Below are 72,089 nucleotides of genomic sequence, written 5' to 3' on the forward strand. Positions count from 1 at the left end.
CAAGTGCGAGTTTTTCCAGAAACAGATCTCGTATTGTGGCCACGTCATCGATGAAGAGGGGTTACATAAGTCCCCTGACAAGATTGAGGCAGTAGTCAAGGCTCCAGCACCGGAAAATGTGTCACAACTGAGGTCGTTCCTCGGGCTGGTAAACTATTACCACAAGTTCTTACCAAATTTGTCTACGGTATTACACCCGCTGAACACCCTACTGCAAACAGGGGTACCATGGAAGTGGGATGATGAACGTAGATGAGCTTTCCAGAAGTGTAAAGAATTGATCACATCAAAAGAGGTGTTGGCCCATTTCAACCCAGCACTACCAATTCGTTTGGCATGTGATGCATCACCCTACGGCATTGGAGCGGTGCTGTCGCACAAATTCCCAGACGGGTTGGAGAGGCCAGTAGCCTTTGCGTCTCGGTCACTAACCTCAGCTGAGCGCAACTACGCCCAGATTGACAGGGAGGCCCTCAGCCTAGTATGGGGAGTAAAAAAATTCAACCATTATCTGCATGGGCAGAAGTTCACCTTGCTGATTGACCACCAACCAATTGTCTCCATCTTTAATCCTAAGAAGGGCGTGCCAGTAATGACTGCACAGCGGTTACAAAGATGGTCCCTGTTTCTAGGGGCGACTCAATATGAAATAGAATATAAAGGCACAAAACAGCATGGGAACGCTGATGGGCTATCGCGCCTGCCACTGCCTATGGTGGAGGAAGCAGCAGCAGTGGACCCTATCGAGATATTTTATTCGTCGATAATTGAACGATTGCCAGTAACAAACGTGGATATAGAGGAGACCCGCAATGATACGACGCTGTCACGGGTATATGAATTGACGGTGAGGGGATGGCCAGCACATGGCGACTCACTGTTGCCAGCATTCTCATCCAGAAGAGAACAGCTGTCAGTATGCCAGGGGCCAGTGATGTGTGGATCCAGAGTGGTGATTCCACCCAAGTTAAGGGAGAGAGTGCTAAAGGAGCTACATGAAGGTCATCTGGGGGGAGTGAAAATGAAAAGCCTTGCTAGGGCTTATGTGTGGTGGCCGGGAATCGATCAACAAATCGAAGACCTAACTAAGAGCTGCTTAGGATGCCAGAAGGTCCAAAATGCACCACCACATGCTCCTCTACACCCATGGGAGTGGCCCTCCTCTCCATGGCAACGGGTGCACATTGATTTTGCTGGTCCATTCATGGACTCAATGTTCTTAATAGCAGTGGATGCTCATTCAAAGTGGCCTGAGGTGATAAAGATGTCTTCAACCACTACAGAGAAAACGATTGCAGTCCTACGGACCATATTTGCCAGAAACGGTTTGCCAGAGCAGATCTGCTCTGATAATGGACCACAGTTTGTGTCCGACGAGTTCCAAAAATTCATGAAAAGGAATGGGGTAAGGCATTACACATCCGCCCCGTATCATCCAGCCACCAATGGATTGGCTGAGAGGTTCGTACATACCTTTAAGAAGGCGATAAAGGCCATGTGCGATGAGGAAATTCCACTACAGCATAAGATGGACAATTTCTTATTAGCCTACCGAAACGCGACACGTGCAGTTACCAACCAGACCCCAGCCATGATGTTCTTTAACCGAAGGTTGAGATCTCGTCTGGACTTGCTCAGACCAAATGTGCGAAGAAATGTTGAGGACAAACAATTCCAGCACATCAACGAGAAGCCGACAAGGAGCTTCAATGTAGGGCAACCAGTCTTGGCCCGTGACTATCGAACAGAGAAGTGGCAACCCGGAACGATATGTACAAGGCAGGGGCCATTAATGTACACAGTGGATGCCGGGGAGAACATTGTGAGATGCCACGTCGATCAGATCTTAGCATCACAGGAAGGCGTCAACCCTATGTCTCGAGTACCTGGGGATGAACCCGACATACCGGTAGCATCTACTTCAGACCCAGTAGCAGTGGAACCCGATGAACTACCCGATGAAAAGGGGTCAGAATCGCCTCTGCACCAAGAACAAGAACCTCCGGAAAGGCGCTATCCCGAAAGGGCCAGGAAGCCGCCCCAAAGACTGAATCTATAAATGGACTTTTGTTATTGAATGTACATGTAAAAATGTAATTGTTATTTGAATATTAAGGGGGTATTATTAATCTAAAAAGGGAGGAATTGTAGTGTATGTGCTTTAAGTCAGAACTACTTTTTACAGCCCCTGTATACTGTAGTACCGGCAGTGACCACACCGGTATATAAGCTGTGCGCATGCCTCTGTACCCCAGTCTAGAGATGACCCTCCTCCAGTAAAGACTTGTTATTTGTTTATGTACAGCATCCGTGTAATTATTTATCCACTGAACCACGGATCTAACAAGATCCTTTACTTAAGTGTCTATTGTAATTCTAAATGCTTAACCTTAAGGAATGGTATTGTTAACTTTGATATAAAATTAATACATTTGTGTCTGACTTTAAGTCTCTAGATTGGATTGTAGTATAATTCTGCAGTGATTGACTTGCGATGCAACTATAGATATGGTAGAAATCCAATCTAGTTCCTGTGTATACGTTAGGAAAAAGGACAAAGTTTGGTCCGTAACCCTATAATGCTTATAGACTAAATATTGGAAATTTTAATATTCCCTACACATGGATATGGTTTACCACTCACTTCCATATCACAATGGTACAGATACAAATTTCAGTCATTACATTGTGTACATTACTGAACTATAATACATAACATGCACGGTGTATAAATGTTGGCATTCTTTACAAACAGTATTCTTTGCCAAAAAGTTTTCAGCACCTTGGGACGGTTTCCTACGTTAAAGGTGCTATATAAATGCAAGTTGTTATTGAATGGAAGGGCAGGCTTACTTCCCCTGTGCCCAACAACCTTCACTCCAACATTAAAATGCAAAGCTTATAGTTTCTCTCGCTAGCAGAGGATAAAGTCATTAACGTCACTCACTTAGTTTGGGATGGGGGGGTCGGGGAAATTGAAGGAAAACAAAAAAACCCAAAAGGTTTCCATAATCAGATCACAATTCCAGTCTTCTAAATGCTGATGTTCGGTGAAGACAGTATTGGGTTAGGAGACTCCTCACAGTCAAATACTGCGCTGCCACTCACTTTCAAACTTCTACATGAAGAATGGCCCTTGAGGCATGTTACAAGAGATAAGCTGGTACCAATGCTACCACAGCCAGGAAGATTCGATGCTTTTGAGAAGGAGTATAAGAGTAAGGAAGTCTTGCAGCAATTATATAAGGCCTTGGTGAGATCACACCTGGCGTACTCAGTACCGATTTGATCTCCTTAACTAAGGAAGGATATACTTGCCATAGAGGGAGTGCACCTAAGGTTCACTAGGTTGATCCGTGGGATGGGGGGATTGTCCTATGAGGAGAGACTTGAGTAGACTAGGCCTATATTTCTCTAGAGTTTAGAAGAATAAGAGGTGATCTCATTGAAACATCTAAAATTCTTAAGGGGCTTGTCAGGGTAGATGCAGGGAGGATGTTTCTCCTGGCTGGGGAGTCAAGAACGAGGGGTCAGTCTCAGAATAAGGGGTTGGCCATTTAGGACTGAGACGAGGAGAAATTTCTTCACTCAAAGTGTGGCGAATCTTTGCAATTCTTGACCCCAGAGGGTTGTGGAGGCTCAGTCGAGTATATTCAAGACAGAAATCAAAATTTTTTGGATATTAAGGGAATCGAGGATATTATGGCAATAGTGCAGGAAGGTGGAGTTGAGGTAGATGATCAGCCATGATCTTAATGAATGGCGGAGCAGTCTCGAAGGGCCTACTCCTGCTGGTTCTTATGTTCTTCACTTAGAAGGTTGTGAATTTTTGGAATTCTCTAGCCCAGACTACTGTGGAGGCTCAGTCATTGGATATATTCAAGACTGAGATCGATAGATTTTTGGGCACTAAGGGAATCAAGGGATATGGGGAGAGAGTGGAAAAGTGGAGTTGATGTAGAAGTTCAGCCATGGTCTTATTGAATGGCGGAACAGGCTCGAGGGGCTGTATGGCCGACTCCTGCTCCTATTTCTTACATATAGATTGGGCCAACCAAATTAGTAACAATACTATGGAGGAGGAATTCCTGGAGTGTTTACGGGATGGTTTCCTGGACCAATATGTCGAGGAACCAACCAGAGATCAGGCCATCTTAGACTGGGTATTATGTAACGAGAAAGGATTAATTAGCAATCTTGTTGTACGAGGCCCCTTGGGTCTGAGCGATCATAATATGATCGAATTCTTCATTAAGATGGAGAATGAAGTAGTTGACTCAGAGATTAGGGTCCTCAATTTAAATAAAGGAAACTACGATGGTCTGAGGAGCGAGTTGGGTAGGATTGATTGGGGAATGGCACTCAAAGGGTTGACGGTGGATAGGCAATGGCAAACATTCAAAGACCGAATGGATGAGCTACAGAATTTGTTCATCCCAGTTTGGCATAAAAATAAAACAAAAAAGGTGACTCAACCATGGCTAACAAGGGAAATTAGGGATAGCATAAGATCCAAAGAGACGACATATAAATTGGCCAGAAAAAGCAATAATCCTGAGGATTGGGAGCAGTTTATGATTCAACAAAGGAGGACAAAGGGATTAATTAAGAAAGGGAAAATAGAATATGAGAGTAAGCTTGCAGGGAACATAAAAACTGACTGTAAAAGCTTTTATAGATATGCGAAGAGAAAAAGATTGGTGAAGTCAAGCATAGGTCCCTCACAGTCAGAATCAGGGGAATTTATAATGGGAAACAAAGAAATGGCAGAGCAATTAAATTCATACTTTGGTTCTGTCTTCACAAAGGAGAACACAAATAACCTCCCAGAGATGCCGGGGAACATAGGGCCTGATGAAAGGGTGGAACTGATAGAAATCAGTATTTGTAGGGAAATGGTGTTAGGAAAATTGATGGGACTGAAGGCCGATAAATCCCCAGGGCCTGATAATCTACATCCCAGGGTACTTAAGGAAGTGGCCCTAGAAATAGTAGATGCATTGCTGGTCATCTTCCAGAACTTGATAGACTCTGGAACAGTACCCATGGATTGGAGGGTAGCTAATGTTACCCCACTATTCAAAAAAGGTGGTAGAGAAAAAGCGGGGAATTATAGACCTGTAAGCCTGACATCGGTAGTGGGGAAAATGCTAGAATCTATTATAAAAGATGTAATAGCAGAGCACTTGGTAAGCAGTGACAGGATCGGACAAAGTCAACATGGATTTACAAAAGGTAAATCATGCTTGACTAATCTACTGGAATTTTTTGAGGATGTAACTGGTAAAATAGATAAGGGAGAACCAGTGGATGTGGTGTATTTGGACTTTCAGAAGGCTTTCGATAAGGTCCCACATAAGAGATTAGCATGCAAAATTAAGGCACATGGGATTGGGGGCAAGGTATGGACTTGGATAGAGAACTGGTTGGCGGACAGAAAGCAAAGAGTTGGAATAAACGGGTCGTTTTCCGAGTGGCAGGCAGTGACTAGTGGGGTACCGCAAGGATCGGTCCTAGGACCCCAGCTGTTCACAATATATATTAATGATCTGGACGAGGGAATTGGATGTAATATCTCCAAATTTGCAGACGACACAAAGCTGGGTGGGTGTGCTGCGAGGAGGATGTCGTGAAACTCCAGTACGATTTGGACAGATTGGGCAGAAACATGGCAAATGCACTATAATGTGGATAAATGTGAGGTTATCCACTTTGGTGGCAAAAACAGGAAGGCAGATTATTTGAATGGCAATAGATTGGGAGAAGGGGAAGTGCAAAGAGACCTGGGTGTTCTTGTGCACCAGTCGCTGAAGGTAAGCATGCAGGTGCAGCAGGCGGTTAAGAAGGCAAATAGTATGTTGGTCTTCGTAGCAAGAGGGTTCGAGTACAGGAACAAGGATGTCTTGCTACAGTTGTACAGGGCCTTGGTGAGACCGCACCTTGAGTATTGTGTGCAGTTTTGGTCGCCTTACCTGAGGAAGGACGTTCTTGCCACGGAAGGAGTGCAGCGAAGATTCACCAGGCTGATACCTGGGATGGCAGGAATGACGTATGAGGAGAGATTGTGTCGATTGGGCTTATACTCACTGGAGTTTAGAAGATTGAGAGGGGATTTCATCGAAACCTATAAAATTCTGTCAGGCCTGGACAGACTAGATGCAGGAAGGATGTTCCCGATGGCCGGGGAGTCCAGAACCAGGGGTCATAGTCTAAGGATAAAGGGTAAGCCATTTAGGATTGAAATGAGGAGGAATTTCTTCACCCAGAGAGTGGTGAACCTGTGGAATTCTCTGCCAGAGGGCGGTGGAGGCCAGTTCATTAAATATATTCAAAAAAGAGTTGGATATATTTCTTAAGGCTAAAGGGATCAAGGGATATGGGGAGAAGGCAGGGACAGGGTACTGAATTTGGATGATCAGCCATGATCTCATTGACTGGCGGAGCAGGCTCGAGGGGCCGAATGGCCTACTGCTGCTCCTATGTTCGTGAGGAAATTGGGAAGAGGGGTAGAAACCCACTTAAAAGCTTGGTTAGTTTTCTCCTCACATTTGGTAGTCCAGAGTGTGTTTTATTTTGGATGCTAGGCAGTTCTACTGTACTTGAAAACCATACGAAGTGGTCAGTGAGCAAAAGCAGTGATTTGATTTGCTTTGTGTTGCTGAGAGCCACGATTGCTATTTTGTCCCTGACTACTTTTTCCTAGATTTTTCCCAAGGATCCAGTGGGTAGTCACAGCAAGCTACACAAGTTGAACAATATAGTCCTTTTATTATAAAGAAAATGTTACATATTCAGTGTCTGCATACAGAGTCATAAATAAAATCACCCACTACCATGGATGCACATTTGAAACAATAAAATCGAAAGGAAAAGTACAACATAAAAGTGAAAGGGTAGAAGTGCAGAAATATTAGAAACACAGACTGCCTCCCTTGGATCCTAAACACACAAATTCTATTGGTCAACTTGAATGCAGACCATAATTGGACAAAAACCAACAATATTTACAATGTTTCATAAAGAACAGATTGATAGCATTGCCTCTGTAGAATACTGACTGGAGAGACTGCTTTAGAAAAGCAGCAAGTATTTTACAGGACAGCAACGGCTCTGGAACATGAGGCTGCCTTTGTGTATAGACACGCGCTTCAGTGAAGTAAAATACATGTGTGGTGTTTTTCCAATAGTCTTAAAAGCATTTGTTCTTTCTCATCAGCCATTCAGACAGGTGGGGGAGTTCATCATCTTGAGGTACAGGCAGCTGACAAAGAAAGATCAATCAGAAAAGTGACCTCCAGTGATCACAACCAGTTCATTTATTTCTCTAGTTTCTTGTATTACCAGTAGCCGAAGAACTCTGCTTTGATGCAAAACAGTCAACCAGCCCCGGATTGTAAGGGGACTGCAGCACCCGTGCTTTCATACCGGTCTTTCTGTTCCTTCCCAGTTCAGTCCTGTGTTAACAGCGACTCCCACAGTGCAGTACCTGCTGCCTTTTGAACAGAGCTTTAGAATTATTTCTGGTGTACAAAGACCTGGAACTGCAGCGTTCTGGTCGCACACTTGTAAGTCCTTGCTGATGGGGGAATATTCCATTAGACATCAAAAATTAAACTCTCTCTGCTAAGCAGACAGTGAACAGTTTAACTTAAGGCACTACAAACACACCGGGCTTCGAAACAACTCCCTGAAGTGGAGTGAACCGCTTTGTATTCCCCTCCTTCCGCTACAAAGCTCTTATACACACACACGCACGCACACTCTCTCACGCACACACACACACAGTGGATATGCTTCAATCTCAACAGGCCTTCATCACTGAATAAACCAACTTTGCTCTTTGTAAATCTCTTCAAAGTTCATATCCATAAATCCTGCAGGAGCAGATTTTCTTCAGTCCTTCCACCCCACCCTATCGTACAGTGACCCAAAAAAATCATGTCAACTTCGGCACTCCATTCAACCTAAACAATTGGGCTGCCGCAGCAGATAGCTGGGTTTACAGTACTAACCGCAGCACAGGAAGGCTGCATATCAGGGAGTCCAACACTGTGTTGGAAATAACAGGTAGTCTGGCTACCCCTAAAAGTTACTATATACAAATTTAACTTCCTTGGGCTCTGTTGGACTCTTCAATGATAGCAACACACTTGACTGATAGCTCTGTGGCCACATCTCCAGCTCTGTGGCCACGTCTCCATCGAATGGGCTCAAGTTACAGACCCTGGATCTTCCAGCTTTTTATACCAAGGAGAATGTGCAAGTGTGCCTAGTCCCTCTTCAAAAAAACAGCCAAATGACCGAGGTGGCAGCAAATGCTTTTGATCCTCTTGTTAAAAAAGAGATTTTGTCCCCATCCCAAGCCAAAACATCCGACTACATTGTGGAGACGACACCTCCAATAAGCACCAGCATCATACAACGGTCTTCTGTTCATTAGCTAGATGTCATTTTAAGGTAACTTGGGAGTACCTGTGCTTTCTTCCTCTTGCTGTTCTACCAGAGTCATGATGCGAATGCCCTGCATTATACAGAGTATAAAAGCAGCGGATCACTTCCACAGGCATGGATCATAATGGTCTGCAAACACCACAACTGTTCTCTTCAAATACCCGTATGTTCAGACTGGGGCCTCCCACAATTCGATCAATAGCACATGCTGTGGTGCAAGGTGGGCTTGGGACAATAATGAAAACATTAAACAGTGGACTATAAACTGCTGGCAGAGGGGGCAAAAAACACAACAAAACACACGTTAAGAGATAAACTCCATTTATGCAACAGTGACGCGAATTAATATGGTGCTAACTGTCCAGACACAAAGTCAGAAACTTCTGGGAACCAAAAGCGTCTGTGTTTCTCAAATCATTAATGCAAATTTGCAGGAGTCCCCGTAACATTCGGGGACTCCATCAGACAGACAGTTTGCAACAGTATCCTGAGCTCAGATTTAAAGGTTACCCCATCCTAAAATATGCTTAGGAGTCCTGAAATTCTGACTTCTGTGTTATCAGAAGCTTTGATGTGATTAAGTGCTCAATTTGTAATCACCTTTCTTTCGCAATTACACCGCCCTCGTGTACAATCCAATGTTAAATTGCTTTTTTTTTTTTTTTAAATATAAACATCTAGGCTGCTCCATATACTTTACTTCCATTGAGCCATAGGCTAGGAATGACTCTACATATAAAAGAAAATACACAGAGAACTAGCCATAAATATCTTCCTTACAGATGGCAGGTGAGATTGGAGCAGGCTGATGTCCCCCACCAACGAGCCAAGCCCATGGAAGGCAAGCATTACAAAATTAGAGCTCACACAATTATCTGAGCTGCGCTGTCCGGCGGTTATGGACACAGCCCTCTCAACAAAGCAGTTTTCAGACAGAAAAACATCTTCCGCTGATAATAGGTTGCATCACTGGGTTCTCTTCAAACCGTGTAAATCCGAACACAGGTTGATGTTGCACCACTGTTTCCCTCTTGGTTTGGGGGGAAAATGCGGCCAGCAGCCACAAAGTTGTAATTAAATAGTTCATTAATTTGGTCATAATATCAGCATATGTTTAAAACAGACCAGGCTTTCTGTCTGTACACGATATGCAGACATAGTTATATGTTTACAGCTTTAAAAATATAGGCAGTCCCAGTCGAATACAAAATGTAGGTCCAAGCTAGTCTCCGTTTATTACCCAGAGAAAATTCCACACAGGCAGAGTTTGAATCCGTTTGAGCAGGTCCAGAGAGTTCAACAAGCTCTTCAGCTGTCAATCATCTCAGACAGTTCAAGCAACAAGTCATCCTCATCCTTTCCAGGGTCCAGATCGATTTCCGCTTCGAGTTTGTCATCCGAGAATTCTTTCATCAGTTCTTCAAAGTCATCCTCAGCTACTACAGGCTTGGATGTAGTGGAACTCAGCCTCTGAGCTTTAGCAGGCAGTTGGGGAGGGGAGAAACTCTCTCTCGCTGTCGGCGGCATGCTCGTCGGCGGCACGCTCGTCGGCGACATGCTCGTCGGCTTGCTTTGCTCGGCAAGATTAATCCTGAAAAGAAAGGAATAAAGTCAGCTGCCAGGGAATTAATTATTTATTTTTGCAACCATCAGGTGTCATTTTTTTCACTCTTCTAAATTCTTTAAACTAAATGCGTTAGCACTTAATCTTAGAACTGCCAGAGTCTTTTGCTGCCACACAACCTACGTAGAAAGATTAATTCCTGTCCCCCCCGCCCGTAGCTGCTAAATTATGCTGTATGGCATCCAGCACCTTACCCAGGTAGCCATTCTTCCGGTTTGACCCTTGACGGTAAGCTTTACTAAGCAAATAAATTATGGTATCATTCTGGTGAATCTGTGCTGCATCTCTTCCATCGCTGTGGCTCAGTGGGTCGCACTCCCGCCTCTGAGTCAGAAGGTTGTGGGTTCAAGTCCCACTCCAGACACTTGAGCACAAAATTCTAGGCTGACACTCCCAGTGCAGTGCGGAGGGAGCGCTGCACTGTCAGAGGTGCCGTCTTTCGGATGAGACGTTAAACCGAGGCCGCGTCTGCTCTCTCAGGTGGACGTAAAAGATCCCATGGCACTATTTCGAAGAGGAGCAGGGGAGTTATTCCCAGTGTCCTGGGCCAATATATATCCCTCAATCAATATCACAAAAACAGGTTATCTGGTCATTATCACATTGCTGTTTGTGGGAGCTTGCTGTGTGCAAATTGGCTGCCGCGCTTCCTACATTACAACAGTGACTACACTTCAAAAGTACTTAATTGGCTGTAAAGCGCATTGGGACGTCTTGAAGTCGTGAAAGGCACTATAGAAATGCAAGTCTTCCCCCCCCCCCCAAAAAGGCCAATATATCATTCCCGAGGTGCTGTGCCCAAAACGGAACGCAGTACTTCAGGTGGGGTCTGACCACTTCCTCTCCTTTGTATTCCAGCTCCCTTACATTCTGTTAACCTTTTTTAATTACTTTTTGTACCTGTATACTAACTTTGTGATTTGTGTGCCTTGACACCCAAATCTTTTTCAACCTCCTCAGTTCCTAGTCTTTTGCCAGTCAGAAAACATTCGGGTGTATCTTTTGTGGATCCAAAACGGATGACTTCACACCTGCCCACATTGAACTCGTTTTGCTCACTCACTTAATCAATGTCTCTTTGTAACTTCCTGCTCCCATCGGCATAACTTTGCTGTTAAGTGCGTTTCATTGTGCTTACCCTTGTAGTCTCTCTTCGCCCCCCTCCCACCCCTAACTGTACAGCTCTACACTCGCTGTTTAATAGAAGAGCCTATTAATGTGAGTTCTTCTCCACCGCACCCCCCCCCCCCACCCCTTTACCAATGCCTTCAATTCCAGTCATGTTTGCAAGTTCCCAAATTGGATGGGAGTATACTCAAATACTGTTACACACCAGAAGTGAGCCTGGGTGCAGTCCAAGATTGTGTTTTGTAGGATTATGAAACCTTGCAAGATTTTTTATACTAAAAAAAAAGTTTAGAAACTATCTATGCAAGATAATGAAATTGAGTGCTCACCTTTCCATGGATCTTTCTGGCACCTGCAAAGGCGGAGCGGTTACCTCTTCTCGCTGGACTGGCGATGGTGTAGACTGGAAGACAGAACATTTGAAAGGTTACAAAGTGTGCCTGTAACACTCCCTTCAGAAACAGAAACATTTACTGCGTCATAGAAAACTGACGGGGAGTTATCTTATAAGAAATGGCTGGAACGCTACATACAGATCTCACGATAGGATAATTGGCCAACTATTTTCTTTCATACAGGATAAATGCAGTTTGCGAGGAGATGTTGAGTATCCTGGAATTCAGAATGCGGTACAAGAGGAATAAATGGGAACGGTGTATTTAGGCAATATCCCAATTAGATGAGGGTTATAGCACGAGGACTCGCTTTGTCTCGACATGAAGCAGAGCAGTTAGAGAGATCCTACTACTTTGCACCTAAAAACCTGTCAGCGCTGCCAATATTTGTAGCAAATCCCTCTCATTTCCCAGGGTGCACAGTCACACTGGTGGATGATGGGGGCGATGCAGCCTCGATCGCTTAGTGCACAGGTTTGCAAGCGGGTGTAGAAAATGGGGGCGGGAAATACACACAATCTGAGCCAGCTACCAGGAATGTGAAAGTTAGCTGGGGACAAGCCTCTCCAATTTTCCCTCCCCTCCTCCCAATGCTCACCGTCACCCCACGGTAGAACAGCCGAGACTGGTAAATGATATTGCACGAGTGCAATGCACCACCCACAGATGCTAAAATGTATTCCGCATTGAGACACGAGATTCTCTGACTTTACAAAAGCTGCTGAGATTGTTTGTTTTCGATGTCGGGAGAGGAGAGAAGGGCTTGCCAATTGTTCAGTTGGTTAGAGCCGTTCTTTAACCTGTCCCATAAAAAGGAACTGAAATGTGGCTGCATCATGCACAGGAAGGAGTCAACAGCAGAGGTTCTTACTGTAACGATCTTCTTTGTGGGTGGCTGCTTCGTCAGGTCAGGGGTCACAGTGTTGAGTGGCTTCACTGCCATAATGGTGGAAGGATGGCTGTCAGGGGATTTGCGTTTCTGGCTGAGCCTCACAGGACAAGCGTTCTTCACAACGGATGGTTTCACATTTAATTTGGGTTTCACTGTAAAAGAGAGAATGTGAGATTAGAGACACATGGGAGTCAGAAAACACATCATTACTGTAACTAACACAGTCCAGTAGTGGGCAAGACAGACCCACCCAATGAAAACGGGTCATTAGAAACTGATACAACAGTCTACAACCAATGTTCCCTGTAATTTTTTTTGGGTGTGCGGCCCACTGACAGGAACTTTAACATTGCAAAAGCCAGTCCCGAGCTGCGTGGGACTGGCAGAGAGCTGTGCGCCCGTGCAGCTTGTAGGGAACGTTGTCTACAATCTTCCCACGCTCTCTCCAATAATCCATCAATATATTAAAAAATGAATTCATCTTTGCAGCCTTATTTCTGGGGATAATTGATTATTCTACCCCATTAGCAGGGACCAGTATCCAGCTCCCAGTGCAGCAAGAGGCTCAAGCAGCTTCAGGAGTCCAGTCTCTAGTCTCATTACTGAACCGTCCCTTCCTTGCTTCAGGCTGATTTCCCCCATACACGGGCTCTAAGCTCCACCAACTTTTCAGGCTCCCAGGTGCGAGCCAGACAAGTGCAACAAAAAAGTTAAATTGATCTTGAATCAGGTGTGGAAGGCACGTGGTAAGAGGTTGCGAAGAGAGAGTAAGGTGGTTGGGAAGGAGAAATTAAACAGGAAAAAAAACTAAGGAAGCAAGAGAAACAAGCAAATATAAAATACAGAACAGGAGGAGGGAGCAGAGCAGACCAAAGAAAGGGACTTCAAGAAGGAAGAGGAAAAGTCAATCTTAACGAAAGAAGAAAAAGTAAAGGCAAATTTTTTAATGAAAAAGAAACCCAGCAGTCGTGAGGCTCTGCATGCAAGACAGGATTTGATGGAGTGTCAGCAAGTGGACACAATTTAAATGAGACTCATTTGAGAAGTTGTGTGATTGGTTGCTGCAGTAGACTAGTGTGTGCAGAGGTATCACGGAGCGGCTGCACCTACTTCAACTCAGCTACCCACTGGTGGCTGAGCAGGGAATAGCTGGGGTGTAACTCACCATTGGTGCCCAGAGTTGGGGCCTGATGCTTTTCACTAGTGGCAGGTTTGGAAGCACATTGATGAATGTCCATGTCCCAAAACAACACATGTATCAGAACTAACCACCGTTCAAGCTTTTCATCAACGTCAGACAGATGAGAGGGATGAACAGAAGAACATAAGTATTAGGAACAGGAGTAGGCCATACGGCCCCTCGAGCCTGCTCCGCCAGTCAATAAGATCATGGCTGATCATCGACCTCAACTCCACTTTCCGGCCTGATCCCCATATCCCTTGATTCCCCATGAGTCCAAAAAACTATCGATCTCAGCCTTGAATATACACAAAGACTCAGCATTCACAGCCCCCTGGGGCAGAGAATTCCAAAGATTCACAACCCTCTGAGTGAAGAAATTCCCCCTCATCTCGGTCTTAAATGGCCGACCCCTTACCCTGAGACTATGCCCCCTAGTCCTAGACTCTCCAGCCAGGGGAAACAGCCTCTCAGTATCTACCCTGTCAAACACTCTCAGAATCTTATGTTTCAATGAGATCACCTCTCATTCTTCTAAACTCCAGAGAGTATAGGCCCAATCCGCTCAATCTCTCCTCATAGGACAACCCTCTCATCCCAGAAATCAATCTAGGCCGCAAGGGCTCGGCACCATGGCCCAGAGACAGTGTGACCCAGGGTAAGGAATGCTTCATGAGAGAAATGCAGGCAAGTGCTTCAACTAAACCGTACACGTTAAATCTGCCAGCAATGCTCACAGCATCTTTTGTGACAAAAAGATGTGTTTGTTAATGCATCGCAGTACTGCATACATATCAGCACTGACCTCTTGTGATCAACAGCATTATTTCTTTTTTGAAGTGGGGGTGGGGAGAAGAGGAGGACACTTTACACCGTGTGCTAAAATTCAAGCAATAAAAGAGCCCTATTTATTAACATGGTATCATTGGCAATATATCGTAATTTTAGCACCAAAAATCAGCGTGCGTCACCTCTGCCAACTGCAAAAGGCATGGAGAAGCAGGCTAAGAATATGCAGAGGCAAGCAACCACGTGTAAATGAAAATGTAAGCCCAAGACAGATACCTTTCAGAGAAAGTGGAGGTTCTGCCGCTTCAGGTTTGGCAACGGTCAGCTTCTCTTCTGTCTTAACAGCCAGTTCTGTCTTAACAGCCAGTTCTGTCTTAACAGCCAGCTCTGTCTTAACAGCCAGCTCTGTCTTAACAGCCAGTTGTTCAGCTACGAGACGGTTGTTTGGTCTCAGTTCCGCCGAAGCTGCAGGCTGCTTACTCTGCTCTGCAGCCTGGATCTCCCAGTTCATTTTGTTTGCCACCACCTCTTCTCCCAGCAGAGTTTGACTCGGCTGTTTCTCAGTTTCCTGCAGCTGTCGAAGGCGTTTTTCCTTCAGTATTTCTTCAAAGCTTTTAACTTGCACCGTCTGCGATCTTGGACCTTCCTTTCCATTTGCAGGCTGCAAGAAAGTGGATAGAATTACATAGGATATACAGCACAGAAACAGGCCATTCGGCCCAACCAGTCCATGCCGGTCCACTCGAACCTCCTCCCGTCTTTTCTCATCTAACTATCAGCATAACCCTAAATTCCCATCTCCCTCATGTGCTTATCTAGATTTCCCTTAAATGCATCTATACTATTTGCTTCAACCACTCCCTGTGGTAGCGAGTTCCACATTCTCACCACTCTCTTCTGAATTCCCTATTTGATTTCTCGGTGACTATCTTATATTGATGGCCTCTAGTTTTGCTCTTCCCCACAAGTGGAAACACTCTCTCTGTGTCTACTCTATCAAAATCTTTCATAATTTTAAAGCCCTCTATTAGGTCACCACTCATACTTCTCTTTTTAGAGAAAAGAGACCCAAGCCTGTTCAATCTTTCCTGATAGATATAAACTTGAAGTTCTGGTATCATCCTTGTAAATATTCTCTGCACCCTCTCCAGAGCTTCTATATCCTTTTTATAATATGGCGACCAGAATTGTTCGCAGTACTCCAAGTGTGGTCTAACCAAGGTTCGATACAGGTTTAGCAATAACTTCCCTACTTTTTAATTCAACCCCTCTAGAAATAAACCCTAGCGCTTGGTTTGCTTATTTTTTAAAAATAGCCTTATTAACTCGTGTCACTATTTTTAGTGATTTGTGTCTTTGTACTCCCAGATCCCTTTGCTCCTCTACCACATTTAGATTCTCATTTTCCAAGTAATATGTAGCCTCCTTATTTTTCTTACCAAAATGTAATGCAAGTTGAGCGTCCTGAATCCAGCAACCTCGGGACCGAGGCCGAGCCGGTTTTCATGTTTTTCCGGACTTCGGAACGTGTTTCTGATGTCCGAAGTCCGGAAATATCGCAACCTGGACTCGGGCGTTTCCGGACTTCGGACATCAGAAACACCTTCCGAGTCTGGAAATGCCTGGGCCCAGGTTGCGGTTTGACAGGGTGTCCAGATTCCGGAACATTTTACGGATTCCCGATGACCCTGCCACCAATCGTCCCGGAGTCCGGAACTCCGGATTTTGGACGCTCAACCTGTACCTCACACAATGTTGCCGTTCAGCTGCGCGGCTGTGCAGTGGTCTCGAGGCCCCGTGCAAGCCACTCAATGGCTTTAAATGGAAAAACCACGCAGGGGCAGAAATTTGAATGGGCCGCGCAGCCCGTTAAAGGGCCCGCGAACCCCCTCCCCCCCCACAACCAAAAAAAACGGAGCGAAAACTGACCTCACACTTATCTATGTTGAAATTCATTTGCCAATTATATTCAAGGTTACTTCTCAATTTGTGCTAACGCTCTCTCAAAAGCTTCATCTGCATCTACTTTCTGCATTCAGGACAGAACTTGCTGGCAATTTTCTTTGCGGAGTGGTGTCCAGTCTGTATACAAGAACAAGTGTGGACTGTGCTGAATACGCTGGATGTTTTGATGAGAGTCTGCTCTTCTTTTCTGCCTAGTTCACACAAATTATAAAATATTTCCCAAAGAATAACTTGCCTGTGCACCATTGCTTTTATTTCAACTACGGAGATGAAGAAATAACATGAAGGCCCACTGGATGCCTAGTGTTCTCAGGAATTGCACTGACCTTATTAGTCTCCTTTGTCTCTCCTTGGGCAGCAGCGTCCAGTGATTCTACCTCCGTTGGTTCGCCATCTGCCTTTTCTGGCTTGACAGCTTCTGCACAAGAGATTATACAAAGCGATAAAATTGCTCCTGAGCAGCAAAGCAGACAAACACACGCACTGCGTAGAAATTAAAGTTTTAAAGAAAACACAGCACTGAAATAGACCACAGAAAACACTGGAAAAACTCACCAGGCTAGGGCAACATCCGTGGAGAGAGAAACAGAGTTAACATTTCAGGTCAAAGAGTCTTCGACCTGAAACGTCGACTCGGTTTCTCTCTCCACGGATGTTGCCTGGCCTGCTGAGTTTTTCCAGCGTTTTCTGTTATTTCTGATTTCCAGGATCCGCAGTATTTTGCTATCACAGAAATAGACCATTTGGCCCAATCAGTCCATATTGGTGCTTATCCTTCACCGGAACATTTGTCCTAATCCCAGGTGCCCACCCTGTTCTCGTATCCCTTTATCCCCTTTACCTTTAACCACTTTATCTGACCTGTTCTTAAATGTTGACACGGTCTCTGCTTTAACCACTAACTCCGGCATTCTACAGCCACACAATCCTGTGTAAAGAAGTTTCCTCTTTACATTTAATCTTGTATCAATGTTTCCTCGTTTTACACTACTCAACCATTGGAAACAGGCTGTTTCTATCTACTGTCCCATTCCTTCATAATTTTAAACACTTCTAATCAACTCACCCTGTAATCTCGGTTCTGACAAAAACAGCCCCAATTTTTAAAAGTCTTTCTTTGCATTTGTATTTCCTCATACCATGCAACATCCTAGTGAATCTGCTCTGTACCCGTTCTATTGCCGTAACATCCTTGCTGGAGTGTGGAGTTCAGAATAGCACACTTTCACTTATCAGAGAATATTAAGGGAATCAAGGGATATGGGGATAGTGCAGGAAAGTGGAGATGAGGTAGAAGATCAGTCATGATCTTATTGAATGGCGGAGCAGGCTCGAAGGGCCAAATGGCCGACTCCTCCTCCTATTTCTTATGTTCTTACCAGGAGGCATAGATTTAAAGTAATTAGTAGAGGATTAGAGGGGAGTTGAAGAGACTTTTTTTACCCACCCAGAGGGCGGTGGGGGTCTGGAACTCACTGCCTGAAAGGGTGGTAGAGGCAGAGACCCTCATCACATTTAAAAAGTACTTGGCTATGCACTTGAAGTGCCGTAACCTGCAGGGCTACAGACCAAGAGCTGGAAAGTGGAATTAGGCTAAACATAGAAACATAGAAGATAGGAGCAGGAGTAGGCCATTTGGCCCCTCGAGTCTGCTCCGCCATTCAATGAGATCATGGCTGATCATCCAAATTCAGTACCCTGTCCCTGCCTTCTCCCCATACCCCTTGATCCCTTTAGCCTAAAGAAATATATCCAACTCCTTCTTGAATATATTTAAAACTGGCCTCCACCGCCTTCTGTGGTAGAGAATTCCACAGGTTCACCACTCTCTGGGTGAAGAAATTCCTCCTCATCTCAGTCCTAAATGGCTTACCCCTTATCCTTAGACTGTGTCCCCTGGACTCCCCGACCATCGGGAACATCCTTCCTGCATCTAGTCTGTCCAGTCCTGTCAGAATTTTATAAGTTTCAATGAGATCACCTCTCATTCTTCTAAACTCCAGCGAGTATAAGCCCAATCGACCCAATCTCTCCTCATACATCATTCCTGCCACCCCAGGTATCAGCCTGGTGAATCTTCGCTGAACTCCTTCCATGTTAGTTCTTTTTCAGCCAGCAGACACGATGGGCCGAATGGCCCCCTTCTGTGCCGTAAATTTCTATGATTCACGATTATATTTCAATTTTTATATTCTATGCCCCTCGCCGTAAAACTCAGTAATCTATTAGCTTTTTTTAATGGCCTTATACACTGAGGTGCTGCTTTTAATGTCTTATGAACCTGAACCCCCAATCCCTCTGTACTTCCACAGCACCCAAACATCCCCCATTCAAAGTATAATTATTAGTTTTATTTAAAGCAAATTCTACCCCCTCGCTCTTATAGACATTAACATCTGTTAACTTGGATGTCAGCAAAAGGCATAAGGCTGTAAGAATATCAGGGCTGTTAATATTTTGATACTTTATATACATGTGCAGAAGACAAGAGGTTCACATTCCTATCTGGGACCAAAAGTCAGCAGTTATTTCATTTGTAGATAATGCCAATGTAATTTTAAATCAGCGGGAGTGTGGACTGAAGTCTGGAGTTGTGAGGGAGGAGTTGCAATAAATTCCAAGACAGATGCTTTTTGCAGTTGCTGCTCTGCATCTCTGGCCCGGTGATATTTAAAATGGCAACTCCCACCCAACTCTCAACTTCACCTACAACTCCCACAGATAATTTAAAATTCAGAGACAATCAAGCAGGAAACACAGGCAAATAAAGGAGGTATTAAACACAGTCTGGACTGAAGACTTAAACTGATTTAAACTGTCACAGCAGGATGCAGAATGTGTTCCTGCCACTGTTGCTCGACTCCACCAGCGCTTCTCAAATAGAGAATAATGGGTTCAAATCCCATGAGCATGGATGGCTAGAATCACAGAATGATACAGCACATCGTGCCTGCGTCTGCACTTCTGTTCCAACCCCCCAGAGCAGCTCTTAACTTCAGTCCTCACCCAAAACTCTGCTGCCCGTATCCTAACTTGCCCCAGGTCCCATTCACCCTGTGCTCGCTAACCTACATGGGCTCCCTGTCCGCCAACGCCTCGATTTAAAAATTCTCATCCTTGTGTTCAAATCCCTCCGTGGCCTCGCCATTCCCTATCTCTAACAACCCCCAACCATACAACCCTCCAAGGTGTCTCTGCTACTCCACGTTCCCGATTTCCTTCTCTCCACCATTGGCGGCCGTGCCTTCAGCCATCCAGGCCCTAAGCTCTGGAATTCCCTTCCTTAACCTCTCTGCGCCTCTCTCTTCCTTTAAGTTGCTCCTTAAAACCTACCTCTTTCCTGCCCTAATATCTCATGTGGATCGGTGTCAAATTTTTGTGTGATAACGTTCCTGTGAAGCGCCCTGGGATATCTTACTATGTTAAAGGTGCTATAGTAATGCAAGTTGTGGTTGTCTTGACTCCCAATATTGATTTCAAATTGGAAACTCAGCAGGATAGATACAGGGAAAGGTGTTTTAAAACCAGTAGCTGGAGTTAGGATTGAAGCTGGGAGAGTGTGTGGTCAGGTGGGTATCACTGTGCTGGAGTGGTTGAGTGGAATAGCAGCTGCCAATAGGAATGCACAGGCTGAAGAAACACAAAAAAATGGATTTTAGGATGGCAGCTGATACAAAGATGAGAATTTGGTGGAAAGAATCTTTGTGCTGTAGATCCTTGTCTTATAGAAGAGCCATGGGGTTTTGGGGGTGCACGTGTTGTCTTGTATGCGGGTCACTATTTATGCAAGAATATAGAATCATAGCATAGGAGGCCATTCGGCCCATCGAGTCTGCACCGGCTCCTTCGAAGAGCAATCCAGTCAGTCCCACTTTTCCGTCTTTCCCCATATCCCTGCAATTTTTTTCTCCTTCAAAAATGTATCCAATTCCCTTTTGAAGGCTCCTAGTGAATCTGTATCCACCGCCCCATCAGGCAGTCCATTCCAAATCCTAGCCACTCGTTGCGTAAAAAAGTTTTTCCTCGTGTCGCCTCTGGTTCTTTTGCCAATCACCTTAAATCTGTGCCCTCTGGTTATCGACCCTTCAGCCATTGGAAACAGTTTCTCTTTATTTACTCTATATCTAAACCCTTCATGATTTTGAACACCTCTATCAAACCCCCTCTTAGCCTTCTCTGCTCCAAGAACAACCCCAGCTTCTCCAGTCTCCCCACGTAACTGTAATCCCTTATCCCTGGAACCATTCTAATAAATACAGGAAACTCTTTGGTATCCGGCACTGACGGGACCGGCGTGTTGCCGGTTGATCAAAAACTCTAGATGACGGAGAGGGTTATCTACTTTTAACAAAGAAAAATTAAAAAAATCAAGGAATGTGCAGTATACAGTAATTGGGTACTCACCTACAGAATGTTGTGTTAAATGGGTGGTGGAAGATGCTTGATTAAGTACAGTACTGCCAGTTGAGGGTAATGCAATGCAATGACTACCAGCAGCGAGGGAGACACACAGTACCCCTGTAAAATGGCGGATCAGCAGAGACTACCGGCAGCGCGGGAGAGTCAGACTCCTGTTACAGGGGTATTGAGGTGTTCCAACTTCCGACAGCGCCAAGAAGCCGAGTAGTGGCAGTTTGGAGAACTACCCCCACTGACTAACTCGACCACCGCGGGAGACTCAGACTCGGCAACATTGAGGTGTTGTTTTCGGAGTGAGAATTTTGCCGGTTAATAGAGAATTCCGGATATTTAGGTGCTGTTTAAACGAGAGTTTCCTGTATACTGCAATACTGTAAATATCACCTGTGATGCTTTATTGCCATGTCATGACAAACATAACAGAGAATTTCATATGTAGAGCTAACAGTCAGCGAGCTTGCAGACTGGACTGCGTACATTTATAAAACATGCTTTTGACTCTAGTCCTTTCAGCGTTAGAAAGGTGCTGGGGGAAATGGATCCGAGTTCACAACTCCAACGTCAAACTAGATCCAACAAACTGGAAATCACCAGAGTTCCTTGCAGTACCTAAACAGATTATAGACCTGAAAATACTTCAAACCGCATGACATGGGAGGATGGAACTGCTTCACCCTTAAGACCCAGAGACAAATAAAAAAAACTTTGTGTAGCAGCACCATTTAAAATGCAAACCCAAACCCGCGATCTCTACCATCTAGAAGGACAAGGGCAGCAGGTACATGGGAACACCACCACCTCCAAGTCAAACTATCCTGACTTGGAAATACATCGCCGTTCCTTCATTGTCGCTGGGTCAAAATGCTGGAACTACCTACCCAACAGCACGGTGGGAGTACCTTCACCACACAGACTGCAGCGGTTCAAGGCAGCGGCTCACCACCACCTTCTCAAGGGTAATTAGGGATGGGCAATAAATGCTGACTTTGCCAGTGACGCCCACATCCCATGAACGAATAATAATTTTTTTTTTTTTTGGAGCACTGACCTATAAAAATGCAGCGAGGAAAGTTGGTACAAGGGTAAAAAGTGAACATATATTAAACCAAAGTTTAGCATCTTCACCTGTAGGTTTGGTGATTCTGAGCAGTCTCTTCCTGGTAGGCAGAGTCTCGTTCTTTGGCTGCTCGCTCTGTTGCTGTGTCGCAAGACTCTCCTGGTTCTCCTGCCTCCGCAGTGCCTTCTCACGTCGAATCTCTTCAAGGGTTTTAACTTTTACTTGTTCCAGTGGCTTTGGCTTGGTTCCCCTTTCATCAGGGGATGCCCTCTGCCCTTTTGCTGTAGTACAAAACATAGATTAAACGTAGTGAGCTCTAGGACCTTTCATAGAAACATAGAAGATAGGAGCAGGAGTAGGCCATTCGGCCCTTCGAGCCTGCTCCGCCATTCAACGAGATCATGGCCGATCATCCAAACCCTAGCACCCGGTCCCTACACCGACAGCCATCCCACCCAAGCCCTATCCCCGTAACCCCACGTATTTAATCCCCCCTAACACTAAGGGCCAATTTTTTTTATCATGGCCAATCAACCTAACCCGCACATCTTTGGGCTGTGGGAGGAAACCGGAGCACCCGGAGGAAACCCACGCAAACACGGGGAGAATGTGCAAACTCCACACAGACAGTCACCCAAGGCCGGATTTGAACCCGGGTCCCTGGCGCTGTGAGGCAACAGTGCTAACCACTATGCCACCGTCCTGCTTTCAACCTTTTATAGGTGATAATAAGCTCTAAGAAACAAAAGATTCCAGGTGAAGCAGCATGGCATTCTTTAAAAACTTAAGCAAACAGAAAATAAACTAGCTAGGGAAAAGAGAGAGTTTGGAATTTTAAAATATTTATAGAATTTCAAATATTAACTGTACACAAAGGCAGACATGAGTTACACGGTGCCAATGAAAGTTCTACAAATTACAATTATATGGCATTGCAAAACACCCAAGGCGCTTTACAGGATAGGGGAGTTCTCCCCGTTGTCCTGGACAATATTTCTCCCTCAATCAACATCAGTATATGAGGTCATGATCACATTGCTGTTTGTGGGAGCTTGCTGTGCGCAAACTGGCTGTCGTGTTTCTTACATTACAACAGTGACTACACTTCAAAAAGTACTTCATTGGCTGCAAAGCGATTTGGGACGTCCGGCGGTGGTGAAAGGCGCTATATAAATGCAAGTCTTTCTTTCTTTATAGTAATGGACACTAAGTTGGAAGTGGCAGAGGAGGAGGGGAGGTGTCCAAGAGCATGATCAATGAGATATGTATTGTGGAGACTTTTTGAATGGGGGGAGGTGAAAACGTCAGAGGAGAAGGCCAGAAATACAAGGGTGTGGTGGCAGGAGGCTCTGCTGCTGGTGGAGGATTGCAGGCAGCTCGATTGCTGCACCGTAGACACAGGTAGCCCGGCGAGTTCCCATTTCACCTGGGGGCAATGCCACAGACGAATACAGACAGCTGTCAACCTGCACCATTCTCAGCACCTCTTGGCGGAAGAGGTAGAAAATAATTTGTTTGCTCAGTTGTGGAAAATGGAGCTGGCAGGGAAACCGCAAGGTGAAAATAAATACTAATCGGTAGGATTTCTTTAAAAAATGACACCGATTATCGTTAAGGCCACAATCAAAAGGAACACCACTCACCCTTGCCTTTTCCTGTTCCAGGGTTCTTTTCCTTTCTTGGTGCAGCTTCAGGTTGCTTTATGGATGGGTTATCCTTTCCAGTATCTTCCTGGAGCTGCCCCTGGTTCTTCAGTAGAGATTCAGAGGATGTTTTCACCCGTACCGCCCTAATGATTTTAGTCGCCTCCTCCAGCAAAGTGGAGACCTGGGCAGGTTTATTAAGGCTAGCAACATCAACTGTGGAGTCTCCACTGCCATCACTGAGGTCCCTCTTGGCTGCCTTTTCCCTGCGAATCTCCTCCAGAGTTTTCACTCTTATTTCTCCAGGGCCTTCTGCTTTACTCACAGGCCTCTCTGTAAAGTGGAATGTATTTTGTTACTTAGAATCCGCTGCAGAGCGCCAATTGGGAGCGGGATTATAATCAGTAGTCAGAGCAAGTGATCTGGTGATCATGCACAAATCCCGGGAATTTCTACACTTGCCATGTGCAGCACCACTTGCTGCCCGAGATCTGTCATTCTAGATAAAAGGTTCCACAGGCAGTAGAAATGCCAGTTTCTGAGGAGATCTGAACAGTAACAAATCACCGAGCCCTACCAATAAAACAAGGTCACAGACTGGTACAGGGAGACGCCTGGCAAATAAGCAACAAGGTCAATTTGATAGTACTTTGCCGTACTCCCACTGCAGGTCAAGCATTTATTGTTCTCTGATGCAGTGTCAGATATAAGAAGAAAAGACATGGGGAAGCACAGCTGCTGCTGTATTGACACACTGCAGTGACAGTGCAAATTCTTATTTGTGATTCCTATTTTGGGCAGGACAACTGAAAGATGCCAAGATTAGATCAGACTGGAACTGACCCAAATAAACTGTTTTAGTTTAAAGAAAAGTACCTCAGGGGGTAGATTTCAAGCTCTGTAGCTGGCAGAGAAACTGTGTAAATCATCTCTTTTGGAACTGCTCAAGGAGCAAGCATGATCCACTAAAGTTTCAGGATTAGATTACAACCAGAGCTCCTGAATATAGAATTCACATTTCCCAACTGAAGCCACAGGGAAGGGTGTGGAAATATAATAAAGATGTTCACACATATTAGGGCTCATTTACGTAACTTCGTACAGATTGACTAGAGTGGAGCACCCGAGGGCCCCAGGATCGGAGCATTGTCTGTCATCTGGGTAAGAGATAAATATGAGACACCTTATATATGAGAAATAAAAATGCCTGGATGGCAAACCCAACCACAGCAATGCTCGCTCCATGACAGGCTGTTCAAGAGAACAAACACTTCTACAAAATGGCTGCCACAGGCAACGTTCTAAACTATTCAAATGCACTTCACTTTTTGACAACCTACCACTTTCTGTTGTGGAAACTTCTGCAGGCAGGCCAAGCCTCTCCCTTATGGACCTGGGAGCTTGAACTGAAACATAAAAAGAATCGTACAGACATTTGTGAGTGACTTAGGGCACTAGAATTAGTCATCTCTATATTTAGAGGGCATAGCAACATCCACAGTAGATAGACTCAATTTTATAGTGGCTAAGGAGCAGTACAGAGCACCGACTAGGCAGGCACCATCCAATCTCAGCTGCTCTATCAGCAGGCCCAGAGATATATTCTCACAGAAAAAGGAAAATAAATCACAGGCCACATCACTGTAAGCGGCTCTTATGCACCTTCTAGGGGTCAGATATTGTCAGAGAATCAACGAAGATCACCCACATTCTTAATTTTATGGGGATGGGGACAAGAAAAAAAGTAGAAAGGTGATTTATAGACAGTACCAGCAGATTATCTCTTACATTGCCCACGGTGGTTATGTGGCGGGTGAGGTGAAAAAAAAAAGCATCCCAAGTGTAAGGATTTAGAAAGAGGTTTGGGAGCTCTGCTTAGAAACAGTGAGTTGTCTTTTAATTGGTTCCTAGAAATGTTTTTCCTTATCTACTGCACACTGATGTATTTCTTCCTTCAGTAAGACAGATAACTAAATCTCCACGTAGCTCAACGAGAAAACAACTCTTTATTCGGTTTAGCGCGTGGACTTTTATATTGAGGAAATGAAATAAATTTTGTGATAAACTAATTTCCACCGTTCCTCCAAAATAAATATCTCTGCAACTGTAGTTAGTGTTGCTATAAGGTTCTGCTGAAAAAACATGCTCCAGAATCTCGCCAGCAAGCTGGAATAATGGTATATTCCTTTCAGCTAGGGCCACTGATATTAATCTGCTGATTACATTTGTGTTCGAAAGCAAACTCAAAACCACCATTAGGACTCCATTATATGCATTAAATATTAAACAAGGTCGAATTTCAAAGTGGAACATTTCGTTCATCACACACGTAACACGCTTTATTTGCTAAACAACCCCGTAAACAATTTTTCAGGAGAGTTATCTCAGGAAAGAGTTCATAGGTCACCTCATTTCAATGCATTATCAAAAAAAGAAATTCCAATTATTTTCACTGCTCCTAAAATGGATTCCTTTGGGGTTTCTTGTTGAGTCTCAACCCTGAAGCTTCCGAGAGAGGTGCGCAGGCCTCCGATAAAAAAATGGTAAGAGACATTTTATATAAAAGTTGATTTATTTCTCCTCATAAATTATTCATGTCTTTATTACAAACTTTGTTTTCAGTATTACGTTTCTCAGTTTAGCGAGAGCCCAAGAAGACAAAAAAAACTATTTTCCAAAAATATTTGGAGCAATTTCATTGATTTCTCTTTTCTTAGTTTAGCAACTTTTGCTGATTCGCTATTTCATGTCATTTATAAGAACACAAGAAATAGGAGCAGGAGTAGCCCTTCGAGCCTGCTTCGCCATTCAATAAGATCATGGCTGATCTTCTACCTCAACTCCACCTTCCCGCACTATCCCCATATCCCTCTATATCCAAAAATCTGTCGATCTCTGTCTTGAATATACTCAACGACTGAGCAGCCGCAGCCACAGCCCTCTGGGGTAGAGAATTCCAAAGATTCACAACCCTTTGAGTGAAGAAATGTCTCCTCATCTCAGTCCTAATTGGCCGACCCCTTATTCTGAGACTGTGTGACTCCTAGTTGTAGACTCCCCAGCCAGCGGAAACATCTTCCCAGCATCGACCCTGTCAAGCCCTTTAAGAATTTTATACGTTTCAATGAGATCACCTCTTATTCTTCTAAACACTAGGGAATATAGGCCTAGTCTACTCAGTCCGAACCTTTGTTGCACTCCCTCTATGACAAGTACATCCTTCCTTAGGTAAGGAGACCCAAACTGTACACAATACTCCAGGTGTGGTCTCACCAAAGCCCTATATAATTGCAGTAAGATTTCTTTACTTTTTTACTTCAATCCTTTTGTAATAAAGGCTAACATACCATTTGCTTTTCTAATTGCTGTACCTGCATGTTCACTTTCTGTGAATCGTGTACAAGGACACCAAGGTCCATCTGAATACCAACATTTTCCTTATTTATTAGTTCCATTAACAATCTTTCATTGGAAAAACATGTCTCCATTTTGCCTGCTGTAGATTGGTACATTTCCCAACTGTTCAATTGTGATTTGTTGCAATTTCCTGAAACTTCAACCAGGTACAAGTACGACATATTTACTGCATAAAGTGCGATGGACAAGATGCCTGATAGATGCAAGACTTTTGGAGACAGATGTACAATTTATTAGTATTTAAAAAAAATTATTTGTGTAATGGCTCCTGACTCACCGCGACACAAATTGGGAAGAGCCAAGGGGCTTGGTGACTCCCTAAAGTCCACAGGCGGATTAGCGAGTTTGCCAGAGGCCTGACTAGGTTCTAATCTTCTGTTAGCAGATGTGTCACCTTGACCTCTGGGTTACTAAGGCTATTCATTACGTCAATTACTCACCAAAGGTACCAACTTCAGGGCCACACAGCGCCTGAATAAATTCTAACTTGCACCAAAGTGTTTTCTGTACCTTTCTGTGCCAGCTCTTCAGGGCCGTCCTCTGCCAGTAGCTTCCTTTTGCCAAGTCTCTCGGAGAGGTTGCGTTTTAAAGTTGCTTCAATTTCAGCTATAAAAATTTAAAAAAAACCTTACTCAAAATGTCATTTTCACAAAGTGTACAAGCAGCGGTACAAAAGCAACAGTGACGGGTAAGAAAAAGACTCCTTTGCCGCACCAAGAGTAGCGGCATGGGAGATCAACTAGGCTGTATTAATGCTTTCAATGGGTGTGGGGACTTCAAGACAACTAGGATGGTAGGAGCACAATTTATTAAGCTGGAGGGAATGGGTGCAGAAATGTCTTCTTGGTCAAAACTGATCTAATGCAAAGACCTAAAGATGCACCATTCTCGGACAGAAAAGTCAACTCATCATTGTCTCTAACCACACAAGAATTAAGAGCATCACAAAGACCCCAGTGATTAACTTTGCTACCCAGGAACTACGATGAAGCCCCAAAGACCCAATTACATTGCTGTTTGTGGGAGCTTGCTGTGCACAAATTGGCTGCTGCGCTTCGTACATTACGACAGTGACTACACTTCAGAAGTACTTCATTGGTTGTAAAGCGCTTTGGGACGCCCGGAGGTTGTGAAAGGCGCTATATAAATGCAAGTCTTTCTTTCAGAGATGCTTCAACCGTATAGTTGTTGCTTGCAATGAAACTGTGGCACGGAAGATACCTTTTAGTGGCACCTCCTCAGGGGTATCCTTTGGCAACACTTTCTTTTTGCCAAGTCTTTCGGCGAGACTGCGCTTAAAAGGTAGTTCACCTTCATTTATGGTTGCTGGAGGAGAAAACAATGAAAAAAGGTAATTCTGTGTCACAAATAATCAGCAATTTACCCGATTTCAGGTGGTTTTACCAAAAAATAGTTAATGCTGCGTTTTGAGGTATGCCACACGTTATTGCAGATATTTTGCCCTTCTCCCAATGTCAATTATCTTAAATGAATATCCTCCTGCTATCATTTGTGGTTTTGTTACTCTCCAAATGACATGGTTCTTTACTCAGAAAATACATGGGGGGGAAATCAGGGTCCAAATCACCATCAGGCATCAGCACGTATGTACACTGTCGCACAATTTGGTGCAGAACACGCCTCAGCATATTTCTCTTGTAGAGAGAGCAATAACTTGCTAGTCTTTCGTTGCATACAAGTAAAGCTGACAAAAAGGCTTCCCCAAAAAAGTGTGGTGAAGAATATTGTTGACATAAAATCATAGAACGATACCGCACAGAAGGAGGCCATTCGGCCCATAGCCAATGTACCCGCTAATTTTTTTTGGGGTGCGCGGCCCCTTTAAGGAGCTGCGCAGCCCATTCAAATTACTGCGCATGCGCGGTTTTTGCCATTAGAATGCCGGTGAGCCAGCTGCGCGGGACCTGCGGATTGCGGCGGGGTTACGCAGCTTAAAGGGAACGTGGCCCCATGGCCCTGCAATTTTTTTTCATTTCAAGTATTTATCCAATTCCCCTTTTGAAAGTTATTTTTGAATCCGCTTCCACCGCCCATTCAGGCAGCGCATTCTAGACATTTTTGAAGAATATCTCAAAAAGGGCCGATTACAGTCAAACCTGCACAGTAACTATGGAGCGGACTGCTCCCAATATCTTCCGCTTCACTGCAGAAGAACTGATTAACATAAAACACAAATTGGAGAGCATTAATTTAATGACAGCTCCAAGCTTTTAAAATACAAAATACAGTTAAAGAATGAAATATGACCGAGAAGGGAGTTACTGTCCAGAGTACAGGTTTACAGACATTATAAACAGTTCTGGGCATGCCTGTTGCTTGGAAAGAATACAGATGATGATGAAAACTAATTTATTCAATGAAATAACACTTAAGAGTCATAACGGCACAGGAGGAGGCCATTCGGCCCATCGAGTCCGTGCCGGCTCTCTGTAGAGCAATCCAGTCAGTCCCATTCCCCCGCTCTATCCCCGTAGCCCTGCAAGTTTATTTCCCTCAAGTGCCTATCCAGTCTCCCCTTGAAAACATTGAGTGTCTCCGCTTCCACCACTTCCGTCGGCAGCGAGTTCCAGGTCATCACCACTCGCTGCATAAAAAAGTTTTTCCTCACATCCCCTCTGTATCTCTTGCCCAAAACCTTAAATCTGTGTCCCCTAGTCCTTGTACTATCAACTAGAGGGAACAGCCTTTCCCCGTCTAGCCTATCCAAACCCGTCATAATATGTACACCTCTATCAAATCACCCCTCAACCTCCTCTAATGAAAACAAATCCAGCTTCTCCAACCTGTCCTTGTAGCTAAGATCCCCCATCCCCGGAACCATTCTGGTAAATCTCCTCTGCACCCTTTCAAGGGCCTTCACATCCTTCCTAAAGTGTGGTGACCAGAACTGGATGCTTCTTCCAACTAACCAATGAACATTTATGTGAATTGCCATGAAATTACTCGTCCACATGAACTAAAACACTCACATTTCTTTGGAGATAAGGTCACCGTTCGGAAAACCGTCCTCATATTTTCCTTTTCAATGACTAGATTTTCACAATTCTGCTCCATCTTTTGGGCCTGAGTCACCAGGTCTATTAGGGGCCGGGGCTCATCTATGACAAGAAAGAAAAGGGACAAAGTTGAAGAATTGCAAACAGAAAACCTCCCTCCCCCACCAACATCCTAGATACCCCTGAAACACTGCAGTTAAGGATGGCCCTTCCAAACTTCCCTAGAACACACTAACGCACAGGCAACCAGCTGGACAACAAGGACTATTTACCCATTTTCTTCAATTTCTCCTTCATGGATTTCTTCCGTTTAATCTGCTCCAGTGTTTTTATTCCAAAATCCAAACTGTCATCTGCTGGCAGAAAACAGGATCTTCGCTAGTACAGCAAAATAAATCAGAATCCACCAGAACAAAAAGCAGCTCGGTCAAGAGACATTGTAACAGAGCAACGCCTGGGAGGGGTGAAGTGCTGCAGGGTGGGAGACCTTTGCATATACGTATACATAGAAACATAGAAGATAGGAGCAGGAGTAGGCCATTCGGCCCCTCGAGCCTGCTCCGCCATTCAATGGGATCATGGCTGATCATCCAAATTCAGTACCCGGTCCCTGCTTTCTCCCCATACCCCTTGATCCCGAGGGACCCCGTTCTAACTTCCAAAAATCAACGTTTTTATTAGCATAGCGCCACAGAAACCACGCATTACACAGATCGTGATGTAGAACTGGAATCAGTTTGGGTGGAGCTAAGAAACAGCAAAGGGTGGAAAACATTGGTGGGAGTTGTGTATAGGTCACCAAACAATAATGGTAATGTAGGGCACAGTATCAATCAAAAGATTAGAAGTGCATGTAACAAGGGCAATACGGTAATCATGGGGGACTTTAATCTACACATTGACTGGGCAAATCAAATTACCACTAATGGTGTGGAGGACGAATTGTTGGAATGCATGCGAGATGGTTTCCTGGATCAGTATGTGGAGGGACCAACCAGGGAACAGGCTATTCTGGATCTGGTACTATGTAATGAGAAAGGGCTAATCAATAACCTTGTGGTAAGGGGGCCTTTAGGGACAAGTGACCATAATATGATTGAATTTTACATTAAGTTTGAGAGTGATGTAGTCCAATCTGAAACTAAGGTCTTCTACCTAAACAGAGGAAACTACAAGGGTATGAGGGACAAGTTGGCCATGGTAGATTGGGAGACTACACTAAAAGGTATGAAGGTGGACATACAATGGTTAACATTCAAGGAAATAATGCATAATTTGCAACAAACATATATTCCTCTAGGGCATAAAAACTCAAAAGGAAAAGTGATCCAACCATGGCTAACAAAAGAAATTAAAGCTAGTACAGGAAACTTTTTTTTATCCGGCACGGACGGGACCGACGTGGTGCCGGTTCATCAAAAATTCCGGATAACCGAACGCTATAGTAAAAGATACGGAGCTGAGAGCTCCGTATAAAGCAACAAACCCTGTTGCAGCTTCAGAACAATGGCCATAAGTTGCAAGTGTCTCTGTAGCTTAGCAACAGCTACAGCCACACCCTTGCACAGCAACAAGTGGAGGAAGGCAAGTAATAAAAGTTACCTGAACCTACTCCTGAATTTTGCTGGTTAACCGAGATTTCCGGTTATTTAGGTGCCGGTAAATCAAAAGTTTCCTGTATTAAGTCAAAGGAGGAAGCTTATAAAGTTGCCAGAAAAAGTAGTCAGCCTGAGGATTGGGATCTTTTTAGAAATCAGCAAAGGGGGACCAAGAAATTGATAAAGGAAAAATGGAATATGAGCACAAACAAGCGAAAAATATAAAAACTGGCGAAAAACAGGAAAAGACTGGCGAAGGTAAATGTAGGTCCTTTACAGTCAGAGACGGGAGAATTTATAATGGGGAATGAGGAAATGGCAGGGAAATTAAATAAATACTTTGCTTTTGTCTTCACGGAGGAAGACACAAAAAACCTCCCAGAAATACGAGAAAACCAAGGGTGTGACGAGAATGAGGAACTTAAAGAAATTATTAGTAAAAAAACAGTACTAGCAAAATTAATGGAACTAAAAGTCGATAAATCCCAAGGACCAATGACCTACATCCTAGGGTTTTGAAAGAGGTGGCCATCGGAATAGTGGACGCATTGGTTGTCATCTTCCAAAATTCTATAGATTCTGGAACGGTTCCTGCAGATTGGAGGATAGCAAATGTAACCCCGCTATTTAAGAAAGGAAGGAGAGAGAAAACGGGGAACTACAGGCCTGTTAGCCTCACATCAGTAGTTGGGAAAATGCTGGAATCTATTATAAAGGATGCAATAACTGGGCACTTAGAAACTAATAGTAAGATTGGGCAGAGTCAACATGGATTTATGAAAGGGAAATCCTGTTTGACAAACCTATTGGAGTTCTTTGAGGATGTAACTAGTGGAGTAGACAAAGGGGAACCGGTAGATGTGGTGTATCTGGATTTTCAGAAGGCCTTCGATAAGGTCCCACACAAGAGGTTGGTGAACAAAATTAGAGTACATGGAATTGGGGGTAATATACTAGCATGGATTGAGAATTGGTTAACAGACAGAAAACAAAGAATAGGGATAAACGGGTCTTTTTCAGGATGGCAGGCTGTGACTGGTGGGGTACCGCAAGGATCGGTGCTTGGGTCCTAGCTATTCACAATCTATATCAATGATTTGGATGAGGGGGCTAAATGTAACATTTCCAAATTTGCTGATGATACAAAGCTAGGTGGCAGTGTCAGTTGTGAAGAGGATGTGAAGAGGCTTCAAGGGAATCTCGACAGGCTCAGTGAGTGGGCGAGAACATGGCAGATGCAATATATGTGGATAAATGTGAAGTTATCCACTTTGGTAGAAAAAACAGAAAGGCAGAGTATTTCCTAAACGGTGAAAGATTGGGGAATGCAGATGCTCAAAGGGATCTGGGTGTCCTTGTACATGAGTCACAAAGTGAATGTGCAAGTGCAGCAAGCCATTAGGAAGGCAAATGGTATACTGGCCTTCATTACAAGAGGATTTGAGTACAGGAGTAAAGAAGTCTTACTCCAATTATATAGGGCCTTGGTGAGAGCACACCTGGAGTACTGTGTACAATTTTGGTCTCCTTACCTAAGGAAGGATATACTTGCCATAGAGGGAGTGCAACGAAGGTTCACGAGATTGATTCCTGGGATGGCGGGACTGTCGTATGAGAAGAGATTGAGTAAACTAGGCCTGTATTCTCTTGAATTCAGAAGAATGAGAGGGGATCTCATTGAAGCATACAAAATTATTACAGGGCTTGATAGGATGGATGCTGGGAGAATGTTTCCCTTAGCTGGGGAGTCTAGAACCAGGGGCCACAGCCTCAAGGTAAAGGGTAGGCCATTCAGGGCTGAGATGAGAAGAAATTTCTTCACACAGAGGGTGGTGAATCTTTGGAATTCTCTACCCCAGAGGGCGGTGGAGGCTCAGTCATTGGGTATATTCAAAACAGAAGTCGATAGATTTCTGACTAGTAAGGACGTCAAGGGATATGGCCGGTGAATGGAGTTGAGGCAGAAGATCAGCCATGATCTTATTGAATGGCGGAGCAGGCTCAAAGGGCCGAATGGCCTACTCCTGCTCCTATTTCTTATGTTATGTCGTCATTATCTTCAACTACAAGGCTGGCATCCAGTGCACCTGGTTCTGGCCCATCCAACTTCCCAGGAGCTGAAGTCGTCTGCATTTAGGTCAAGGAAAACAACAGAAACATGTGTTTCTAATCCAACCGCTGGGCTCCATTTTGCCGGGGCCCCTGGGATTCAACTTCCAGCTGATGAAACCTGGTCTCCTTTTCAACTGCAGCGACATGCTAGTAACTAGATACTAGAAATGTTCTCTCTTAAATACTAATTCTAAGGGGGACTGGCATTTCTAGTTATTTCTAGGCTTCTCTCAGATTACCTTTCTGAACAGGGAAGGCCTGCCTCTTGGTTGAAATGATGCGGACACCATTTTGCTCCTCTGCAGTTGGAGGCTGAGTGTTTTTATTTTCCTCTCCTTCCTCAGAAAACTGATCTGAAATGAGAATGGAAATATTACGGCGACTAATTTGGACATACCAATGTCCCTCACTCTTTACAATAAAGAAACGGTATGAAATATCCCGATCTCCCTTTAACATAAGAACAAAAGAAATAGGAGCAGGAGTAGGCCATTCGACCCTTTGAGCCTGCTCCGCCATTCAATGAGATCATAGCTGATCTTCTATCTCATCTCCACTTTCCTGCACTATCCCCATATCCCTTGATTCCCTTAATATTCAAAAATCTATCGATCTCTGTCTTGAATATACTCAACGACTGAGCCTCCACAGCCCTCTGGGGTAGAGAATTCCAAAGATTCACCACCCTCAGTGAAGAAATTCCTCCTCATCTCAGTCCTAAATGGCCGACTCCTTATTCTGAGACTGTGACCCCTGGTTCTAGACTCCCCAGCCAGGGGAAACATCCTCCCTGCATCTGCCCTGTCGAGCCCTGTAAGAATTTTGTATGTTTCAATGAGATCACCTCTCATTCTTCTAAACTCCAGAGAATATAGGCCTAGTCTACTCAATCTCCCCTCATAGGCCAATCCCCCCATCCCGGGAACCAGTCTGGTGAACCTTCATTGCACTCCCTCTATGGCAAGTATATCCTTCCTTAGGTAAGGAGACCAAAACTGTACACAATACTCCAGGTGTGGTCTCACCAGGGCCCTATATAATTGCAGTAAGACGTCTTTACTCTTATACTCAAATCCTCTTGTAATAAAGGCCAACATACCATTTGCTTTCCTAATTGCTTGCTGTACCTGCATGTTAACTTTCAGTGATTCGTGTACAAGGACACCCAGGTCCCTCTGAACCCCAACATTTCCCAATCTCTCACCATTTAAAAAATACTCTGCTTTTCAATTTTTCCTACCAAAGTGGATAACTTCACATTTCTCCACATTATATTCCATTTGCCATGTTCTTGCCCACTCACTTAGCCTGTCTATATCCCCTTGAAGCCCCCTTGCATCCTCCTCACAACTTACATTCCCACCCAGCTTTGTATCATCAGCAAACTTGGATATATTACATTCGGTCCCCTCATCCAAATCATTGATGTAGATTGTGAATAGCTGAGGCCCAAGCACTGATCCTTGCAGTACCCGACTAGTTACAGCCTGCCAACCCGAAAATGATCCGTTTATTCCTACTCTCTGTTTTCTGTCCGTTAACCAATCCTCAATCCATACTAGTAGATTACCCCCAATCCCATGAGCCCTAATTTTGTTTAATAACCTCGTGTGGTACCTTACCGAATGCCTTCTGAAAATCCAAATACACCACATCCACTGGTTCCCCTTTATCTATTCTGCTAGTTACAACCTCAAAAAACAAATTTGTCAAAAACCATTTCCCTTTCATAAATCCGTGTTGACTCTGCCCAATCCTATTATTATTTTCTAAGTGCCCTGTTACCATGTTCTTAATAATAGATTCTAGCATTAAGATTCCCCTCACTACCATGTACATTCTGTATAGCTCCCAAAGATAGCCTTATAGGGCTATCTAATATACCAGTAATTGTAAAGGATCACTGACCCTGGGGGGGAAAAAAGTCCCATTAACTGGTGGCGACCATTTTGATCAACATATTGAAATAACAGTTGGCCAACATACAAAACAGGCTGGCTAATGTGGTTAGACAGAGCAGTGCGGTGGTCAAACATGCCAAGGACCAAAAACACTAGAAATGGAAATAGTTACAAGACATGTACAAGTAAAACAGAAATAGCTGCGAATCTGAAATTAAAAATGATGCCTCTGGCCTATTACTAAATGTAATGGTTTCTGTCTAGCACACTGCCATTAATTTTAAGCTCTACCATTTGAAATACTTGAATAGCACAATGTGGCCATGCAGAGATGATCATTCAAATTTCAGTAAGTGGTGCTAACCAATTACCAGGGTTACAGAACATCTCAGTTTTTAAGAAAAGACACAAAAATAACATTTGGTCCTATATTTAAGCAAGTTATTGTATTTTAGAAGGGAAAAGGAACCACACTAGATCCAGTCTTATTTAAAAAAATGTCCTCCCCTAAACGATTCAGAAAAGATGGTAGACAATTCAGGTCTCAGTTATAACAACAACTTGTATTTATATAGCACCTTTATCATAATAATAAAATGTCCCGAGTCATGGCTTAGGCATTTCATTATCTTGATTGATGATTTGATTTCACCCTTTTAACCAAACTTCCTTTGTTATCAGACTTATGGGCCAATGAAATGAATGGAAGTCAGGCCAGCCACTGACAATTTAGAAAGTATCCAATAGTCTTTGCAGCTGCTGTAGCACCTTTTTCAAGCACGGGATAGGCGGTGAGGCGTCGCAGGTCACAGTCTACGTCTAGGTTGGACTGACCAGATAGGTCACCAGCAAAAGACATGAATGAGTCAGGGTCAGTTATACACCGGGATATTAATTTACATCCTTCGGAGCCTCACCACCCACTCTCCTTACTCTCATGGAGCTGCTCGCAGGCAAAAGGGCGGGGAGCACCTGGAGGCTCGTTATGCGGGTGAATGAGCTAGAATGGTTAGACAGAGCATGAGAGGGGATCTCATTGAAACTTATATAAAATTCTAAACAGGACTAGACAGACTAGATGCAGGAAGGATGTTCCCGATCGTCGGGGAGTCCAGAACCAGGGGTCACAGTCTAAGGATAAGGGGTAAGCCATTTAGGACAGAGATGAGGAGGAATTTCTTCACCCAGAGAGTGGTGAACCTGTGGAATTCTCTACCACACAAGGCAGTTGAGGCCAATTCATTAAATATATTCAAGAAGGAGTTAGATATATTTCTTAAGGCTAAAGGGATCAAGGGATATGGGGAGAAGGCAGGGACAGGGTACTGAATTTGGATGATCAGCCATGATCGCATTGAATGGCGGAGCAGGCTCGAGGGGCTGAATGGCCTACTCCTGCTCCTATCTTCTATGTTTCTATGAATGGGTGTTCCTCATCAGTATCAGTTTGGGGGAGGTGGAGAAGTAATTCTGGCATTGAATAACAGTATCCTCTACTGCTCTTGATACTTAATTTTTATCACCAGCAAACCTTTACATGCTAGGACTACCTTGGAGAGAGGAACAGAATGTCTTTTAACAATAAGCCTGAAACCAGTTTCACTTCTAGTGCTAATTAAGGTATGCCAGGTAATTTCCTCAGTGATGCACGGCTGCTATAGTCTCCGTATATTCTGGAAAGTAAAGCTGTCCATAAAACCATAGAACAATAAGTCAACACCTTCAGAAGGGAAAGGGGAAAAGAAAACTGACGCAAGAAGGAAAAGGTGGGCACATTACAACAGGAGAATCTAAAGTATCTCACCATCGTCATCTTCATCATCATCTGCAGCGTTGATCACCACAGGAGGGTGAGTGGGGCTTGGCACGTTCTCCGATGCCTCCAGTTTCATTACCCCCCGAACCTGTGGGGATGGATTAGACTGAATAGGGATTTTGGGCTGTTGTAACTGGTTGACGGGCAACTGTGGTACCATGGGCTCTTCGGCTGCCTCAGTCACCTCCTGTTTGGTTTGGACACCTGAAGAGAAGAGTGAACATGTCTGTGAAAATCGGAGGAGTTGTGGCCCGAGCATCGAGCTGCTGAAAGGTAGCACCGAATGCACAAGAAACTCAACAGCGGGCTGCATCCGTAGCACACGGACACAAGATTACACTCGGCAACAACCCGCTTTGGAGAACCGAAGGAAGCAAATTTAAAGGAAACCATACTTCCGGCACAGTTTAAATATTAACCAGACTTTCAGGTAGAAGATAATGAGACACAATTAAACAGTTCTCCCAGAAATACGTTAAAAAAAACGAGCACCAAGTATAAATAGAATGATCACAATACAAGTTTTTGAATCTGAAATTGTAAATCTTCAGATTTATCATGGTCAGTTTGCTGGTATCCATAGTTCTGAACTCCCAAAACTAATTAACGACCGTCACAAGTTTATGTTAATGTATTACAAGCCAAATGAATGTTGAATGTTTAAATGTCTTAATCTAAATGTACACTCTCGGGAGCCGCAAGCCTACATTTCGTTGTACTGCACTTGTGCACTAACAATGACAATAAAGTTGATTATTATGAAGTTGCTGCTACACAGTGGCTGACTTGATGGAGACGCGATTCGAAAGATTGAAAAACTATTTGCACGTGGGAATTACTACTTAGCACACATCACCTGGATACAGTGGAGCAAAGCGTGCAGAAACAGCCAAGGGCTCAATCTCTTGAGGTACAGATTTCCCCGAGGAACAAGGCATTTAAACGTTTGCTGGTTTTACTATTTTCTACTCTTAAAAGATACTAAAAGCTGGTCGAAGAGGGTGCATTCGTGATCACTGGTGCAAATTTCTGGTGCCTGTTGAGGATCACCTGCATAACACACTTGTGATTTTGCCACCCATCTCACCAAATGAACTATAAGTGCTATTTCACAAGGAAGCTGGAACGACGGCACTTCACAGCATCAAATTTAAAAAAAGCAAGCTTAAAAATATAGTTGTTCATGTGATCTGCAGGCCAATATCACCACTCTAGAGGCCGCCCATACCAGTGAAATACAGGAAGATTTGGCATGTTTCTTAGCCTACTTAACTCGAGGGTTCCCTGACATCCACCTTTATATTCTGCTACCATACATACATGTTTATCACGTGAAGAAGCGGTTATAAAGAGAGTGACAGGTACAGAAGGGGCTGGACTAGATTTCTAAATGGACACAGGAAACATGTCAGAAGTGAACAATCAAAGTGCTAGGACCTTTCATGGGCGGGATGAAGACTCCTTCGATGAAGCGAGGCTTGCTGTGGCGGAAAGCACAGTTCAATTTCATACACCCGGTGGGCTGCTTCTCCCAGTAGCAGGGGATCTCGCTCCGCCTCTTCTGGAGGAAGAAACAACAGACGCCATCTTTTACTGCACTGCACACAATACAGTATCAATATCACACACCCAATAATCTTATTACAAACCACATGCTGACAACAGTCTAAACAGCATGGCTCAAGGGGATGGATCTTCAGAGAGACAAGACAAGAAAGCTCAATAAGAGTATAAAAGTGTACAAATTTAACAGCCAGGATCATTAAGGTGATAACAGAGCAGTTTTAGATTTGTATGCATGCACAGAAAAGCTGACCTGCACGTATTTACAAGGAAGCTTCACGACTTGGCAACTTACATCAATCTCCATGTGACGAAACTTGCAGACCTGCCGAAAGCAACGGCCTTCCTGCCATAAGGTACAGATGGTCTCGCTGCCGAGGGCCGCCTCACAGTGACGGAAAAGACAGTTGTCGCCCTGTCAAAGCAAAAGTAAGTTTGATAAATAGACAAAAAAAATAACGGCTGGACTTCCTGTCTCATTAATACAAGCGCTGCTGAACGAATACACTTTGTTTCACTGAATTACGGGTGACACTAACATACAAGTACAGATATACCACAAGGAATCAATGCAAAGTAGGCCCTTTTCGGTACACTTTCTTAATGGTACTCGAGCACTGAGAGGCAGGACAGTTTCTAAAGTTGATGCTGTGTAAAGCGGTAAAACGAAGTCAATTACATTTTTTGTTGCACCGCCTGTTTATTAAAAAAATTATATTTCGGAAAATCTAATTTTCAGACAATGTAAAATTTGCCCCAAAAAAATCCCATAATATTCTACATTGGTGTCCAATCCTCAATGATAAATGCACCATCATGGACTTATGGCATTAAGCCTAAAGTACGTCTGTTCAATTTATTCAGTAGTGTACAGTAACTAGTTACTAAAGCTGACCAGTCAATTGGAAAGATGCTGTCGGAGAAACATACCACAAGATAGCTCTTACGGATTGACCGTATCACAACAATAGATTCTTTTCGCTTTCTTCTGGTCTATCTCATTCAGAACTGTCTGCTAACTCCCCGAAAACTCGCTCAAAATGGTACACACTAACCTTGGCACATGTCGAATAAAAATAAAAGTAGCAATCATCTCCTTGCTGAGTCATGGCTGGAGTATAACAGATCCTCCCAAATCAAACAAAGACTTTTGCTGTTACTTTTTCCGCACTCTTATCTTTTTCCGCACTCTTATCTGTTGCGCCGCAGTGCAAGATAGTCCGTCTAGGAGAGACGATAGGACGCTAATCTTCTGGATCCGTCTTCACCCTTTATCTGAACCAAAAGAAAAGCAAAATTGCCAAGTGAGCGATTTGCACAAGCGGGTACAATGCTGTAATGTAGCTGCTGTATAGGATTTGATGAATTGCACTAACTTCTTCAATTAAGTGGCCCAAGATCAAGGACCACTAAACAGAAAAGGGGATTAAGGCAAAAGGACTGGTCCACCAGAGACAACCTGCGTAACAGTTTCCATCCATTCCCTATCTGAGGATACTTTCTCTTGCTACAAAACATGTTGCAGTGCTTTAAAAAAAAAAGGGGCGGCGAGAAATAAAACGGCTGAATCAAAACACCAGGCTCTTGTGTGAGGCCTGGAGAAATCCCAGCTGGGGATGCACGGCCCAGAGCTGGGATACAATCAGAGAAAGGAATTCAATCACCGAGCAGTGGCTCGCAATGAAAGATTTCAAAACAGCAACCTGACTTTAATCGACAGCAAATTGCAGGAAGCCCAACCCACAGGAAAATTTATCAAATGCATCAATGTAGGAGGACACAGTAGGTGTGTAATGGGCGTACAGGTATTTCACATGCAATATTTCAAATTTGATGGTTAAATGCCTCAAAATACTCAGTGGGCAACAAGCATGAAGATACCCGTTCCAATCACCAGCCCTATGAATTATTGCAAGGGCTACTGGGCTGAGCATACTATGAATAACATGTAAACCAATAACAAGGTGAATACTTGGAGGGTGTCTTTCATTCCACATGGACTTGGGAATATTAAAGCCACTATGTACTTGCTGCAAGCCCATGCTGCGCTAGGGAAGGAGGGTGACCCGATTAGAAGGGAGCAGTTGATGTACCTTCGAATGGTCAGCAATATAGGCGTTTTTCTTCAGACATCCAGTCGATGCGTCCCTGCAGGCCAACCAAGACTGAATCCGTCAGTTATAAATGGCTCAGTATCACCTCCATCTTCACGCACTGGGTAGAAATATTTGCGATCTGCATACACAAAGTGCCTTAGAAATACTCTACTTGAAGGTGTTAGAATGAGTCCATCTTCTGCTCTGTTGAACTGCAGGAAGCCAGGGATTAAAAATCAACTCCTCCGATAAAGTTCCTAACCATGTAGCCGGGCAGCTGCTACACTTACAGCGGATGGGAAAATATCCCATTCTTTCTACAATCTTCCAAGGGATTCCGCAGCCTTGAATGGCTTTGGATTACGGATTTTTTTTTTTGTGGTGCAAAATGGCTAATTTAATTACTACCAAACACACACGGGTCCAACTCTGCTTCTCCAGGACAGCTGCACCTATTGAAGAAAAACACAACAAACAACCTCCCCAAATTTGTAAGCAGTGTCCCCGGCATGCTTCGATGTGGTAGCATCACCCAACCATCACCCAACAAAAACACGTTGGATTTCCACTGGAGTATCCCCATTTGCTAACAGACTTAACACACCCTGCAATAGGGGGTATATGCCACCTCTGCCTGGACAACTCCTCTGAATGTGATCAAAGGATAGTAATACCAGCTCTTGCGTGCGCCAAAGCGGGCACTGCAAATGTCCTGCCAGGATTCAGTGCCCACAAATGTCCACCTGAGGGGTTTGACACAGCTTCTCGCAGAGAATCGGAACTTGCAGGAGTTTACCCGGAGACAACGCCTCCAAAATGATTACCCAGTTCATTATGCCCGAGACGTCTAGCAGTATGCAGTAGAAGCCCTGCTGACAGGAAGGCACTGCAGCTTCTTCATCTTGTGAAGGCAGTACAGCTCTCTGGGCAAAGCACCATTTCTGCAAGAATGGGACTGGGTTCAATTTTGGCAGAGGGAAGAGAAGAACACAGTGCTTGAAGCACAATGCCCCCACTTGATCATAGAATCAAATATCCTCGCCAATGACCGCAGCTCATGATCAACATCAACAGATCACTGGATCGAGAAGCACACTATGCAAAAGGAGATACTACAGCTTTTAAATTAGGAAGTTTCAATACTTCCACCGCTAATACCCGCAGTTAGCTACAACCAGTTAGTTTTCAAACACAGCAAACAATAAAGAAATACCAAAGCTAAAATTAGGAGTTACTAACATTGCATTCAGAAGGAGCACCTTGGCTCTGGGTTGGGATTAGAACCAAACTAGTTTGGGTCCAAATGGAGGGATTCTGTTAAGTTGTGTCAACAGGGAGTGGGTCAAGAATTCTGCTAATGGCAGTTGTACCCACTGATGGGAGCACATTTTTTCCCCCCATCAATCATAAAAACACTTTTCAACTCAGGGAATGATGTGTTTAAAGAGTGATTTGGGCGCTGTAAGCTGGTCAGTCATGACATCTATGCACTGGGGCAGAGAAAACGTGGGTCTGGAAACATTTGACATAAGGCAACCTAATGAAGAGCTGCGTTTATAAAGCGACTCGTCACACAAACGTCTCAAAGCGCTTCACGCAATGAATTACTTTTGGGGTGAAGTGACCTCTGGAGGCGACTGCAATGAAGAAGCTGGTGGCCTGGGTCTCCATCTGAAGACAAGGTGCATTTACAAAAGATGCAGCGTCTGGTTAATTACTTGACATTCCAAAAATAGACCACGCTCCGGAATAGGTCTCCCACAAGAATAGCTCCATTACCGAGCTTCTCCCAGGACTACCACCAGATTGAGGGATGGGCACGAGCACAGGGAGCAAAAATAAAATTCTGATCAAAATAAGTAAAATGGCCATTTTGGAAATGATAGGCATAACAACGCACAATGCCCCTCTATGGTATTTAAGTGCCCGTTGCGTTTTACTGGTTTAGTACTACACCAAAATCGGTTTAGTTGTGCAAACAATTGCTGTTAAATTGCGCCTGTTTGACGCACGGTCAGTTTGCAGAGTCCTACAGACAAGAGGATATTAATTGATTGGGACGCCACAGGAAAAGGACATTTAATCACAAATCTTGGTGGATGCTGCCCTGTTTTTGGAGACATTCGTGCAAAACCCAAATACAGCTTGGGGTGGGAGGGGAGATAACAAGTTTAGTAAAACGCAATGGGAAGAAGGTGTTCCCCAGGACCAATTAAGTATTTCTCTGAAGCTGCAAAAACCATGGCATCTCACACACATGTGGTTCTACGGTTAGAACATGTTTCGGTCAGATGCTGAGTTTTGATGGGACAGGAAAAGCAGGTTATCAAAGGGAGCTCATCTGCAGAATACTCTGGTCAGGAACTCCTCTTCAATAGAACCAAATTTAGCTAGCGCTCAACATGGGCCTTAAAAAAATTCAGTGGCACAAGACACAAAGATAGCATTCGGAAGCTGTAACATTGCAACCAACTGCATTTAATATACCGATCAGAAGTATCTCGATTATTTACTTTATTTCCCCCCCCCCCCAGTTACTTGAAATAACACCATTTACTTTTACCTGACAACTAAATCATACCATCACCCACTGCACAAACTCTGCTGTGCAATCTCACGTGGCAGGATTGTAAAAAAAAAGTCAGTCCAAGTGCAATCAATTTAAATGCGAGTAAAAGACTGCCTTCCATATGCTACGTTGCTCAATTCAAAAACATGCCGTCAGAATGCAGGTGGCAAAATACCAAGTGGATCTGTATCAAATGGCAACGACCCAAAAATGTTCAGCACATGTCTGTGCTGGAGCTGAATCACAATTTTTTGAAGAGCAATTCTTTTCCACCCCATCTCTCAGAAAGGACCGGGTTTGGATTTCACAAACCCTAATTTAGGTAGCAACTGGAACGCCTTTCAAAAGAATCAGGTTATGCCAGGGACAAATCCCAAACACCTCATCGCCGTCATGAAGGGGGCTCTATCAAGGAATGACAAGACAATTCTCATCATCCAGGGGGCAGAGATTTAAAGTAATTGGTAGAAGGAATAGAGGGGTGTCGAGGAGAACATTTTTTCCACCCAAAGAGGGTGGTGGGGGTCTGAAACTCATTGCCTGAAAGGGTGGCAAGAGGCAGAAACCCACATCGCATTTAAAAAGTACTTGGATAGGCACTTGAAGCACTGTAACCTGCGAGGGCTACGGACCAAGAGCTGGACTGGGCTTGGATGGCTCTTGTTCGTTCGGCCGGCCGGCACGGGCACGGTGGGCCGAACGACCTCCTTCTGTGCTGCAAATTTCTACAATCCGGGGCGGGGGGAGTTCAGGATGCAAACTTCACAAAATGCAGCAGGCAGGTTGGATGTTTATAAATTGACAACCTGGGTTGGTATTAATAGTTCCCCCCCAACCAAAAGGAAAAAAGGGGGACATTGTTGCTAGGTCAGATCCCCAGTGAGGCTGGATTTCCTGGGGCCCATGGGCCCAGGCTGGAGTGACACATGGACCAAAAACAAAACCCAAACAGTTCATTCATTAACCTTCCCCCCCCCGCAAAAAAACCCCCACACCTGATGCTTCAGGTAAAAAAAATACAAATTAAGGGGGGGGGGGGAAAGAGAGAGAATTTTTATTCCAAGACACACAATTTAAAAATAAAAATCCCCCCCAAAAATCAGGAAGGTTAAATATTTCCCAGATGGGAGTTCTTGCAGCACGGCCGCGGCCTCCCTGCCCGCCGAGTCTCTCCACCAGCTGGCTGGGTGCGGGGGTACCTCCTCCCACGAGTAACCGGTTCAGGCGAGGGCCGAGGCTCCGCGGCCTACCCGCCGTTCACACTGAAAAACCCTTTTAAAACCCCAACCCCGCGCAGCCTACGACGGGTTAGCGTGACTAAACTAGCGCGGCAAATAATGCTTTTTTATTTAATAAAAGTACCAATAGAACCGGGCGCTCCGCGGCTTATTTAAAATAAAAAACCCTCGACCTTTCTTTATTTTTCTCTCTCTCGTCGACCGTCCGCCGCCCGAGCCAGCAAAAAAGATGGCGCACGCCGGATGCGCTCGCCCTAACTGCCCGTACTAAAGATGGCCACCACCAGGCCGGGGAGGAAGCCAGCGTCAAAGATGGCGCACGCCGGCGATGCCCATAGCACCTGCCCGCACTAAAGATGGCGACCGTCAAACTCTCACAGTGAGCTTTTCCCTGTGCCAGTAGCTAACTTCTGCTGGCTGCTTTTTTTTAAAAGTAATAATAATCCTTAGTGTGCCGACACTGAATAAAATTGTCGCAGATTTTGGTCTGTGTACTTTGTGACACGATGCTGGCAGTTTTAGTGACTGAGGACCTACAATCTAAATAATATTTGTAGAGGCCGTTCAGCTGCAACTGCAGCCTTTAATAACCAATGAGCAGCAATTCTTCCAGGGCCCGGATAGCTCAGTCGGTAGAGCATCAGACTTTTAATCTGAGGGTCCAGGGTTCAAGTCCCTGTTCGGGCGTTAGTTTTTATGCTTTAATTCAGTGCATTTAAAATATATTTAGAAAATATAGAATTTCTCCAAAAAAGCACTGTATTGTTGCCAAAATTTGTTATAAAATGCTAAACAGCGATTTCAATTCAGTTAAGGTTTAACCCATCTAACCCGCAGCCAAGACTCTGCTGTCCTACATCCGGGGCATCATTCGCGTAGGCCCCAGCCTTTCCCCACTCCACACTTCCCCAAAGTACTTCATTGGCCGTGAAGCTCTCTGAACTCATTCCTTAGTTATTTCTCTGATTTGAAGCCTTCCACTTTCTCTTAGGATTGATTTTGGTCACGCTTTCCTCATTGGCACCCTTGTACCAGCAGTAGGATTGCCAAGATTGATTCGATGTATCCCTGGAGGGTTCAGCATATGACTTCTCGATTCCAACCGCCCCATGCAGTCAATCACTCTTTTTTCACCCTGTCTACAATATAGTTATAACTAATAAAAGCCTTCAAAGAAAAAAATATATAATTTTTTAACGCCCCCTGTGATTCTTCTCCCTGTCTTATCCTGAAGATTAATCTTTAATTCCTGGAGACTCCAGGATAATCCTGGAGGTTTGGCAATCACGATCACCAGTGCCCAGTCTAAAAACAATAAGAATCAAAGGGCTGAGAAGAGAGAGCCAGGAAACCCTTAGGGATGGATGCTCACAAGAGGGAGAGCGAGGCATTGGCATTATAACAGGAAGGCCGAGGGAGAAGGGAAAATTCACGCTGTGCAAACGGCAAGCTTGGGAAAAGCAAGGGCAGAAAGGACAGCTGTAAATAAATTCAGCAGCAGGTGTTAGTGCGAGACCTAAGAGAAAGTGGAAGGCTTCAATGCAGAAAAATAACTAAGGAATGATTTCAGAGAGCTTCACAACCAATTAAGTACTTTTTGAAGTGTAGTCAGCGTTGTAATGTAGACAAACACGGCAGCCAATTTGCACACAGCAAGGTCCCACAAACAGCAAGGAGATAAATGACCAGTTAATTTGTTTTGGGTGATGCTGGTTGATCGGTAAATGCTGGTCAGAACTCCGGGAGAACTCTCCTGAGATTCATCAACTAGTGTCATAGGATTGTTCACATCCACCTGAAGAGGCAGATTGTGTGTAATCATAGAATCATACAGCACAGAAGGAGGCCATTTGGCCCATCGTGCCTGTGCCAGCTCTTTGAAAGAGCGATCCAATTGATCCCACACCCCTGCCCTTTCCCCAGAGCCCTGCAAAATTTTTCCCTTCAAGTAATTATCCAATTCCCTTTTGAAAGTTATTATTGAATCTCCTTCCACCACCTTTTCAGGCAGCGCATTCAATTGTAACAACTCGCTGGGTAAAAATCTTTTCCCTCATGTTTTCTCTGGTTCTTTTGCCAATCACCTTAAATCTGTGTCCTCTGGTTACCGATCCTCCTGCCACTGGTAAAAGCTTCTCCTTATTTACTCTATCAAAACACTTCATGATTTTGAACACCTCTATCAAATCTCCCCTTAACCTTCTCTGCTCTAACAAAAACAACCCCAGTTTCTCTAGTCTCTCCACATAACTGAAGTCTTTCATCCCTGGTGCCATTCTAGTAAATCTCCTCTGCACCCTCTCCAAGGTCTGGATATCCTTCCAAAGTGTGGTGCCCAGAATTGGTCACAATACTCCAGCTGGGGCCGAACCAATGTTTTATAAAAGTTTCGCTTAACTTCCTTGCTTTTGTATCTATGCCTCTAGTTATAAAGCCAAAGATCCCATATGCCTTTTTTAACAGCCTTGTCAACTTGTCCTGTCAGACTGCGACATGCAGATGTAAAGAAGGACAGGTGTGTGTCCTTGCTGCCTGCTCAGGAGAGTGGGTTAAAATTGCAGATGTTGTGATCGTGGCGGCTTTCGGACAGGTAAGAGCCAGGGCGATTTTAACTGCCCGCCTGGCAGGTTTCTGCTGAGCGAGTAGGGTTAAAATCACCCCCCGGACAAAATTAATTCCCACTTGGAAAAGTGTGGGTTAATAAATGAAAGCCAGCACAGATTTGATTGAGTTCTTTGATGGGCCGAATGACCATTTTCACCTGTATGATTGCAGAGAGAACTTGTATCCTTATTTTTAACCCCCCCACCCCCCTCTACCTTTTCCCCTTTGAACATTCTCGTGCAAAGAGTGGTTAAAGGTTAGAGGATTAACATGGATTTATCTCTGGTTTAAATATTCAAAATCATAATTTCTCCAACCATTGTATTGTTACGGTTGATTCTGTGAAACAGACATACCTGCACTAAAATTAATGATATGTTAATTATAGTCTGTCACCTCTAGACTTGACTATTCCAACACACTTCTGGCCAGCCTCCCATGTTCTACCCTACGTAAACTTGAGGTGATCCAAAACTCGGCTGCCTGTGTCCTAACTCGCACCAAGTCCCGTTCGCCCATCACCCCTGTGCTCGCTGACCTACATTGGCTCCCGGTTAAGCAACGCCTTAATTTCAAAATCTCATCCTTGTTTTGAAATCCCTCCATGGCCTCACCCCTCCCTATCTCTGTAATCTCCTTCAGCCCCACAACCCACCGAGATATCTGCGCTCCTCTAATTCTGCCCTCTTGAGCATCCCTGATTTTAATCGCTCCAACATTGGTGGCCGTGCCTTCAGCTGCCTGGGCCCTAAGCTCTGAACTTCCCAGCCGAAACCTCTCCGTCTCGCTACCTCTCTTTCCTCCTTTAAGATGCTCCTTAAAACCTACCTCTTTGACCAAGCTTTTTGTCACCTGCCCTAGTATCTCCTTAAGTGGCTCGGTGTCAAATTTTGTTTGATAATCGCTCCTGTGAAGCGTCTTGGGATGTTTTATTATGTTAAAGGTGCTATATAAATACAAATTGTTGTTGTTGTTAATTCAGTGTGTTTGAATTAATCCAGTGAACCTACTGATTAAAGTTCTTGCCATGAATCTTATCATGACTCATGAAGTAACACTGGGCGGCCAGCTGGTGGCGCCGTCCAAGGAGTATAAATACTCGGGTGTGGGCCCAGCTTGCTCAGGGTGTTTCTGTAACCAGGAACTAGTGATGTAATTAGAATCTCATGGTTGTGAAACAGTTGATGAAAGCCTTGTTTTATACTGAAACCAAGAGCTCAGTAGTCTTTTCACATCAATTCTGACTCAAATAGCAATAGTGGCTTGGCTGTCATATATATTGATGTCAAACTGGTAACTGTGTGGGATTGTTGGTGAGACACAATAATGAAATAAGACCCATTACAATCAGGGCTGGTATATTTATAGCTACTTATGGTTACTGCAAGGAACATTCTTTGTAAACTCAACAATTTGCAGTATTGCTTATTTAGGAGTGGCTCCAATGATTTTAAAGAATAGCGAATTAAATATTAATTAAAAATTTTTCAAAATTTTTATTTTGCCAGCAGAGATAAAAAGAAGAAAAAAGAAACCAACATGTGTTGGAAAACTGAAGTAAAGACAGAAAATACACAGCCAGCTTAGGAAGACAGCCACAACAATTTGCATTTATATTAGCGCCTTTAACGTAGCAAACTGTCTGAAGGTGCTTCCCAGGGGCGTAAGGAAAATGGATGCCAAGTCAAAGAAGGAAAGATTAGGAGGGCTAGGAGGTGATTTTTAAAGGGGGGTCTTAAAGGAGAAGCAGGAGGTGGAGGGACTTAAAGAGCAATTCCAGAGTGCGGGGCCGAGGCGGCTGAAGGATGGGCCACCAATGATGTGGTGAGGAGGGAGCAGGGAAGAACAAGAAGCCTGCAAAGAGTGAAGGCAGGTGAACGTTTTTGCAGCTACTCTCTCTGTCAAAACGCTGCTGCCTGTATCCTGTCCCACAGTCCGTAAGGATGACCCCGAGCTTCCGGTTGCCTGTCATTTTAATTCACCGCCCCATTCCCACTCAGACCTCACTGTACTCGGGCTCTTGCATTGTTCCACGTAAACTCAGCGTAAGCTCGAGGAACAGCACCTCATCTTCCGATTAGGCACTTTACAGCCTTCTGGACTCAACATTGAGTTCAACAATTTCAGATCATAACCTCGGCCCCTATTACATTTTTACTTATATTTTTTATCCACACCTTTGTTTTGGTTTCCCCCCCCTTACTTTTTTTTCCTCTTCCACATGGCAGCTGTCTCCCATTCTGCTAGCGCATTTCACACCTAATCTAGAGCCGTCTTTTGTCTCCACTAGTCCTATCACCATCTCGTCTCGTTTTGAATACCTCTTAATGTCTCTTCACTTCTCTTTTGTTCTCTCCCAGCCCCCATACTGGCCTTTTAATCTGTTTCATTTCCTGTGCTTCTTCAGTCTTGACAAAGGGTTTGACCCAAAACGTTGACTCTATTTCTCTCCACGGATGTTGCCTGGCCTGCTGAGTTTTTCCAGCATTTTCTGTTGTTATTTTGGATTTCCAGCATCTGCAGTATTTTGCTATCCCACAGTAGGTCTTGTCCACCCATCACTCCTGTCTTCTCTGACCTCCACTGACTCCCAATGTACCAAATTCTCGCCCCCTTTTATAATCCCTTCCGCACCCTCCTCCCATCCTAGCTCCAGCCCTACGTCCCTCTTTGATTCTCCAATCCTGGGTTCCCGTGCATTGCTCCCACCTGAAATTTGCTCTCCAAACCGCGTTTGCTTTGTTTTGCTGCTTCCCCTTTCAATTGTCTTCAGCCAAAAAATCGGAAACCTCACTCCAACAACAACAACTTGTATTTATATAGCGCCTTTAATGTAGTAAAACGTCCCAAGGCGCTGCACAGGAGTATTTTAAGACAAAAAAATTGACACCGAGCCACATAAGGAGAAATTAGGGCAGGTGACCAAAAGCTTGGTCAAAGAGGTAGGTTTTAAGGAGCGTCTTAAAGGAGGAAAGAGAGGCGGAGAGGTTTAGGCAGGGAATTCCAGAGCTTAGGGCCCAGGCAACAGAAGCCACGACCACCGATGGTTGAGCGATTATAATCAGGGATGCTCAAGAGGGCAGAATTAGAGGAGCGCAGATATCTCGGGGGGGGGGGGGGGGTTGGAGGAGATTACAGAGATAGGGAGGGGAGGGGCCAGGGAGGGATTTGAAAACAAGGATGAGAATTTTGAAATCAAGGCGTTGCTTAACTGGGAGCCAATGTAGGTCAGCGAGCACAGGGGGTGATGGGCGAACGGGACTTGGCGCGAATTAGGACACGGGCAGCCGAGTTTTGGATGACCTCAAGTTTACGTAGGGTGGAATGTGGGAGGCCAGCCAAGAGTGGGTTGGAATAGTCAAGTCTAGAGGTAACAAAGGCATGGATGAGGGTTTCAGCAGCAGATGAGCTGAGGCAAGGGCGGAGACGGGTGATGTGACGGAGGTGGAAGTAGGCGGTCTTAGTTATGCTGCGGATATGTGGTCGGTAGCTCATTTCAGGGTCAAATATGACACTAGGGCTCCAACACCGCAGTAGATCAACTGTGTACAGTTCTGGTCTCCATATTACAAGATGGGTATAAAGGCACTGGAGAAGGTGCAAAAAGGATTTACAAGGATGATACAAGAACTGAGAGGTTAGAAGTATCAGGAAAGACTGAACAGACTGGGGCTCTTTTCTCTAGAAAAGGGAAGGCTAAGGGTTGACGCCACCTAAGAGAGGTCTTTACAATTATGAAGTGGGCTTAGGGTAGATGTGGAGAAGATGTTTCCACTTGTGGGGAGACCAAAACTAGGGGCCATAAATTTAAGATAGTCACTAATAAATCCAATAGGAAATTCAGGAGAAACTTCTTCACCCAGAGAGTGGGGAGAATGCAGAACTCGCTACCACATGGAACATAGGAACAGGAGGAGGCCATTGAGCCCCTCGAGCCTGTTCTGCCATTCAATGAGATCATGGCTGATCTATGACCATGCCCCACATCCCTTTAAGCCTTTGGTTAACAAAAAATCTATCAGTCTCAGATTTAAAATTAATCTAACCTTAACATCTTTGAAGTAGTTGAGGCAAATAGCATAGATGCATTTTAGGGGAAGCTAGATAAGTACATGAGGGAGAAAGGAATAGAAGGATATGGTGATGGGGTTAGTTGAAGTAGAGAGGAAGGAGGCTTGTGTGGAGCGTGAACACCGGCACGGACCAGTTGGGCCGAATGGCCTGTTTCTGTGCTGTACATTCTATGTAATTCTATGCAGCTGGTGTGTAGAGAATCCAAAAAGTCGACAAATTTATGATAAAGACAATAAAGACAAACAGATGAGAGAAAGAGGCCTTGAAGTCTGAAATATCAAACACTTCAACCTCCATCTTGTGATGTGAATGAAATAGTTCACGTTCAATGTCCTACGGTCACTATTTCTAGTGAGTTTGTGAACACATTATTTTATCTACCTCTGTATGGATCAGAAGTTGCACAGATGAATTATTCCGATTGCTAGCCACGATTTCACATAATCCCAGTTTGTGCAAAGCCCATGGAACAATTCTCCACCTTACCAGGAGGGGGCATTGCATAACCATTGAAGAGGAAGTAGAAGAAAGACACTTGAGATGTAGGATGGTGGGGGAGGAGCTTACTGCAGTCTGCTTGCTGAGTTAATCACGTTGATAGAAGTGTACCGAGTACGTATAAATATAGTTAAGACTTCCAGTGATGCTGTTTATAGAGAGGTGCATCATTAAAGCCCCCTTTCTGTTCACTGTTCACAACCTGAAATGAGCTTCCGACCACACATCCGCAGCATAACTAAGACCGCCTGTTTCCACCTCCGTAACATCACCCGTCTCCACCCTTGCCTCAGCTCATCTGCTGTTGAAACCCTCATCCATGCCTTTGTTACCTCTAGACTTGACTATTCCAATGCACTCCTGGCTGGCCTCCTACATTCTACCCTCAATAAACCACAGGTCCTCCAAAACTTGGCTGCCCATGTCTGAACTGGCACCGAGTCCCGTTCACCCATCTCCCCTGTGCTCGCTGACCTACATTGGCTCCCGGTTAAGCAACACCTTGATTAAAAAATTCTCATCCTTGTTTTCAAATCCATCCATGGCCTCGGCCCTCCCTATTTCTGTAATCTCCTTCAGCCCCACAACCCCCCAAGATATCTGCGCTCCTCTAATTCTGCCCTCTTGAGGATCCTTGATTATAATCGCTCAACCATTGGTGGCCGTGCCTTCTGTTGCCTAGGCCCTAAGCTCTGGAATTCCCTGCCTAAACCTCTCCGCCTCGCTACCTCTCTCTCCTCCTTTAAGACGCTCCTTAAAATCTACCAGTTTGACCAAGCTTTTGGTCACCTGCCCTAATTTCTCCTTATGTGGCTCAGTGTCAATTTTTTTGTCTTATAATCCTCCTGTGAAATGCCTTGGGACATTTTACTATGCTATATAAATACAAGCTGTTGTTGTTGTTCTGTTACTGAGCCATTTTAATTTGAAACACTCAACAACAACATGCACTGTAGAAAATATCCTAAGGCCTTCAGAGAGGTGTAAGAGACAAAATGGATGCCAAACCAAAGAAGGAGATAAATAAAGGGGTGACTAAAGGCTTGGCCAAAGAGATGTATTTTAAGGAAGGTCTTAAATAAAGATCTGGTGGTGGAGAGGCAGAGCGGTTTAAGCAGGGAATCTGGAGGATGGGGCCTAGATAGCTGAAGGCATGGCTGCCAATAGGGGAGTGAAGGGTGGAGATGATGGACAGGAGGCTGGGGTCAGAGGAATAGAGAGTTTGGGGGTGGGGAGGGGGTGTGTGGCTGGTTTTAATACTGAAGGATGGCACAGATAGGGAGAGGCGAGGCATTGGAGGAAATTAAGCACAAGGATAATAATCAATAGAAAAAAGAATAGTGCCAGAGGACTGGCGAACAGCAAATGTTATTCCTATCAACAACAACAACTTGTACTTATATAGCGTCTTTAACGTAGTAAAATGTCCCAAGGCACTTCACAGGAGGATTAAAAGACAAAACATTTTGGCAGACGAGAGCGGGACCCGATAGTGCTTTGTGTGGTCCAGCCAGATCTGGCGGTGAATTGCTAAACCAGTTGTCCGCCATATCCGTTCAAGCCTGCGTCCCTTGGACTTAAGGGAGCGAAGATGAGGGCTGTACCAGGGGGAACGGCCAGGGTGAGAGAGAGCAATTGTTTTAATAGGGACTAGGGCATCATAGGTGGTGCTGAGGGTGTGGTTGAGCAGATCGGTAGCTGCAGAAATGTCATGGTGAATGGAGGGCCAATGGTTGGACAGTTGGGATTTCATAAGTGCACTTGTAAGAGTTGGGAGAGAATTTTATCCGGAGCGGACACAGAAGGAAGTAAGGTTGGGGGTGGGGGTGAGGGGGTGGGTGCGCGGCGGTAGAGAGCAATATGAGGAAGTGGTCAGAGATGGCCTTATTTGCGATTGACACAATGGGAGTAGCGAGGCCACGAGAGATGGCAAGGTCAAGGGGCTGGCCGTGAATATGGGTTGGGGATGTTGTGTATGTACCTTTAAGGGAAGAACTGATTTTATACTGCAGTACCGGCAGTGACCACCCCTGTATAAAAGGCCCTAGCAGGCTTCTGTACTTCAGTCTGACGTTACCCTCTGTTCAGTAAAATACCTGTTTAATTGTTCTCCCGAAGTCCGTGTATTATTGAGGCGCGGACTTTACAGTGGCAACGAGCAAGTTCGAACTCACCGGCAGTGTTGCATCACCTCACGGGGATCTCACCCTGAGAAGAAGTTTCTTGGAGGTCGAAGTCTGAGCAACGGGCGTCGACCGCGGGCAACCGCCCAAGGATCCATCGGTGTTCAGAGAATTGTGGGAGAGGCTGTGGAGAGCTGAGCTTGGCTCCCCAGTTAAGGTGTTCCAGCAAATCGTGCTGGTAGCAGGTAGTGCGCTGACCCTTCCGGACTGCGGCGGGCTCGAGCTCGATCGAGCGGCTCTGCAAAAGGGGCCGCGCAGCGTCGCCGGGAGGAAAAAGAGAGAGAGAGGGTGGAGCGCACAGGGCGCGGTCGGTGCTCAAGAACCGGGCAGCGGAGAGAAAATAAACGAGGGGAAGGAAAGTGAGACGCGCCGAAGCCGCGGGTCACCGCCATTACCCTGTAGAACGCTAGGAGCAGCGTGGCAGCAAGGGGAAGAAGGAAAAGCGCGGGAGGCACCATTTTATTCCATTGGGGAAGAAGAAAAAGCACGGGAGGCGCCATTTTAAATCACCCAAGATGCCGAAAAGTGGCAGTATCACTGCTTTCGACAATGAGGTAGAAGACTGGACCACGTATGTGGAAAGAATTGAAGTGTACTGCAAGGCAAATGAGGTGGCCGATGGAAAGAAGGCGTCGGTATTATTAAATTTGATGGGCGCGGGAACGTACGGCCTATTGCGGAATTTAATTACCCCAGCTAAACCAATGGAGAAAAGTTTTGAGGAGATTGTTAATATCTTACAGGAACACCTAAACCCTACACCGCTGCTGATAGCAGAAAGATTCAAGTTCCATAAAAGAAACCAGCACAAAGATGAGAGCAATGCTGACTATCTTACGGAACTACGCAAGTTATCGAAGCACTGCCAGTTCGGAGCAGGACTGGCAGACACCTTACGGGATAAGTTTGTCTGCGGGCTCCAGAGTGAAGGAACACAGAAACGACTACTTTCGAAAAAGGACCTGACGCTAGAACAGGCTTTCAGCGTGGCAGTATCCTACAAAGCAGCAGCACGGGGAGCTGCGGAAATACAACAGAAACCACAAGAATACAGCGCTAACGAAATGGCGTATGGAGCAGAAAAGTGCTATCGCTGCACAGAACAACTCATGAGCAGAAGGACTGCTGGTTTAAGGACAAAGTATGCAGGCACAGCGGAAAAATGGGACATATAGCAAGAGTCTGCAGGTCGGGAAAGAAAACCAACACTACAAGAACTACTAAGGAAAAGTACAAGAAAGTAAACAAAATGACAGACAGTAGTTCGGAAGATCAGGAGAGTGATAACAACTCCGGGAGCAGGAGACTAAGTTGTCTAAAGTTACACAACGTGATCGCAAAGGAGGATCACCGAACCATTTGGGTCACCCTCATGCTAGCAGGGTCCCAAGTAAAGATGGAATTAGATACAGGATCAGCCCTAACTGTCATGAATCGATGAGACTATGAATGGCTATTCTCACACATACCCTTAAAGGACACGTCCATTGTATTGAAGACATACACGGGGCAAAAAGTCTACCCCAGAGGAAAAATAAGAGTGCCAGTTAAATATAACAGCAAGGAAACACAGAAACTGTATCTATATATACTACAAGATGGAGGACCACCATTATTGGGATGTGAATGGATCCGAAAAATACAATTGGATTGGCATTCCATTCAGGCGCTAACTGTGACTGATAAAAAGGATGATGACGTTGCACCTGGACGTCTGTCACAAATTCTAACTGACGCGAAAGAGGTGTTCCAACAAGGACTTGGGACTCTAAAAGGAGTAAAGGCAACGATAAAAATCGAAGATAACGCAAACCCAAAATATTTTAAGGCCAGACCGGTGCCGTACGCGATCCGCCCAGCCATTGAAGCAGAACTGGAGAGTCTGGAGCGTTCGGGTGTGCTGTCCAAGGTGGACTGGAGCGAGTGGGCCACACCCATCGTTCCTGTAATGAAGAAATCATTGAGCAGCACACCTGGGGAGCCGAAGAAGGTTCGCATCTGTGGGGACTTCAAGGTGACTGTGAACCCAGTCCTGCACACAGTACAATATCCATTTCCACGGATAGAAGATATTTTCGCCTCACTATCTGGAGGGAAACGTTTTACGAAGATTGATCTGGCCCAAGCGTATCTACAAATGGAGGTGGAAGAAGCATCTAGGAAATACCTCACGATAAACACTCACAAAGGCCTTTACCAGTACAATCGACTGGTATTCGGGGTAGCATCAGCCCCGGCTATTTGGCAGAGGGCAATGGAACAAGTCCTGCAAGGGATCCCAGGGACCCAGTGTTATTTGGATGACATCCTGGTGACGGGCGAAAATGACAGTGAACACCTTGCCAACCTGGAACAGGTGCTCACTAGATTGCAGGAATATGGGCTACGAGCCAACCGCCCCAAATGCGAGTTCTTCAGGAGACAAATCTCGTATTGTGGCCACATGATTGATGAGGAAGGGTTGCATAAGTCGCCAGACAAGATTGAGGCTGTAGTCAAGGCTCCAGCACCGGAAAATGTGTCACAACTGAGGTCGTTTCTCGGGCTGGTGAACTACTACCATAAGTTCTTGCCGAATTTATCTACAATTCTGCACCCACTGAACGCCCTGCTGCAAACTGGAGTAACATGGAGATGGAGTGATGAGTGTAAGCGTGCCTTTCAGGAATGTAAATGCCTAATCACTTCAAAAGAAGTATTGGCCCAACACAACCCAACACTACCGATTCAGTTGGCATGTGATGCGTCCCCCTACGGCATTGGAGCGGTGCTGTCACACAAATTCCTTGACGGTTCAGAGAGGCCAATAGCCTTTGCGTCGCGCTCGTTAACCTCAGCCGAGCGTAATTACGCCCAGATTGACAGGGAGGCCCTCAGCCTGGTGTGGGGGGTGAAGAAGTTCAATCACTATCTTCACGGGCAGAAATTCACCCTACTGACTGACCATCAGCCCCTGGTCTCCATTTTTAACCCAAAGAAGGGCGTTCCGGTGATGACGGCGCAACGGCTGCAAAGATGGTCACTTTTTCTAGGGGCACATCAGTACGACATAGAATACAAGGGTACAAAGCAGCATGGAAATGCTGATGGGCTGTCGCGCCTACCGTTGCCTACGGTAGAGGAAGCACCTGCAGTGGACCCTGTTGAGATATTCCATGCGACCATAGTCGAATGTCTGCCTGTTACAAACTCAAGTATAGAGAAGGAAACCCGTAATGACCCGACACTCTCTCGGGTCTATGATTTGACGGTGAAGGGATGGCCAGCATATGGCGACTCACTGTTGAAAGCATTCTCGCCAAGGAGAGAACAGCTGTCAGTGTGCCGGGGGACCTTGATGTGTGGATCCCGAGTGGTAATTCCACCCAAGTTGAGAGACAGAGTGCTCAATGAGCTTCATGAAGGTCATCTGGGAGGGGTAAAAATGAAAAGCCTAGCCAGGGCTTATGTGTGGTGGCCGGGAATCGATAAACAAATCGAGGACCTGACCAAGAGCTGCTCAGGATGCTAGAAAGTCCAAAATGCACCACCACAGGCCCCTCTACACCCATGGGAGTGGCCCTCATCTCCATAGCAACAGGTACACATTGATTTTGCTGGTCCATTTATGGACTCAATGTTTCTAATCGCCGTGGACGCCCATTCAAAATGGCCAGAGGTCATCAAAATGTCCTCCACCACCACGGAGAAAACTATTGCAGTCCTACGGACCATCTTCGCCAGGAATGGTTTGCCAGAACAGACTTGCTCCGACATTGGGCCACAGTTTGTGTCCGAGGATTTCCGGAGGTTTCTGAGGAATAATGGCGTGAAACATTACACATCTGCCCCATATCATCCAGCCACAAATGGATTGGCTGAAAGGTTTGTTCAGACCTTTAAAAAGGCAATAAAGGCGATGTATAACGACGACATACCACTACAACACAAGGTAGATAATTTCTTGTTTGCTTACCGGAATGCGACACATGCAGTCACCAACCAAGCTCCAGCCATAATGTTCTTCAACCAAAGGCTAAGATGTTGCCTGGATTTGCTCAAACCAAACATAAGACGAGATGTTGAGGATAAGCAATTCCAGCACATCAACGAGAAGCCAACCAGGAGCTTCAAGATAGGACAACCAGTCTTGGCCCGTGACTACTGAACAGAAAAATGGCAGCCAGGAACGATATGCACACAGCAGGGACCACTAATGTACACAGTGGACGTTGGAGAGAGCATCGTGAGACGCCATGCTGACCAGATTCTAGAGTCACAGGAACAAGCCAAACGTATACCACGAGCATGTGCACCTGGTAATGAACCCGAAGTACAGATTGCATCTACCTCAGAAGCAGTGGTATTGGAAGCTGACGAACCAACCAATGACAATGAGCCAGAATCGACTCCACCGCAAGAACAGGATACTCGAGAAAGGCGCTATCCAGTCAGGATTAGGAAGCCTCCTCAAAGACTGAACTTATAAATGATTATTTCAGTTGATGTATATAGTACCGAGAAAATTGTAATTGTAATTAGTTATTATTTAGTTGTTAAATGAATGTTATGTACTGTTTATCTAAAAGGGGAGGAATTGTTGTGTATGTACCTTTAAGGGAAGAACTGATTTTATACTGCAGTACCGGCAGTGACCACCCCTGTATAAAAGGCCCTAGCAGGCTTCTGTACTTCAGTCTGAAGTTACCCTCTGTTCAGTAAAATACCTGTTTAATTGTTCTCCCGAAGTCCGTGTATTATTGAGGCGCGGACTTTACAGGGGAGTTTACATGGAGGGAGAGGTTAAGGGAGGATAGGAGGCTCATGAACTCAGAGGAGAGAGAGCATGATGAATTGAGATGGAGGTTGAAATCACCGAGGATGAGAAGTCGTTTGGTGCAGAGGCTGAGGGAGGAAAGCAGTGAAGGTATCGCGGTAATAACATTTTTATGGTACTTGGGTAGGCGGTCGAGAACAAGAATTTTAAATGAAAGGTGAGAGGGGTGGAATAAGGTGAGATGCTCAAAGGAGGAGAAAGTGCCAGAAGAGTAGGGGGACAGACCAAGGTGTGATTTGGTGATGAGAGCCACACCGCCACCACGGCGGTCTGAGCGGGGCAAGTGGTGGAAGGTATAGCCAGACGGGGAGGCTTCATTTAAGGGTAAGGTGTCATCACCCCTCAACCAAGTTTCGGTCAGGGCCATGATGTCGATGCAATCATCCACGAAAAGCTCATATCTTACTAAAGGGAGTTAGAACTAACCCAAGGAATTATAGAGCAGTTAGCTTAATGTCAGTGGTAGGAAAGATACTCGGATATTTGCTAAAAGATCAGATAACAAAACATCTAGAGACAGAGAATATGATAAAAAATAGTTAGTATGGATTTCTAAAAGGAAGGTCAGGTTTACCCAATTGACTTATTTAATTCTTTGAAGAATAACAGAAAGAGTAGACAAGGGTTGTGTAGTGGATGTGTTATACATGGACTTTCAGAAGGTCTTCGATAATGTTGTGTATGTACCTTTAAGGGAATAACTGGTCTCAGACTGCAGTACCGGCAGTGACCACCCCTGTATAAAAGGCCCTAGCAGGCTTCTGTAGTTTCAGTTTCCAGGTTGTCTCCATTCAGTAAAGACTTGTTATAATCAACTCCTGCAGTCCGTGTCTCAATTATACACGGACATAATACTGGCGACGAGTAAGAAACGAACTTATCTGCAACTCGGCAGCACCTCAGATGACGTTATTGAAGGTCGAAGCCAGAAGAAAGAAAAAAAAAAATCCAAAGAAACTCGAGAAATGGGCGTCGACCGTGGGCAACCGCCCTCCAAATCATCGAATTGAAAAGTGCAGGAGAGACTGTCGAGAGCCAGGCTTGGTTCTCCAGTCTGTGGTTTCCCAGCTAATCGGGCTGGTGGCAGGTAGTGCACTGATCCTTCCTGGGCTGCGGCGGGCTAGAGCTTGATCGGGTGGCTCTGCAACGGGGCCGGGCAGCGAGTCGGGCAGCAAAGAGAGAGAGAGAGAGGGTGGAGCACACAGGGTGCGGCCGGTGCTTCGAAGCCGGGCAGCGTTCGGACCTAAGAAGAGGGAGGGAAGTGTCCCAGAGGGTCCACTCCACGACGGGAACGGTTCTTCAATTAACGGAGCAAATATTGAAGCGCGATAGAAAAATAAAAATACCGCGGAGAGCGGCGTTGGCAGCAGCGATCAGGGAGGCGCGAAGACCATAGGGCGTCGCCATTACAGGATAGTAAAATAAACATAATCGCCAGCAACAGCGTTGGCAGCAGCAGCAGCGGCGGTAAAGCGCGGGAGGCGCCATCTTAACTCGGCGGGGAAGAAGGAAAAGCGCAGGAGGCGCCATTTTGATCCGTCGGGGATGAAGGCAAAGCACGGGAGGCGCCATCTTAGATTTTCAAGATGCCAAAGACTGGCGATATCACTGCCTTCGATAATGCAATAGAAGACTGGACCACGTATGTGGAAAGAGTCAAGGTATATTGCGAGGCAAACGAAATAGCCAATGAGAAAAAGGCATCGGTATTGCTAAATTTAATGGGCGCAAGAACGTACGGCCTATTGCGGGACCTGATTACTCCAGCCAAACCGAAGGCGAAGAGTTTTAACGAAATTGTTGCTATCCTACAGGAACACCTAAATCCTACACCGCTGCTGATAGCAGAAAGATTTAAATTCCACAGGAGAAATCAGCATAAAAATGAGAGCAATGCTGATTACCTTACGGAACTACGCAAGCTATCAAAGCACTGCCAATTTGGAGCAGGACTGGCAGATACCTTATGGGACAAATTTGTCTGTGGACTCCTGAGTGAAGGAACCCAGAAGAGGTTACTCTCAGAGAAAGAGCTGACGCTAGATAAGGCTTTCAGCGTGGCAGTATCGTACGAAGCAGCAGCAAGGGGAGCTGCGGAAATACAACAAAAGCCACAGGAATACGGCACCCACGAAATGACACGGGGATTTGCCAAATGCTATCGCTGCGGCAGAACAAACCATGACCAGAAGGACTGCTGGTCCAAGGACAAAATATGCAGGCAATGCGGAAAGATGGGACACATTGCACGAGTTTGCAGGTCTGGGAAGAAGACCAACGACAACAAAAAGGCTACTAAGGAACCGTACAGGAAAGTACAAAAGATGACGGACAGTAGTTCCGAAGACCAGATGAGCGATAGTGAATCCGGGAACAAGAGACTAAGCTGTCTCAAACTTCACAATGTAATCGCAAAAGAGGATCACCAAACCATTTGGGTCACCCTCACGATAGCAGGGTCCCAAGTCAAAATGGAATTGGATACAGGATCAGCTTTAACCGTCATGAATCGACGAGACTACGAGCAGCTATTCTCACACATACCCTTGAGAGAGACATCCATTGTCTTGAGGATGTATACGGGGCAAACAGTATACCCCAGAGGAAAAATAAGGGTGCCTGTCGAATACAACGGCAAGAAAATACAGAAATTGTATCTCTACATTCTGCAAGATGGTGGACCACCGTTATTGGGACGTGAATTGATCAGAAAGATAAGTTTAGACTGGCACTCCATTCAGGCACTGACGGTGGCTGGTAAAAAGGATGACGACGTCACTCCTGGATGATTGTCAACAATCTTAGCTGACGCCAAAGAGGTATTTCAACAAGAACTGGGCACTCTTAAAGGCGTAACCGCCTCGATAAAAATAGAGGAGAATGCAGTTCCCAAGTTTTTCAAAGCAAGACCGGTACCATATGCAATTCGCCCAGCCGTCGAGGCAGAGCTGGAGAATCTGGAGAATGCAGGCATGTTATCTAAGGTAGACTGGAGCGAGTGGGCAACACCCATCGTTCCTGTCATGAAGAAAACGTTAAACAATAAGTCTGAGGAGCCAAGGAAGGTTCGCATCTGTGGGGACTTCAAGGTGATGGTGAACCCAGTCCTTCACACAGTACAATATCCTCTTCCAAGGATAGAAGATATCTTCGCCTCACTATCTGGAGGGAAGCGTTTTACAAAAATTGACCTAGCACAAGCATATTTGCAGATGGAGGTTGAAGAATCCTCCAGGAAGTATCTCATGATAAACACTCACAAAGGTCTTTACCAGTATAATCGACTGGTATTCGGAGTAGCATCAGCTCCGGCGATATGGCAAAGAGCGATGGAACAAGTCCTGCAAGGGATTCCGGGGACTCAGTGTTACTTGGATGACATCCTAGTGACAGGTGAAGATGACAGTGAACACCTTGCCAACCTAGAGCAGGTGCTCACTAGACTACGTGAACATGGGCTACGAGCCAATCGCCCCAAGTGCGAGTTTTTTAAGAAACAGATATCGTATTGTGGCCACGTGATTGATGAAGTGGGGTTGCATAAGTCCCCTGACAAAATTGAAGCGGTAGTTAAGGCTCCAGCGCCTGAAAATGTGTCGCAACTGAGGTCATTCCTCGGATTGGTGAATTACTACCATAAGTTTTTGCCGAATTTGTCCACAATTCTGCATCCACTGCACGCCCTACTACGAACGGGAGTAGCATGGAAATGGAGCGATGAATGTAAGCGGGCCTTTCAGAAGAGTAAGGACCTAATCACTTCAAGAGAAGTATTGGCTCACTACAACCCACCACTACCGATAAGACTGGCATGTGATGCGTCTCCCTACGGCATTGGGGCGGTACTGTCACATAAATTCCTTGATGGTTCAGAGAGGCCGATAGCTTTTGCGTCACGCTCGTTAACTTCAGCCGAGCGTAACTACGCCCAGATTGACAGAGAGGCCCTCAGCCTGGTGTGGGGGGTGAAGAAGTTCAATCACTACCTGCACGGTCAGAAATTTACTCTACTAACTGATCATCAACCTCTCGTCTCCATTTTCAACCCTCAGAAGGGCGTACCGATAATGACGGCACAACGGCTACAGAGGTGGTCCCTTTTCCTAGGGGCACACCAATATGACACCGAGTACAAAGGAACTAAACAGCATGGGAATGCTGATGGATTGTCGCGCCTACCGTTGCCGACGGTGGAAGAAGAACTGGCAGTGGATCCAGTGGAGTTATTCCACTCGATTATAGTCGAATGTCTCCCTGTGACGAATGCAAACATAGAAAAGGAAACACGAAATGACCCGACACTCTCCTGGGTCTATGATTTAACGGTGAAGGGATGGCCAGCACATGGTGAACCACTGCTGCCAGCATTCTCGCCGAGAAGAGAACAGCTGTCAGTGTGCAGAGGAACCTTGATGTGTGGATCCAGAGTAGTAATTCCACTCAAATTGAAGGATAGAGTGCTCAATGAGGGTCATCTGGGAGGGGTAAAAATGAAGATCTTAGCCAGAGCGTTTGTGTGATGGCCGGGAATTGATAGAGAAATCGAAGAGATGACCAAGAGCTGTACAGGATGCCAGAAGGTCCAAAATGCCCCACCACAAGCCCCTCTACATCCATGGGCGTGGCCCTCATCTCCATGGAAAAGGGTGCACATTGATTTTGCTGGTCCCTTTATGGACTCGATGTTTTTAATTGCGGTGGATGCACATTCAAAGTGGCCAGAGGTAATAAAAATGTCCTCAACCACCACAGAAAAAACTATCACAGTCTTACGAACCATATTCGCCAGGAATGGGCTGCCTGAACAGATTTGCTCTGACAATGGACCACAGTTTGTGTCTGAAGAGTTCCGGAGGTTCTTAAAGAACAATGGTGTTAAGCATTACACATCCGCCCCATATCATCCAGCCACTAATGGATTGACCGAGAGGTTTGTTCAAACATTCAAGAAGGCTATCAAGGCAATGTGTAATGAAGATATACCCCTACAACACAAGGTGGATAACTTCTTGTTTGCCTACCGGAATGCGACACATGCGGTTACCAACCAAACTCCAGCCATGATGTTCTTCAATCGAAGACTACGATGCCGCTTGGATTTGGTTAAGCCAAATGTCAGAAGAGATGTGGAGAACAGGCAGTTTCAGAATATGAATGAAAGGCCGACCAGGAGTTTTAAGATAGGTCAACCAGTTTTGGCCCGGGACTACCGCACAGAGAAATGGCAGCCAGGAACGATCTGTACACGGCAAGGACCTCTAATGTATACCGTGGACGTTGGAGAGAGCATTGTAAGACGCCATGCTGACCAGATTCTAGAGTCACTGGAAAACGTCAACTCCACACCACGATCTGATACATCTGGCGATAAAACCGAAGTACCAATTGCATCTACCGCAGAATCGGTGATATTGGAAGCAGACGAACCAAACAACGACATTGATCCCGACTCAACCTTGCCAGAAGAACCTGATATCCCAAAGAGGCGTTATCCAGACAGAATCAGGAAGCCTCCTCAAAGACTGAACTTATAATTGCTTAACTTCAACCAATGTATCTAGCAACCATAATTGTAATTGCAATTAGTTATTATTTAGTTGTTAAATGAATGTTATGTACTGTTTATCTAAAAGGGGAGGAATTGTTGTGTATGTACCTTTAAGGGAATAACTGGTCTCAGACTGCAGTACCAGCAGTAACCACCCCTGTATAAAAGGCCCTAGCAGGCTTCTGTAGTTTCAGTTTCCAGGTTGTCTCCATTCAGTAAAGACTTGTTATAATCAACTCCTGCAGTCCGTGTCTCAATTATACACGGACATAATAGATAAGGTGACACATAAGAGACTCTTGACAATGGTCAGGGCGTGTGGAGTCAGGGGCCAGGTCGCAGAATGGATTGTAAGATGACCATAAAACAGAAAGCAGAGAGTAGGAAGTGCTGTCCGTGGGAAGTGGTGTCCCCATGGATCTGTGCTGGGACCACTGTTGTTCACCATACTCCAGAGCTCCGGCACGGCAAGAGAGCCCCAGGTGGGCAGAGGAAACGCTTCAAGGACACCCTCAAAGTCTCCTTGAAAAAGTGTAACATACCCACCACTGACACCTGGGAATCCCTGGCCCAAGACCGCACAAAGTGGAGGAGAAGCATCCGGGAAGGCGCCGAACACCTCGAGTCTCTTCGCTGGGAGCAAGCGGAAGCCAAGCGCAGGCAGTGCAAGGAGCGCATGTCAACCAAAGCACACCACCCACCCGCCCCTTCAACCACCGTCTGCCCCACTTGTGACAGTCTGTAGGTCCCGCAGTGGACTCATCAGTCACCAGCAAACTCATTTTTAATGTGGAAGCAAGTCATTCTTGGTTCCGAGGGGCTGCCTCTTTTTTGAGGCTCATACTCTGAGGAGACCCTTATGTCAGCCTAACAGGAAGGGAAAAGTGGACGAAAGGAAACTCATCATAGTTCTCTATCTTCTTATCTCCAGAGAAGATGGAGCAAGAAAAATGTTGTTGAGAGAGAAAAGTAATCAATGGCAGAACCTTCAACATATGGCACTGACCACAGAAATTGGAGCACTCCATCATGAACACTAAACTTGCACTCACCAGCCCAGAAAGGCTAACTCGGGGTGATACAGATAGTCAGAACGAGGAATTGACATAGGGTTAGTCACATCTCACAAGGATGACAGAGGATGTGGCATTGGAGGTTGTGCATGATGTACCTGAGTGAAGGTTTGGGTGATATCAGACTTTGTGTGTTTTAGCCTTCGGCTGATGATCTCAAGGGCCCTGCCGTGAGAAGGCAAATTCTTATGAGCGTACAATCGAAGACGCTTCAATTATCTTCAAAGATGTGCAGCAGGTAGCAGGGATTGTGGCAGAGTACACTGTCATCCTTTGTGGCACCACCAGGGAGGGCCTCTCTACAATGGAGAGCACCCTGAGGTAGGGTTGCAAAGGGGTGGAAAGTTTCCGGTAAATATCCGGTAAATTTCCGGAAATTTTCCACAGGAAGTTTAGCTTGGGAATTTTGGGAATTTTGCCCAAAAAAGCACATGCTAGCATAATATTGTTTTTTTTGTATTTCTTTCTTTTTTTTCCACAGGTCCTCTCTTAAAATTACTAACAGAGATGGAATCTTAATGATTAAAGAATTTCTTAATCAATATATGTTTATCTTCTTACTTGGCTTGTTTTAATAATTACAAGTTTTGTGTGTGACTGTGAACAAATGTGTCCTGATTGGTTGGATGAGTGGATGAGCGATTAGCTCCCTCTATTTGTAATATTTGCATATCGAATTGTGATTGGCCTGCAGGCATCTGTAAGACTGCTATAATTTTTTTAAGATCCAGGTTAGGGGTCCTGAGGGAAGTCATTTTGTTTTCTGCTGATGTTGTGATGATGCAGTAAGTAAATCAGACTTTATACCAAATAAACCAGTTACTTGTTGAACTCTGTTGTCCTTCAATTTAAAATATACAAAATAATACACTATTGGTGATGTAGCATCGTGTGTGTACAGGTCATGCTTCCATCACATGGAGCATCAGCAAAAATGTACTCACCCTGTTGCAATCGTGCTGATTGACCACAGTTCGACACAGAGATGAATGCCCTTTATTTCTCTGCATAGAACAATGCCACGTTTACCGTCGGATGTGTGGAAGCATTTTACCCCAGGCATTAAAGATGGAAAGACTGTGTACATGTGCAAACACTGTAGAAAGCCATATGTAAAGAATGCCACAAAGATGCAGCAGCATTTATCCAAATGCAACAACTTCACTCAAAGCTCACAGCAGTCAGCCCAGAGTTCCTCTGCTTCCATTCAAGAAGATGATGGTTCTCATTCAGCATCAGGCTCCTTATCATCAGCAACTCCTGGCCCACTTGGAAGGTTCTTTGATACAATGGATAACCATAGCCAGAAGAATGCAGATGAGTGCCTTGCTCGAGCTGTATATGCAACAGGCTCACCCCTCATGCTCACAGCCAATGTGTACTGGAAGAGATTTTTCAATGTTATTCGCCCTGCATACTGGCCTCCCACCAGACATGCTTTGTCTACTTATTTGCTGGAGGCTGAGTATAACAGAGTCCAAGGAAAGCTCAAAGACACGAAGGACAACAGACACACAGGCACATACATTGCTGATGAGCTGAAAGCAGTCATCAACGATCTTGGATCACAAAAGGTCTTTGCAGTAGTTACTGACAATGCTGCGAATATGAAGGCTGCTTGGGCTCAAATGGAGGAGGCCTACCCTCATATTACGTCTATTGGGTTTCGAACCCCACTCCAGACAGTCCCGGCAAGTGCAGTCGGAGCTCCAACTATAAATTCTGGGTGGACATCCAGCGGGATACTTGCGTCCGTGGGTGTGGGTGGCCCCCCCCCCCTCAGATGGGTTGTGGGAGCCCGTAAAACCCTCACGCCATAGGACTAACCACCCTAATGGCTGGGTCAAAGATGGTTACGGTCACGGAATGAGCGTTAATCACGGCCATAAATCCTTCCACCACTTCATACAGTTCCCGAAAGGGAACAGTGTGAGGATATGTATGACGATGACCTCTTGCGCAATGCACCTCCTTGGACCCTCAGTCGCAGATGCGAGGGGGCAAATCGTGCAATTGTTAAATTTTTCATTTTTTTTACATGTAAAATGTTGGCCCAGTAATTCCCTTCCAAATGCGCGAGTATGGTCGGGGTACTTACGCGTCTGGCCGGAGGAAATGCCGGTTTTCAGCATGCACAGCGCATGCGGGGAAAACCGGCATTTCCTGTCCTCTGAACGAAGGGGTTCAGAGGCAAAACGCGTGCGCAGTAAAATTCGCCGCTTTCATTCATGATTTCAGTGAGGTCAAGTCCTTACAACTTACACATGAAAAAAGCATGGGTACAGTTGCTCCAGAGGCTGCGGAGGAAGATATTTCTTATCGTGGAGCTTCTGAAAGTATGTATGTCTGTATATATTCCTTTGCTTGTTATGTATATATTCCTTTACTTATGTGTATGAATGTATTATTTAATTATGACTTTCAGAGAAAGTAACTTATTGGAAAATCATAATTAAAAACATACATTCATAGACATTAGTAAAGGAATATAAAACATACGTACATATATGTAAAGGAATATATGCGGACATACATACATAATTACTTATTACTGATGAAAAGTTTCTTTCTTAAAAGTGCTGGAAATGTTACATTACTCATTTTAGAACACTCATTTTCACATTCCATTCACACAGCCACAATTGCTCCTTCTACCTACCGTTCTGAAAACCCGTTTAAAAAAAAAAATTTAAACTTTAAAACTTACTTAAAATTTCTTAAAATAACTTCCCTCCCTTTCCCAAACAAAAATATTGCCTTTCAGAAGCTCCACGATAAAATATATCTTCCTCCGCAGCCTTGGAACAACTTTACACCTGCTTTTTTCAAGTGGAACTTGTAAGGACTTACCCTCACTGAATCCATGAATGAAATCTACGAAGTTCACTGCGCAAGCGCTGCCTGTGCAGTCGCACGCGCTGTGCCTATGAACCCCTTCGTTCCGAGGTCTGGAAATGCCGGCGTTCCCCGCATGCGCTGTTCATGCTGAACGCCGGCATTTCCAACGGCCAGATGAGTGAGTACCCCGACCGTACTCACGCCTTTGGTCACGAATTTCTGGCCCAATATAAGGGTCAGAGACAAAAACCATCAGTGTGCAAAAAAACTCAAAATTCCCATAAATTCCCAAAATTCCCATAAATTCCCGAAAATTCCCATGGAAAGTTTCCTCTTTTAAAAATTCCCAGAATTTTGCAACCCTACCCTGAGGTGAGTGGCAGCTCCAGGAACCTCTGCACATGCTCCACATTACACAGAGGCCTTCTGACACAAAACGACATGGATATATTGAGGAATATTTTCTGGGCCTATACAGGCGGTTGGGTATCTGCAGGAGGGTCTGGATCTCCTGCAGTGTTGCTTTATGAGCCTGGCTTCCCGAGTTTCCCCATTCCTCCTCTGCTTCTTTCTCCAACGTGTGAATCATAAAGAGGGGAATCTCTATGGGTAGAAACATGTTGCAGCCTTCCTGTTCATTTGAAGGAAATTCCCTAAACAAGAAACTGTCTCAAGGGAGATTTCCAAATAAGGCTAGGAGCCTCCAAAATAAAATAAAGTGGAAAATATTTTCTACAAAGGCCACTCCAAAGTAGAGTTTTGAACCTTTATCTAACACTGCAATTCACCTTTAAGACTCCAGTATCTTCCTTCCTCAGCTGCTGTTCAAAGATACCCATTTTATAGTGCTATAAATTAAATCTTAGAGAGCTTGACAAGGTAGATGCAGGGAGGATATTTCCCCTGGCTGGAGAGTCTAAAACTAGGGGGCACAGTCTCAGGATAAGGGGTCGGCTATTTAGGACTGAGATGAGGAGGAATTTCTTCACTCAGAGGGTGGTGAACCTTTGGAATTCTCTGCCCCAGAGGGCTGTGGATGCTCAGTCGTTGAGTATATTCAAGACGGAGATCGATAGATGTTTGGATACTAAGGGAATCGAGGGACATGGGGACCGGGCGGGAAAGTGGAGTTCAGGTAGAAGATCAGGCCATGATCTTACTGAATGGCAGAGCAGGCTCGAGGGACTGTATGGCCTACTCCTGCTCTTATTTCTTACATTCCTGTGCTCTTACCACTGGATCCTAGGGCGGATTAGCTCTGATGATCTAATCCCAGCCTAAACCCATCCTTAGCATTGCTGCACTGTTGCTAGGATGGGTGACCGCTTTGCGGAACACCTCCGTTCAGTCCGTAAGGGTGACCCCGAGCTTCCGGTCGCCTGTCATTTTAATTCACCGCCCCATTCCCACTCAGACCTCACTGTACTCGGGCTCTTGCATTGTTCCACGGAAGTTCAGCGTAAGCTCGAGGAACAGCACCTCATCTTTCGATTAGGCACTTTACAGCCTTCCAGACTCAATATCGAGTTCAACAATTTCAGATCATAACCTCAGCCCCCATTACATTTTTACTTATATTTTTTATCACACCTTTGTTTTGGCCCTTCCCCCTTTTCTCTCTCCCACATGGCAGCTGTCTCCCATTCTGCCAACGCATTTCACACCTAATCTAGAGCCGTCTTTTGTCTCTTTAGTCCTATCACCATCTCGTCTGGTTTTGAATACCTCTTAATGTCTTTTCACTTCTCTTTTGTTCTCTCCCTGCCCCCAAACTGGCCTTTTAATCTGTTTCATTTCCTGTGCTTCTTCAGTCTTGACAAAGGGTTACGACCTGAAACGTTGACTCTATTTTCTCTCCACGGATGTTGCCTGGCCTGCTGAGTTTTTCCAGCATTTTCTGTTGTTATTTTGGATTTTACACCCTGCCTCACTTGGCGGAATTAAAGACGGGACTTAAATGGGATGTAAAACCTCGGGATCCTCACTGCTCCTCAAATTTCAACCTCCGCTCCAGATAGATCCAATGGGTTTGTGTCCTGCCACTCGATCAGAATTTCATGGCTCTGGTCCCTGGAAGGAACGGGCTTGCCAGAGCGAAGGGTCTTTGTTTATTCTGTGCTTTCTTGTTTCCACAAAAGAAATTGACTACAATCAGTAGCGCTCAGGAAACCCTTCTTAATTATTTACCTCAAAATGCAAACTCTGTGGCTTTAATGAACTAGAACATTTTGTAACGTAGCAAAATTAACTAGTGTTCACCAGAACAACTATAACCACAGACGGTAACCAACACCTATAGCACAGCCGATTATAATATTAAAGCGCTTTGTGTCTCTCAAGTTGAGTGAGGACTCCATTTTGTGATGGGGAAGATTGTTGCATCCATGAGCAAAACGTGCTTTTGTTGCATTAAAACTATTTGCTAATCTGTTGATTTTCCTCAGTTATCACGTTATCTGCCACCCAAATTAAATGGTGGGCCTAAATGAATGACACCCAGGGCAACATTTTGAAAGAAGATTGTTTGCTTTTTTATTAATGCAACAATTCGCTAAAACAATCAAAACCGAACCTTGAAGTGAAAACGCAACCAATTGCAAAAACCTTGCCTCGTTTCTTATAATTTAGCCTCAAAACTTAACATAAACAGAAAAGCGAAGATGCGGATAAGAAGAGGGTTCTGTGTAATGACCACAAGTAGGTCTCCAATTCTGAGAACCAGTGGCTGTTTGTTAGTTCCTTATCGGGTGAGAGAATCAAAGTGCGATCAGACAGCAGAGATTCGAGGTTAGTGCAAACCAACCTTCTGCCAAAGACGGTGCAAGCTCATGTCCCCGTCTATTCAGCGAATTCTCAACTTTGAGCTATACAGAAGGACCGTCAGTCGCGTTGCCAACTCTTGGTGGACATATTCCTGGAGGTGTCATCACATGGCCTCTTGCCTCCACCACCCCCGGCCCCCACACTCCTGCCATGGTTGCCCAGCATGTCCATGCTCGCGATGCACCCCTTTCCTTGCCAATTGGAAAGCGAGCCGTTACCTGATTGGATGATTCTTGACTGTCAGTCAAACAGGGTTTTTTTTTACCCACGTCCAATTATTTTTACAACTAGTAAACAGAAGTATTCAAAGAATTTTTTAAACCCACTAGTTTCTCATTGCTCCGATTGTTTCTCTCCCAGGGTTTTGCCTGCAGCAGTGTCCTGGATAATTAACCTTCAATTCCTGGAAACTCCAGGGCCAACCCAAACCATCAGTCAAAGTCTGTCCTTCCATTGAACCGTAAAACGACAGAATGCAAAAGGAGACTGGTACAGACTTTCCAGTCGAAGGGAACTTCCATGAAGGTGACGACTCAGTCAAGGACCAAAGGAACAGGGTGTTGCTAAACTGTCTCAGAATTCAGGGGCAGCAGTAGGAAAATTCCAGCAGATCGGTGCTCTGGAGGAGACGAATGGGAAATTCCCTTTGGGTAATTTCCACAGCAGTTAGATGTGAAGATGGGGGATTTGCTTCTGCAGGGAAAGGCAGGAAATCCTACTCTTGGCAAATATCAAAGCCAATAACCCTTCGTTACTTGCACA

At 45.0% G+C, this 72,089-nt stretch overlaps 1 protein-coding gene and 1 non-coding gene across 6 annotated transcripts; one reads left to right on the top strand and one right to left on the bottom strand.

The window, feature by feature from the left end:
• Positions 1–6,748: 6,748 nt before the first annotated feature.
• On the bottom strand, positions 6,749–45,103 carry zc3h11a (zinc finger CCCH-type containing 11A). 5 transcript variants are annotated; one of them, XM_086011122.1, is made up of 19 exons: positions 45,044–45,103; positions 41,061–41,275; positions 40,023–40,242; positions 39,263–39,382; positions 38,842–38,965; positions 37,393–37,608; positions 33,927–34,040; positions 30,250–30,330; positions 29,951–30,079; positions 28,182–28,286; positions 27,471–27,566; positions 24,884–24,949; positions 23,544–23,876; positions 21,969–22,181; positions 16,751–16,842; positions 14,736–15,120; positions 12,470–12,642; positions 11,533–11,606; positions 6,749–10,042 (listed from the first exon to the last, which is right to left on the bottom strand). In XM_086011122.1, exons 3-19 carry the CDS (start codon positions 40,074–40,076, stop codon positions 9,760–9,762), a joined length of 2,658 nt encoding a protein of 885 aa, XP_085867248.1. In that variant the 5' UTR covers positions 40,077–40,242; positions 41,061–41,275; positions 45,044–45,103; the 3' UTR covers positions 6,749–9,759. The 5 variants fall into 5 exon arrangements, with proteins under 5 accessions (XP_085867248.1, XP_085867250.1, XP_085867249.1 ...); XM_086011124.1 differs by having other exon boundaries at positions 41,061–41,202; positions 45,044–45,102; XM_086011123.1 differs by lacking the exon at positions 45,044–45,103 and adding an exon at positions 44,995–45,011.
• Positions 45,104–45,484: 381 nt separating this feature from the next.
• Positions 45,485–45,557, top strand: trnak-uuu (transfer RNA lysine (anticodon UUU)). Its single transcript has one exon. It is a non-coding gene; the product is annotated as a tRNA-Lys (tRNA).
• The last annotated feature ends 26,532 nt before the right edge of the window (positions 45,558–72,089 follow it).

The sequence above is a fragment of the Somniosus microcephalus genome, chromosome 18, assembly GCF_052327205.1.
Source record: "Somniosus microcephalus isolate GS21.2 chromosome 18, FLI_Smic_1.0, whole genome shotgun sequence".
Taxonomy (NCBI): domain Eukaryota; kingdom Metazoa; phylum Chordata; class Chondrichthyes; order Squaliformes; family Somniosidae; genus Somniosus; species Somniosus microcephalus.

Bases quoted from the DNA above. Each gene is read 5' to 3' on its own strand.
- zc3h11a (XM_086011122.1), bottom strand. From the start codon at position 40,076: ATGACTCAGCAAGGAGATGATTGCTACTTTTATTTTTATTCGACATGT. The intron at 30,331-33,926 runs GTAATCTGAGAG...TTCTGCCAGCAG, and splicing joins GGCCTTCCCTGTTCAGAAAG to ATGACAGTTTGGATTTTGGA. The intron at 23,877-24,883 runs GTAGGTTGTCAA...TCCACTTTACAG, and splicing joins AGTTTCCACAACAGAAAGTG to AGAGGCCTGTGAGTAAAGCA.